The 63,075-nt window shown below is 44.2% G+C and overlaps 1 protein-coding gene and 1 long non-coding RNA gene across 5 annotated transcripts in view; one reads left to right on the top strand and one right to left on the bottom strand.

Moving 5' to 3' along the window:
* The window catches only part of LOC135451574 (uncharacterized), an 11,979-nt gene extending 3,426 nt beyond the window's left edge, over positions 1 to 8,553 (top strand). Inside the window, exons 1-7 of one of the 3 annotated variants that reach the window (XR_010441363.1) lie at positions 2,680 to 2,887; positions 3,350 to 3,500; positions 3,964 to 4,057; positions 5,038 to 5,156; positions 5,711 to 5,853; positions 6,391 to 6,588; positions 7,905 to 8,553. This is a non-coding gene — a long non-coding RNA (uncharacterized LOC135451574). Of the gene's footprint in view, positions 1 to 2,679; positions 2,888 to 3,349; positions 3,501 to 3,963; positions 4,058 to 5,037; positions 5,157 to 5,710; positions 5,854 to 6,390; positions 6,589 to 7,904 lie in introns of those variants that run through there. The other 2 variants (XR_010441364.1, XR_010441362.1) reach the window with 2 other exon arrangements.
* A 13,089-nt stretch (positions 8,554 to 21,642) lies between these two features.
* GOLIM4 (golgi integral membrane protein 4) lies at positions 21,643 to 51,999 on the bottom strand. 2 transcript variants are annotated; one of them, XM_064721103.1, is made up of 16 exons: positions 51,469 to 51,999; positions 39,320 to 39,394; positions 38,061 to 38,110; positions 36,771 to 36,824; positions 36,120 to 36,270; positions 34,869 to 34,951; positions 34,229 to 34,312; positions 31,669 to 31,839; positions 29,601 to 29,924; positions 28,172 to 28,398; positions 27,670 to 27,749; positions 26,969 to 27,081; positions 25,758 to 25,925; positions 25,277 to 25,345; positions 23,799 to 23,879; positions 21,643 to 23,481 (listed from the first exon to the last, which is right to left on the bottom strand). In XM_064721103.1, the coding sequence occupies exons 1-16, from the start codon at positions 51,653 to 51,655 to the stop codon at positions 23,320 to 23,322; spliced, it is 2,079 nt and encodes a 692-aa protein (XP_064577173.1). In that variant the 5' UTR covers positions 51,656 to 51,999; the 3' UTR covers positions 21,643 to 23,319. The 2 variants fall into 2 exon arrangements, with proteins under 2 accessions (XP_064577173.1, XP_064577174.1); XM_064721104.1 differs by lacking the exon at positions 34,229 to 34,312.
* Positions 52,000 to 63,075: the final 11,076 nt, after the last annotated feature.

Here is a 63,075-nt window from a genome sequence, read left to right as displayed (position 1 = left end):
GCATACAAGCAGAGCTGCTCTGGAGCAGTAAATTGTGTGCATTTGAAATGAAGCACAGCCTGAATTCTGAGTTTGCCATCTCTTAAATACTTTCACAAGCTGGTAACTTATCCTTGCAGTTCATTTATGGCTTTGGCATTTGCCATTGACTGGGACAACACAAATAATTGGGTGTTTAGAACCTGGGAGTGTTCACTTATGTGTGCAGGTGCTTTGGGCAGGTCCAGAACCTCTCTTGGAGCCTACAAAATCAGCAGCTTTCACCCAGTGATACAAACTCTTTGCTTTAGGAGGATTTATTGCTCTTAGTTTCTCTAGTTTGGAATTTTTTTTTTTCTATTCCTTCAAGATGATCTTGAAACACATTTGATTTGGTTCCTTCCTTTAGAATGGTGCACATTTTTCACTCCCACAGCATCAGGACTGAATGATCTGAGAGCACTTTGCTGCTAAATAAGAACCTGACCAGAGCTCCCTGAGCTCAACCACAGGAGCAGGGCCCCTTCCATCAGATGTGGGCTGTGATTTGGTGGGATGTAGCAAGCACCACGGGAATCCTGATATGTGAAGAGTTATTTATAACCATACTACTGGTTCCCAAACCTTTTATCCAGGGATTTCAGATTTAAGGGGAAAGCAGTGAAAGCTAAGCCTGCTGGAGAATGCTGATTCCTGAAGAGCAGCTGGGATAAGGCTGTGAGAAGCTAGACCAGACCCCAGAACTGCTCAAAAGGCTGGGACAAAAAGCCTTTCAAATCCCAAATGCAAGAGTTTGCTCATATCCTCACTCCTCTTTAGCTGAGCTCCCCATTTTCTGTGCAGCAGAGCTGAACCTGAGCTGCAGAGTCTCAGATGTTTGTTTGTCGAGGCTGCTGTTCCATCAGGAGAAAGGATTTGACTGACACTCCTTTTTTAACAGCCAAATAGCTAAAACATACAGAGGAGGGACTTTTCACTCTGTTTCTCACTCAGTATCTTTCACTGGTGCAGTTTCAGAAGCAGCTCAGCTTTTGCTCTTCAAAGTCTTTTCGTGGCTTTTAATGTGTCCTGCACTGAAAGGCAGCTGCACTCAGAGGGGCTTGCACTGCACTCAGGAGCCTGGAGCACCCTGGGCTCTCTGGAGACCTGGCCAAGGTGTCTGAGAGCAGAACCTTTCCCTGGGCTCCCTGCAAACCTGGCCAAGGTGTCAGAGAGCAGAACCTTTCCCTGGGCTCCCTGCAAACCTGGCCAAGGTGTCTGAGAGCAGAACCTTTCCCTGGGCTCCCTGCAAACCTGGCCAAGGTGTCAGAGAGCAGAACCTTTCCCTGGGCTCCCTGCAAACCTGGCCAAGGTGTCTGAGAGAGCAGAACCTTTCCCTGGGCTCCCTGCAAACCTGGCCAAGGTGTCAGAGAGAGCAGAACCTTTCCCTGGGCTCCCTGCAAACCTGGCCAAGGTGTCTGAGAGAGCAGAACCTTTCCCTGGGCTCCCTGCAAACCTGGCCAAGGTGTCAGAGAGAGCAGAACCTTTCCCTGGGCTCCCTGCAAACCTGGCCAAGGTGTCTGAGAGAGCAGAACATTTCCCAGCCCCACAGCTGACACTGACATCCTGATGAGCTGGGCTTTGATCAGGGAGCTCAGCAGTGCAGGGTTTTCCAGGGTACAGCCTGATATCTCCTCAGCCATGCTCTTAAAAAGGCTGAAGTTGTTCTGTTCTGTTCTCATTCCTGACAGTTTGCAAAACACTTCAGGCACTGAATTCCTCCCTGGGACTTCTACTGAGGAGAATAATGTAAAATGCAAGGGTTTGGCCACGAGTGCTTCCAGTTACCCCCCAGCCTGTGCGCCCTCTTGTCAGCTCACAGGGAGCAATGCAGACTTCAAGGTGCCTGCAAAGAATTGTTTGGTACAGTTTTGTGGGGTTTTGTTTATTACTGAGATGGAAAATAACTTTGTAATGATTTGGTGTCAGCAGCAAAGCTGTAGCCATGATAGGAACTGGACTGAGGGCCAGCCTCAGAAATTAGGAGCTGGTCACACACAAGATTTTTCGCCCCCATTACCTTTTGAAGTTTCCTTTCCAAACCTCTATTACAGAATTCTTAAAATATAGTCAAGCACCTCTGCTTAAAGGACATCATAAATAGTCCCCCACAGCCCCCAAAAAGAGGGAGAATGGAGGAATGCAATTGCCACAGAGGTTTTCCATTAGTGAAATTAATTCTTCTCTCATAAGAATTTAGGCCCATGATTTATGATAACCACCAATTTCTCACTGCAGGCGAAGTGAGAGGAAATGACTCAGCCTGGACAGACATCATGAATCTAATTTTTTTTCCCTTAATGCTTGACATAATCTAGTGTGCTGCTCCCAGAGGTGTCATTGGAGATTCATATCCAGCCAAAGGGCCTCACAATCAAGGCAGGAAATTTTGTTCCTTTCATGTATTGTGAGATCTGTAATTGCTTGGAATTGCATCCTGCCTCCTTCATTGCCACTCCTTTTGCATCAATTCTGCAGCAAAACAGGAAGGTAAACAAAGCAAGGGAGGGAAAAGCTGTGTGGCACTCCAGAAAAATCTCCTGTGACATAATCTGGGGGTCCAGCTGGTGCTTATTAAACCCAGGCAGTTTTGAGATGAAAGAAGTTTCTTTCTGTCACTCCTTCCCATGGAAATCTCACTACCCACCTGACTGGGGAAGTTGTATCCATCACATCTTTATTTTTTTCTGGAACTTTATGTTTTACTTGCCATCACCAGTACAGAGTTTTGTGAGTGGGTTTCCTGCCAGGAGATCAGAATAGATACCATGTTAAATGGTTCAGCTGAAATGTTTTATCCCACATTTCCAGGGGCTGGGAGTGCATATTCCTGTCTCAGCAGAGGAGGTAGTATCTAGCTGAGAGGAAGGTAGGTTTTGAAAAGTCTTGCAGTTATAAATAGTCATTTGAATACATCCTAAAAGATCACTTCCAAACTGATCAAAATAACAGATCTTTTTCTTAAACACAAAAGAATTTCTACAAATTTCTTTGCTCTGATCTCATTTAACATAAAAGGATGTAAAAGCAGAACAAACAGCAAGATAGAACTAAACAAGAATTCCCAGCACTTTTTTTTTATTTTTATTTTTATTTTCTGGGATTTTTTTTTACCATTTACCCAAGGTAAATCCTCTTTTCCCAGGGCTGCTGTGAGTGAACTCCTGCTGCTCCCCAGCACACACCCCCCCAAGGGGCTGCTGCCTGCTGGCAAATTCTACCCTGAGCTATTCTTATTTTCTGTAATGATTTTCTGTAATTATAAAACAAACCCAACAAAATTTGCATTTCCCTGGACAGAACCTAGGCTGGCTCAACATCTCCTCTCTAGTTCCTCAGGTCTGACTACAAGCAACCAGAAGTTCTTGAAATTCTACTCCTCCTACTGCTCCATCCTGAGGGATGCCCACAATATTCCACTGGTTTTACCCCAAAACAGAGGAACCCTCGGGCAGAGCTGGGACCCCAGGCTCCCTTTCCCAGTAAGTGTTGGGTTTCCCAGTCTGACTGCAGGTTTCTAGAAAAGAGACATTGACAAAGAGGAGCTAAGGCAGAAATGTCCTCCTCAGCTTTGAAGAGGATTCTGTTTACCTCCTTTTATCCTCCAAAACTGGGCTGGAATGTAAATAAGGTTCTGTCCTTTGGGGTGAGCTGTGGCAGGGGATTTGCCTCAGCCTTTGAGCACCAAACTGCAGCTCTGGGCAGGGGAATAATGAGCCCTGAAGAGGCTCCCTCCAATATTTGAGCCAATTTATTGCAGTTAACCAGGACGAGCTGTGGCAACCTCCACTGAGCTGTGAATTCCCACAGCATTCACCAGCTCCTGCATGTGGCTCTGACTGGGGCATTTCTGCTGTAATAAGGCCAGAAATAAGGGGAAATGCAGTGCCAAAACCTCAAGAGCTTCTACTGATTTTTATATCTTTATTTTTCCCTTTTTTTAAGCTTCCCTCTGACTCCTTCAAGTATCTTGGCTGGTGTGACATAGAGGAACACAGTGTGAGAGGGAATCAGCTCCTCTGCCCCCGAGTGAGGGAAGGTAAAGATCAAAAAGACACTTTGACATCTCAGCCCTGACTCCATCGAGTCAAAGAGTGAATCCTTAAAAGGGATGAGCTGAAATCCTGCCCCTTCTCAAAAGAATGGCAAACTCCAGGATTTCAGCTCACAGTGCCCACGCTGGCTTTATTTTTTTAATCATTAGGAAATTATCCTTTGTCATTTCCAAAATTAAAAACAACTGCCTGAACTGCAAACTGAAAATTTTTAGTATTAATGTGCTGCTGATTACTTCTCTCAGAAGCTGATTAACATTTGACTGTTCAGAATGCAGTAGCCATGTGCCAAACAGCCAAGCAAGAGGGAAGCCCAGCCCTGCAAACAGTGGCACATTTCTTGTATTTTAAGACTAAATTGGCTCAATTGCAATCCATACACTCTCAAGAACAGATGGGTTTTAAAATCCAGTATTTGCATGTTTGGGAGTAAACAGTGGAAGATTTCCAGCCAGTCCTTGCTTTAATCAGGAATTTGAAGATGCCCACAGCTCTAAACTTTTCATTAAGACTTTAAGTCTTAGTGTGTGTGTGTCTCAATACAAATGAGGTTTAGAATGGAGCTGTTGGTTTTTGGCACTGCTCTGGAAGCTGAAACATTTTCCTTTCTCAGGACAATCAAAGGCTAACTCACAGCATGGCAAGGAATAAGGAGAATTTTAGAGCTCAGGTCCTTAAGAACAACCTTTCAGAAATGGTTTTCATTCTGATCTGTAGCAGATCTGTCATTTACCAACCATGCACAAAGACTGCATATTGCTGGCTGAATTATGGGCCTGGGAATGGCAGAAAAATCTTCCCATTAATTTAAATCTCAGAAGCCTGGAAAGTCACACACCTATAATATTATATATATTTCTTCATTACAGAATCTTCCCAGCAATATAAATATATATTCTTCCAGCAAGTGACTAAGTGCCAGTTCTGTATCAATCCTCAACTGTAAATCTTTTTCTCTGACCAGGGCCCTCAGAAGAAGAGCTGTTTTTCAGGAAAGAAGAATATACTCTGAAAAGAAGAAAACAAGTAACTGACACAGAGAAATGGGAAAAGAGGATGCAAGAGAACTGGGAAAACTGTGCTGTAAAACTTCCTCATTAACACTTTGGACTGTAGCTGTAAAGAAGCCAAATAATCACGTGCTGGCTGCTCACTGCATTTAATAGATTTAAACCTGTGATAAGGAAGGTGTCCCTGGCTGTGGCAAGGGGTGGAATTGGATGAATTTTGAATTCCCTGCCAACTCAGCCCATTCTGTGAGGATTCTATGAATATTTAAATCTGGCTGCTGCACAGACCTTTGGTGCCAGCTGGGTTTAGAGGCCAAACCAAAAAGCCACAATCACTCAGTCCTGCTCCCTCCCACACCCTGGTAACCCCACTCACAAAGGAAGGAGGAGATGGACACTCAAATTCATGCTTGAGAGATGGTTTCTTCCTTCCTTTCAAATAATTAAGGAGTCCAGCACTCTGATTCTGAGGTGGATTTGGCACTTGGTACCACCAATTGTTATAAAAGCAGCAGCATAAAATGTGTTCTCATTTTAACTGGCTCTGACTAATTCTATATTTAATTATATAGCTATTACAAAGCAAGGGGAAAAAAAAGTGATTTCTCTTATTTTTGCCCTTCCCAGGAGCTGAACCTTTCATTCCAGGACCTGGGTGACCTTTACCAGGTGGAAAACCTCAAAAGAATCCTCCACAGATTAATCCGGGTGGAAAAGCTTTGGTTGGTGGACAATTCCCTGACAGACCTCAGTGCCATAAGGTTGCCAAGGTAGACAAAATGTCCTGCTTCTATTTTCATGTAATAGCCCAGAAATCAGAATTTTCCTGAAGTGACAGCTGGGGCAGGCTCTTGAGAGCTGCCAAATCTGCTCTTGGGGGGTGCTGGAGTGAGAATCCATCAGTTCATTGCTGAAAATACCCAGTGAGGAGATCACATCACATCACATCACACCCCTTTTATTCCAGGGGAATAATTAATGAGTCCAGCCAGCTTCAGGGAGATCTGTGCCAAAAGGGGAAGCTGTTGCACACAGAAGGAATCTCTGTGAAGAGATGGGGGAGCACAACCCAAGCAGAGAGGCCATGACAACTGTAAATTTATTTTACCATCCATCTGTTGCTACTCTGCTGCTGTGTATTTAGGTGTATGGAGAGTTGTAGTATTGAGAACAGAAATAATGATGCATCTGTTGCACAAGATAAAGAAATAAGGGAATAAAATATAAACCAGTGTATAAAACCCATCCCTGTTGCAGGGACTCTGTCCCAGATGTGATAGTGATGCCATACACTTTGTACTTTACAGATGCAGAGAGCTAAATGTAAATAAAAACCACTTTACATCCTTCAAACAGCTGCCAAAAGTCCCTCAGATTCAGCACTTATCTCTTGCTGAAAACAACATCACGAGCCTGAGTGGGATTTCAGACTTCAGGCACACCCCACTGGAATCCCTCATCCTCAAGAGGAATCCCTGTGAGTTCCAGGAAAGATACAGACAGCTGTAAGTCTGACCCTCTCGTGGCTAACAAAAGTGATAAACACAAAATAATGTTTGCCAGACTTTCAAAGGAATGGGATCTCAAACCAAACAAACTTTTTAAAGAAGGTTTTCCTTTTCTTGTGGTTTTAATGCTCTGAAATGCTCCAGGAACATGGCTTAGTGAGCTATTATGTGATAAAAGCCCCCAAATATTCAGAAACTGCCTGTGATGCTTTTTAATGGCATGACTGGCAGTTCTGGAACTGAACTAAGCCCATGGATCAAGTTCAGAGACAGTGAGCAGGGCAGATAAATTAGATTCCCTTTTATTAATAGAAATTACCTATTACTCAAGCTCTCTTCAGCCTCCTTGCATCCTTGGTGGCTTCTGCCTAAATTGCATTACATGTCAGAGCTGGAATCAGGGGGATGTCTTGAAAGATGGGAGCAAAAGCAGCAGAAAATCAAGTTCCCTTCATCTGATTTTTCTGGATTCCCCCTGTCCCTTGAGCAGCCTTTGGGACGGGCTGGAGATTTAACAGAGCAGCCTCAGACACTGGCAATGGAAATTCCAATCTAAGGCATAACAATCCAAGAAATTGAAGAGAATATAATCTATTCTAAGCTTCTCTCTCAGAAAATCTGCATGGTTGCATGCTTTGTCCCACTACAAACACAGCCAGGTGTTGATATTTTGAAGATAAACCTTGCAGAGTGTGTCTGAAATGGGACATACCTCCTCCCATTGCTTACTGAGAGGGGGAAAAAAGAAAGGAGGAGTTTAAAATAAATATTTAATGAAAACCTTTCTGAGTTTCCAGTAGTCCTGTGGGCATCCCTTTGGCAGTGTGGTGCTGATAAAGGCAGGAAGGCAGATATCAGCATGGAAGGGGAAAAAGTACATTTGAAATGATGGATTTCACCTTTTATTATTTGCATATCTACAAGTTCAGGAGAACAAAAGCAGAAACCACGTTTTAACAATTCCTAATTGTATTTCTGCTCTCAATCTGCCAGTTCTTAGGGTAATTAAATATTGGTGCCATTTGGTGTAACTCTGGTATTGTGTTCATTGTCAGTGTTGGAAGACAGATTCTTGAAGTGCTTTATTGGGTCTGAGAATATAAAGGTGGTGCAATGAAGTGAAATCTGAGAGTTTTAATTAGCTCTTTATCAGATAAATTCTGCAACAAATGACAAATCAAGATTTCCAACCCAAATCTATTTTAGATATGTTTGAATCCACTGTTTCTTTTTTATCAGTGTCGGTTTTGTTCTCAACATTTCCCAAGATTATTTTTCTCAATTCCTGTTCTTTTCTTTTGTCTCTTTTTAAGTGTGTTCTCCAATTTGCCAAACCTGAAAATACTGGATGGCATCCCAAAACTGCCAGAGGACTGCTCACCCCCTGAGGTCAGGTTTTTTTACAGAATGTGTACTATACTCTAAAACAATATTTTTGTAGGATCTCAACTGCGCTACAACCACCTTTCTTAAAACAGACTGTAAATCCTGCTTATGGAAGTTCTATTTTTTTTTTTACTGGTCAAAGAGATATTGAAACAGAAATAAAACATTTTTGAGTGCATTTGTGATACCAAGTATGGGTATGGATATGTAAATAAGACATAATGTTATACTGATATCATGAGTTGATTTAGTTTATTATTAAAATTAATTATTTATTAATAGCAAAATTTAAGTTTATTATTAAAAATAGTGTGTGCCAAGTAAGTATGGGTATGGATATGTAAATAAGACATAATGTTATACTGGATATTTATTAAATTTAATTTGGAGTTTAATTAATGGAGTTTATTTATTATTAAAATTATTGATTACTATTTATTAATAGCAAATTTTAAGTTTATTATTAAAAATAGTGTGTGCCAAGTAAGTATGGGTATGGATATGTAAATAAGACATAATGTTATACTGGATATCATGAGTTGATTAAATTTATTATTAAAATTAATTATTATTATTTATTAATAGCAAACTTTAAATTTCTTTTTAAAAATAGTATGTGATTTTCCCATCTAGGAACTCTGTGTCAACAACAACTCACAATTATTGATTCCCACTGCACTTAAATAGAACATATCCAGGCTCAGACCCCAAGCTCATTGTGGGAAATGACACAGGGATGGACACCAATAGAAAAGGAAAACAAATTAATAAAAAGCCCCACCAATGTCCAGGTGCTCTTTAATGAGCTTTGTGCATGGGAAAAGCTCAGCCACCCCAACCATTTTGACCCCAATAATTAAAAAAGATCTTTCTTTGGAGTTTGGTGGCCAGAGAGCACTGGGGAGGGAAATCTTGAAAAGGAAAGGAGATTTTTGTCTCTGCTGGCATTGTCTGGGGATGTCCTGTTGCTTAATAGAGGCTCCTGAAAGCAAACCACAGGAGGGAGAGCCCTGACAGGGATCTGGGTTCCTGGATGCAATTATCTCTGAGAGGTCTCTGTCCTTCCTTTGATTGATTTGCTGTCCAATCTTTGGGGTTTTTTTGCCCACCAGCACACAAATAGCTGTGCCACCAGCAGTGCAGGGGGAGAGGCTCAGAGCCCTGGAAATGAAGCCAATTAAGGGAATTGCCTCATTCCAGAGGCAGCCGATAAATCCTGTGCTGTGTGCCGGCTGCAGGGGCAGCTCAGGTGGGTTCAGTGCAGGGATGGAGGAGAGCTCAGCCCTGCAGGGCTCTGCAGTGCCAGGGCTTGGAGCACAGAGGCCACAGCAGCTCTGTTCAGCATCTGTGCTCACAGAATCACAGAAATTCTAGGTTGGAACAGACCTTTAAGATCATCGAGTCCAACCCATGTTCTAACACCTCAACTAGATCATGGCACCAAGTGCCACATCCAGTCTTTTTTTAAACTCTTCGAGGGATGGTGACTCTACCACCTCCCTGGGTAGATGATTCCAGTATTTGACCAGTGCTGCACCCAGGCAGGAGAAATCAGCAGCTTGCAGAGTTTCCAGGCTCTCCCTTAGGGCTGCCCTTGCCTCTCCCACAGCTCAGCAGCCTAAACAGGGGAGCAAAATATTGTACGAATAAAATCAGATTTTAAATGTGTTACAGGATTGGCTCAGAGGGTTTTCTACAGCTGGGACAGGAAAAGGCTGTGGAGCACAGCTTGGTGGTCACCCTCAGGAAATCTTGAAATGTGGGGAAGCAGAGCAGGGCTCACGGGGCTGGATCAGCAGATCCAGTCAGTGAGATTTACCCCAGCACAGGGAGCAGAGCAGGCAGGGCAAACCCCTCCATAAACACACCCCAGGATCAGGAGGGAAACTGCACAGCCCACAGCAGAGAGCTTTCACAGGTTCACAGAGAGAGATTTGCACAGAAACAGCAAGGGCTTTGGGCAGGGAAACAGAACTGAACTGCTCCAGAGCAACAATGTTTGCTGGGGAGGGAATAAGAGCAAAATGAAAACATGAAAGCTTTCTTTGGACTGAGGATGGTGGTCCACATCAGGTCTAGAAATGAATCCAGACACCTTATAACACATTATCATTATAAAGAACGCCTGTCATGTCTGGGAGTGGAAGGTTGAACACAAAGGATTGAATATATTTATTTTCAGCTGAGGATCTGTGTGAGAAAACACTGTGGTTTTGGAAATGAGGCAGGGAGCTGGAGCAGAGGGAAAAGAGAGCCTGAATAACCTGCCTGACTGACCATTTGACCCTTAGTGACCACCTCACTGACCACCTGACCACCTTACCCCTACTGACCCCCTCACTGACCATCTGACCCCTTAGTGACCGCCTTATTGAGGCTTCCTTGGCCAAGCCAGGAGCAGAGGGAAAACAGAGCCTGAAGAACCTTCCTGACTGACCTCTTGACCCCTACTGACCACCTCACTGGGGCTGTGGCTGGGGACAGGACAGACAGACAGACAGGCTTTTCCCAAAGTGCCAGCCAGCCCCTGAGGAGCACTCGAAGCAGCAGCGCTGGAATCTCAGCACGCAGCACTCAAGGCTCTCCCCCCAGAATTCAGCATCACAAAGTGGGGCTGGGATAGGGAATTGCTCCAGTCCCCTGGGCAGAGGGTTCAGTTCCCAGCTCCTGGTAAAGCTCCCACCCACCTCTTGCAGCTGTAATCAGGATTCTCTCCTGGGTGAGGCTCAGAGGCTCTGCTGTTTGCACCTGAGTGCTGGGTCAGGCACACACACTGATTTATTCTCTCCAAACAGGAAGTTGGTTCTGCTCTCATCATTTTTCATTTCATTATTTTAATGCTCTGGCTCTGGGATCCCAGGGAAATGTGAGGTAATTCTGATTTTATTTAAAGTGCATCCAGGAGCAAGAATGTGCTGGTGATGTTTGAGGCATTTTGCTGTGAAGAGGTTTAAAAGGAGATCACAGAACCATGGAATGCTTTAGGTTGGAAGGGACAGAAAAGCCCATTTAAATCATCCCCCTGCCACGGGTTACTCCAAACCCTGTCCAGCCTGGCCTTGGAAACTTCCAGGGATCCAGGGGCAGCTTCTCTGAGAACTCTGTGCCAGGGTCTGCCCTGAAGAATTTCTTCCATCCATTCTGAAATGTAAAATAGCAGCTGCCATTGGTGAGCTCAGTATCAAAGTGTCACGGAATCAATTTCCAATTACTTAAAAGATTCCTTTGGACCTGACATTTCATGAAAATTTAGCAAAGCATTCCCAAAGTCTGCTCTAACATCCTGGGACAGAATTTCCTGCAGGCTGAGCTGTTCTCTCCTTGCCCTCTGCCTGCTCGTGCCAGAGCATTTGGGGTCTCTGGAGCTGCGTGGACAGAAGGAAATGGGTGGTGGAGCAAGTTCTGTGGGATTAAACAAATCAGCCAAACACCCTCCTGAGTTCTGCCCTCCTCCTCCATCCTCCTTATGTTGTTTTAATTAAGTTGTAATTAATCTCTTTCTTTTAAACAAATTATTTCCCTCATTTACTTGGAGTTGCATCCTTTAATTTGCATGGGGCTGCTTGCAGGAGGGCCAGGCTGCAATTCCAGAGAGGAGGAATCACTGCCCAGACATCCTCAGCTCTTGTCCCAGGGGTGAAGGGAACTCAGCTGGGTCAAGGCTCATTCTGAACCTCCCTCAGAACCAATTCCAGCTGTTCCCTGGAGTCTCCTTTTCTCTGTTTGAGTAAGCCCCATGGATTGGAAGAGGAGCCATTCACAGAATTAGGGGCTCCTCTGTTGGATGGATGTCTGTGTGAGCCCTGGGAGCTGCCCCTGCCATTAATATTGGCTGGGGTGAAATAACATGACCTGAACTGCCCAACAATGAGCACTGGAGAGAGCAGAGCAGCCACAAAACCCTGGCCAATCAGCTCAAGTGCAGCTGCCACAAGTTCAAATGAATTAGGAAAAAAAAAAGTTTTATTCAGTGGAATGAGCTACAGCCAAAAGAAACACAGATTTCACAGAGAAACACTGAACTTTTGGACAATAATAACCAGCTGCAGTTTGCCACTCTTTCTTCCTTAAGCCATTCTGGGTCTCTTGGTTGTTGAGTTTTTGCTGAAAGTTGTACCCAGCACGCCTGAAAGAGCCCACCTGAGGGAGCTGCCACTGGGTCTTGGCTTTAAAGTGCCTTTTTTCCTCTTTGTGCTAATTTTTTGGGTTGTGCAAATTATTCTCCAGCGCTTCCTGCGGGCCTCAAAGAATTCCAATTCACAGGATTTCTAAAAGGATTACATCCCCTCATTATGGAGCTCCTTATAAAATTGCCTAGATGTTCATGTTAAAGGTCCCTTTTAGAGCCACAATGGGCTGGTTCTGTGCAGAGAGACTCCCAAAATTCTCTGTGGGGCTGAGCACACTCAGAGCACCCCACACATCCCTCCCAGGCTGTTTCTGTTGGGCACTGTTAAACCATTTCTTCCTGAGAATGATGAAATTCAAGTTTCCCACCTATAATTTCACCTTGAGCCGGAGCCCAGGGGATGTTTGCAGTGCCTGGTTTGGGAGGGAGTTAGCAGGGAGCTGCCTGGGCTCTCTCAGCCATCACTTCAGCTCCTCTCCTGGGTGTTTCTCATTGCTGGAAATTGCTGTGGTGGTCAGGTGGGGGTAACTCAGTGCTGCTTCATGGGTGGAAGGATGGAGCCCACTTGGGACAGGTCAGGTTGGGATGGATCCTTCTGGAACAGCCTCACCCAGGTAAGGGGAGATCCTGCACCCAAAGGTGCCCAGATTGCCCCACAAATTGATTGTGGGGCAATGATTTCAATGCTGCAGCTCAGCAATGCTTAAGGCTGGTGCCACAGGTTTGTGATTTTCTATGTTTCACATTCTGTGCTGCTTTAGTGTGTGGGTCTGAGCTTCACATTATGGGATGGTGAGCTGTGTGCACAGAGCAGGGAGACAAAACAATTCCTGCTCCAGCTGGGCACCAAGGACAAATGACCCAAATCTCAGCCCAGGAGCACAAACCCCGTGGGCTGCAGAGAGAAAAACAAGCAGGGTGGGACTGCCTGGGCTAAAGCTGGGATGGGACAATGAACTGCAAGGTGCAAATGGAGCAGAACTGATCCCAGGGACAGAGCCCGGGAGCGCTCGTGCATTTTGGGGCCATTTTGGGTCATCTTGGGTGCAGCCCTGGCTGGGCTCTGGTGCTGCCCAAGGTGGATCCATGGAGGACATCCTTGGAATAAATCCCTAATTTATTCTTTAGCTCTGTCCAGCCTCTGTTCTGGGGCACTGGGGCAGTGCCAGTTCCACAGGATCTGCCTCCACATCCCCTCCATCCCCATGGATGCTGGAGATGCCTGTGCAGTGCAGGGCTGGGCTCTGGGAGCAGCATTTGGGCTGCTCTGTCCCAGGAATGGCAGACTCTGCTTTGCTCAGGTAGCACTTCATGAACTTTTCTCAGCAGGTATTCATTTACCCAGCATTTCCCCATTTTACAGGAATAATGTCCTGTACAGCTTTTTCATCTCCTCAGCTGCCAGAGGGGATCAGGCTGTTATATACAGGGAAAATTGCTCTCATAATCAGTTCTTGAGGGCTTTTGTTGCTAAGTTTTTATTGTATGATGGAGAGTCTGTGCTGCTTTAACATCGCACAGTGTCTCAGCCCCTAATCCTTTCACAATTAAGCAAATATATTTTGCTTTCTTGAGAGATAACAGAAATCCTGCTTAAAGCACAAAGCAAAGCCAAACAACGAGAACAAAATTCTTGCACAATGAAATTGCAGGAGCAGCACTGAGGAAGCTTTTCAAAGGCAGTGAAACCTCTCCACAAAGGTAACTCCAGCCAGCAGGAATGGTTTTAAAGTATTTCCACGTTTTTCATGCTCTTTTCTCTGACCTTTAGTGCAAGGCCATCTGTGCTGAGCAGCTGATTCTTGTGGTCCCTTGAGTGGCTGCTGCAGATAAGCTTCAGAGTGTATAATAAGGACTAAAACCTGTTGGAAGAATACATTTTTTAAACCTTCCCCCTTCCAGATAAAGTTTGCTATAACTAATTTAGCCCCTGAAGGAACGAGTCTATTAGCCCTTTGATAGCTAATTTAATTCCTGATAATTTATTGTGCTGGGTGGGTTGGGAAAACAGATTCAAAGGCCTTTTGGAGGATAATAAGAAATCATCAGGGGAGCTAAAACACTGTGGAAAAGGGAAATGGCTGAAAGGTGAGGCTGAGAGAGCTGGGAGTGCCTGCCTGGGTTGTGTGAGGGGATTGGCAGCTGGAAGGGGGATCTGATCCCGACCCTGATCCGGATCCCAATCCTGATTCTGATCCAGATCCTGATCCCAATCCTGAACCTGATTCCGATCCAGATCCTGATCCCAATCTTGATTCTGATTCAGATCCCAATCCTGATCCCTATCCCGATCCCAACCCTGTTCCTGATCCAAATCTTGATCCCAATCCCGATCCCAAACCTGATCCCAATCTGAAGGCCAGGGCAGCGTCTGGGGACAGGAGAAGGTGAAGAACCTGCCTTGAGGGAAAATAAAATTTTTTAGGCTCAGTGTTTTGGCAATTCCTGCTTTTCACTGTCAGATAAAAGGGTGTGTGATGAAGGAGGGGGCAGTGGTTGAAACTGAGGGGTTTTTGTTCCATAACCTGAGGGATTCATGTCACTTATTTGATTTTTATGTGTTGTTCCCATAGACCTTTATCTGCAGGTAAGGCCACAAGGTGCTGCTTTGTGCAGATCCCCTGCTGGCCTCTGTTGTTGGCTCTGGAGCTGGCGCTGTGCAGAACCGGTTCAGAGGAGAAAGGAGAGCATTTATTGGCATTTGCTGTGTCTGTGGCACTCCAGGCTGGGGCAAGGTCCTGCCAGAGAGTCCAATGTCCTGCACTGTGACCTGCAGTGCCTCAGACCGTCCCCTCCTGCAGGCACAGCTCACCCACACCTCTCCAAAACCCCCTCCGAGCCCTGGCCCTGCTCCTCCCCATGGGTTTTAGCTCCACAGCTGCTCCAAGCTGGTTTGGTGACTGCCAGATGTGAGCAATGTCCCTGCCATAAATCCAGCCTGCAAACCCTGCAGCTTTCTGTTCTGGGACAAGACAACATTTCAAGGTGAGAATCCTTCTCCTGCTCCCTTCTGTAGCCTTGTCACAGGTTTTTGTGCCATTTTTCAGGCTGGCTTCTTTCCGTTTCCTTTCCGTTTCCTTTTCCCTTTTTTCCTTTTCTTTCCTCCTTTTTTTTCCCTTTTCTTTCCTTTTTTCTTTTCCCCCTTTTTTCCTTTTTTTTTCCTTTTTTTTTCCTTTTTTCCTTTTTTCTTTTCCTTTTTTTCCTTTTCCTTTTTCCTTTCTTTCCTTTTTTCTTTCTTTTTTTTTTCTTTTTTTTTTTTCTTTCTTTTTCCCTTTTTTTTTTTCTTTTTTTTTCTTTTTTTCCCCCTTTTTTTTCCCTTTTTTTTCCCTCTTTTTTTTTTCCCTCTTTTTTTCCCTTTTTTCCCCTTTTTTTTCCCTTTTTCCCCTTTTTTCCCCTTTTCTTTTCTTTCCCTCCCTAAGGTGCAGCCATACCATTATTAGGGAATATCTTGTCTGCATGAAGCTGGAGGTAGAACAGAACACTCAGAAAGAACCCCAGCATTTGAGAAAGAGCAGAACACACAGGAACAAGCCCAACAATCCAAAATCCGTGTTTGCACAGCTCATACCTCAGGAGGATGATGCTTGAGAGGCTTTCTGCCACCCCAGCGTGCCCTGAACCCTTGTGGGGACACCCCTTCCCCTGGGTGACGCTCCCTCTTGGAGAAGGATGCTGCCCACAGGAGCAGCTCCCAAAAATGCAGCTCCTTGCCGAGGCCCAGCTGTCAGGGCTGACAGGTTGTTAGAGATTCATGCTCACTTATGAGCCATGAAATAAAGCTCATCTCCCCTGCAATTTACTGCCATGCAGTGCCATTGATTTTTATGGGAGCTGCCTGGTGTTTCATAGCACAGTGTAATTCTGCTCCTTTTTTTTCTTGGACAGTTCCAATTTGCCCATCGTTCACTTAATGGCTCAGTCAAGAGCCCACTGAGCTTTTTATAGTATTTAAATGGGAGGCATTAGCATGGCATGGATGCTTTAATACACCTGTGGATGAATCTTTAATACATTCTTATTGATCAGATCCTTATTTGATAACAGAGGGCTGTCCTCCCTGTTTACACAGGCAGAAAACTCAGGCACAGAAGGGGAAATTATTGCAAATCTCACATGCAGGATTTAGCAACAGAGGAATCAAACCCACTTATTTTAAGCTGTAGAATCACAGAATGGTTTGGGTTTGAAGAGACATTAAAAATCATCCAGTTCCAGCACATTCCACCATCCCAGGCTGTTCCAAGCCCTGTCCAACCTGGCCATGGACATTTTCAGAGATCCAGGGGCAGCAACAGCAGCTCTGGGCACCTGTGCCAGGCTCTCACCCTCCTGACAGGGAAGAATTTAACCCCAATATCCCCTCTAACCTCACTCTCTGTCAGTCTGCAGCCATTGCCCTGGTCCTGGCACTCCAGTCCCTCCCAAACAGCCCCTGTATCTCCCTCCAGGTGCTGGATCCACAACTGGATCACCCCAAACTTTTCCAGTTCTCCCAGCCTTTCCTCACAGCAGCTGTGCTCCATCCCCTGTGACTCCTGGGTGCTTTGAGAAGGTTTTTATTGCTGTTTTTGTGCCTGGAGCAGCCTCCTGTCTCTGCCTCTCTGGTTTTGCACAGCTCTGTTTGTGCTGGTGAGGTTTAACCCTGCTCTGCCCCGAGCCCTGGTTCACAATTAGATGAGAATTGTTGCAAAGGAGCTAAAGCAGGTCCTAGGGTTTAACAGGCCCTAAAGGAACTAATTAATTAATGAGGGTAAATTGTTGGTAAGATGATGTGAGCGTGTGGAAACAGCTCTTGGGGTCATTAAAAACCAAGAACAGATTTATTGGCTGCTCAGATGTCAATGAGCTTCCCTTACAAGCGCGGACATGGTATCCTGTGAGGGAGCTGGGACAGGCAGGGGAGGATCTGCCACTGCTGATGCAATATTAACCACAATTCCTCCACTTAATCCTCTTATTAGCTATTGCATTACTGGGCTGCCAGTGCTGCTGCCTGCTGGGGAGGGTGGGCCAGGAAGGAGCTGTCACCTCCTGGGCACATTTCAGGGGTTTGGACACTGAGGGTGACCCAGAAATCCATTGGCTGTCACAGACATCTTTTATGAAAAATCCTTTCCTTAGGATTTCTCCTCCTGAGAAGCTGAGAGGCCTCAGGAACAAAATGTAAACATTGATTATCTGCTGCTGTGGAATGCAGCAGGTGCATCTGTGATTGGTCTCATATGCTTGTTTTCTAATTAATGGCCAATTACAGTCAGCTGGCTCAGACTCTGTCTGAGACAGAAGCTTTATCATCATTCTTTCTGAGTCTATTCTTAGCTTAGCTAGCCTTCTGGTGAAACCTTTTCTTCTATTCTTTTAGTATAGTTTTAATGTAATATATATCATAAAATAACAAATCAAGCCTTCTGAAACATGGAGACAGATCCTCATCTCTTCCCTCATCACCATCACAATTTGCAGGAGGTGATGCCCAAAAGGGCCCAAATCCTGTCAGGAATGGGGGAATTCCCTGCAGGTTTGCAATGCCCACCCTGACAGGGGCTGGGGGTGGTGCCCTGCAAGGGTTGGCTCAGTTATTGGGCGTGAGCCTGGTAACACAAAATGAGCACATCCTTTCCCTTCCTACCACGAGGAACCAAACAAACCAAGCTCTTCCTGCAAGGCTTGGATTCCTTGTTTTTCCCGTGCTTTCCTTGCCTTATCTGAGATTGAATTTTCTGAGATGGATTTTGTGGGTTTTGGAGGTCAGGAGGGGGTTCCAAAGCCCACTTTGCACACCAGGGGGGTGGTGAGGGATCATCAGCACAAACAGAGACTTCTGAGCTGCTCTGAACCTGACCTGGGGGCAGCTCCTTTGGGTCTGGGAACAATCATCCCAGAAAAACACCACCAGAAGGCAAACTGCAGCTTTATGGAGGCAAGGGAACAAACCTGGAAGCTGAATCTGTGCTTTTACCTGGCCTGGATGCTGCTCCCCACAGGAGGCACCTTTAGCAAAGTTGGAAGTTGCTCAGAATGAAATTTCTCACTGGTGTTTTTGTACAGAGCTTCAGGAACCCAACCAGGAGATCCCCAAAGCCCAAACCCTGAGTTCCTGTGGATGATTTGGGGGCTGTGCTGCAAAGCAAGGGGACTCAGTGCAAGGATGAGGAAAGAGCAGCCCATAACTTTCAGCCTGCTTCACTTTCCCAGCTGCTGGGAACAGGGAGAGGTGATGTGGGATAAGCAAATCCCAGATCAGGTTATTCACCAACAGAATTGGCAGTTGTGGGATTGCCTTGGAAGGGAAAAAATATTGATTTTATTTAATTGTTTTGTCCTCTGCTGCATGCAGTAGCAGTAACCCAGCCTAGAGCTTAATCTGTGATGCTGTACCTGCAATCAAAAACACCACATCTGTTGCACACCAAAGAGATTTAAGGCACCTTTCTGGAAAGCCAGGGCTCTTTGAAATATTCATGAATCTTCAGCAGTTTCCTAAGATACAGAGGAATGTCAAATAATCTCCTCTTCTGTAACATTCAATACCTTGAGCTGGAAAACCTTTGCAAGATGGAAATGCCCCCTTCCTTCTCTCCTCAAGACACTGATGGTAATTCCTGTGCTGCAGATCAGGTGTGGGGCTGGGGTTAATTTAATGGGGGTGTCACTGCAAAGGCTTCAGTGCAAGAGGCTCAATAAAAATAAAGCAGATTTTAGTGACAAGGGGAAGGCCTGAGGTGTCAGTGCCATTCATGGGGATCCACGTGGAGCTCTGGAAAGCCACAACTGCTGAAGGCAGGAAAGCTGAGTGGGAGTGATGCCTCAGGTTGGAGCTTTTGTATTTTTCACATTCTGTGCTGCTTTAGTGTGTGGGTCTGGGTTTCACATGAGGGGATGGTGAGCTGTGTGCACAGAGCAGGGAGACAAAACAATTCCTGCTCCAGCTGGGCACCAAGGACAAATGACCCAAATCTCAGCCCAGGAGCACAAACCCCGTGGGCTGCAGAGAGAAAAACAAGCAGGGTGGGACTGCCTGGGCTAAAGCTGGGATGGGACAATGAACTGCAAGGTGCAAATGGAGCAGAACTGATCCCAGGGACAGACCCCGGGAGCGCTCGTGCATTTTGGGGCCATTTTGGGTCATCTTGGGTGCAGCCCTGGCTGGGCTCTGGTGCTGCCCAAGGTGGATCCATGGAGGAGATGCTTTGGATAAATCCCTGCTTTATTCTGGGACTCTGCCCAGCCCCTGCTCCAGGGCAGCCTGCACAAGGCATCAGGAGGAATAAATCAGGGGCAGAAAGGGCAGAACTGGGCTTTGTGCTGCATTCAGCAGGGCTGGAGCAGGGGTTTCTTGGAGGCAACCTGACAGGAAGCTTTGGATGGGGAATGCAGCAGGCACTGAGGTAAACTGCAAATTTAATGATGTTTGCTGTGAGGACAAGCCCTGAGGGGGATGTCTGACAGTGTGGAGCCACCATGCAGAACAACCTGCAGAGCTGCTCATTACAGAACAGCCCAAGCCCACATGGGAAGTTATTGCCTGCTCTTCCCTCATCCTTGCACTGAGTCCCCTTGCTCTGCAACACAGCCCCCAAATCATCCACAGGAGCTCAGGGTTTTGGGCTTTGGAGATCTCCTGGTTGGGTTCCTGAAGCTCTGTACAAAATCTCCATTCTGAGCAACTTCCCAATTTTGAGACTGCTGAAAAATTTTCCAATATTCTAATTTTAAACTTTCTTCAGAATAAATCTGTCTCTTCAGGAACAACGTGGATTGAGGTTTTGCAGATCTGTCACTGTGAATTATAACACTTCCACCAGGACTTTCTTCAAATCACAGCATTATTTTCAACAAATTTATTTTAAAACTCATCAAAATATTGATTTTGAGGTTGGAAGCATCTCAGCATTTTTCATTATTGCACCACATCCCTTCCTTTTACAACCAAATCGATGCATTAACGTGGCCATCTGGCATGGCACAGAGCAGGGAGGGGAACCAGCTCCATTTCCAGTTTGCCTTTGTTTCCTGGAGCATTTGGCAGCCCAAGGGGTGCAGTTGGCTCTTGTGTGCACACAATGCTGCTGTTCCTCAGGGAAGGAGGTCAGTGGGACACAGAATATTCATAGAGGTCTGGCTTGGAGAGTCTGGAAGCTCAGAACTGAGCTCAGCTACAAGAGCCTGGAGCCCAAGGCTCAGCTGAATACAATTCTGCACAAATTGCTTTGTGTAATAGATATTTCTGTATGTCTGTGTATTAACAGATGTAGAATTCAGGATGGTTTGGGTTGAAGAGACCTTAAAGCTCATCCAGTCCCACCCATTGCCATGGGCAGGGACACCTTCCACTGTCCAGGGTGCTCAAGGGCTTATCCAACCTGGCCTTGGGCACTTCCAGGGAAGATTTCTTTAATAACCAGCCTAAATTCTCCTCCTCCCATTTTGTACCCATTATATATATATATATGAATGTGTATATATACCTAAACACATCTATATTATAAATAGATGTATTATATATCTATATGACATATTATACATCTTACATACGTATAATATATACATAAATTACATATATGTTAAAAATTACATACTATATATGTGTATATATATAAATACATATATCTAGATATATAGATATATAGATATATCTACAGATCTATATTTATCTATAATAGATATAAATAATATATAAATACATATATCTAGATATACATATATATGACATATACATATTACAGATGTATAACATATACATAAATTACATAAATTACATATTATATGTGTATGAATATATATATATATGATTTCTTTTAATAACCAGCCTAAATTCTCCCTCTTTCAATTTGTACCCATTATATATCTATGAGTGTATATATATACATATATATATTATACATACATGTATTATATATATATATACATGACATATTATACATATTACAGATGTATAATACATACCTAAATTACATATTATACATATAATATATATATATACACATGATGTATATTTTGATGAGTCCCTGCCAGCCCTGCTGCTGCCAAATCCCAAAGTGATGGAACTTTTCCCTTTGAATTCCAGCTTCCCCTCAGCTTGGTCCTAAAGCAGAGCATCACCCTGGGATCAATCACACTCTGAGCTGGAAAACTGAGCAGCCCCTGTGCTGCCCATCCTCTGCCCAGGGCTGGGGCTGTGGCCCAGCTCCACTTGCTTTTAGGTCACAGAAACTCATTAAATTCTTGAAACTCATTAAATTCTTGCTTTAGCCAAGCATCTGGCATTCCCTGAATTCCAGGGATCCTCCTGTGGCAATGAGGAGCAGCTCAGCTACCCCATGGTCCCCCCGGGTCTGGCATTTTGACCTTTGTCAGGCACAGAGGTGGGAATATCATTAACCAAAATATTCCACTTCCCTGAAAATGCTGCCAGGGCTCCATCCCTTCCCCTGCTCCCTGTATTAAAATGAAATCCAAGCACATCATGAGGAAAACCGACACAAGCCCTCAGCATGTGAAAGATCAGTAACTACATTCTAGTTTATTGACTGCAGTCAAGTTTTATTATGCCTCAAATAATTAAATACTGCAACCATGACATTAAAAATACAGGCCAATTTACCAAAATAATTGTATTCTGAAGATTATGTACATATTATACATTTTACAGTCTCATGTAAACTTTTTTTTTATACATAAGGTAAATCTGATTTATGGTAACTAGAAAACCCAAAATATTCACTGACAAAAATCTTCCTATGAAACATAAGCACTGGATCTGGGACAATTAGGAAAATTGCAATGAATGCAAACCAACTATAAAACATAATATAATCAAGTTAGTAGAAAAAATGAATTAAATTACATTCATATAAAAAATTGAACTGAAAACATTGCTATGCATCATTATTAAAAAAAAAAAAAAAAAAGAACAAAACCAAAGGGAAAAACCCCCACTCCCTCTCTTTATATATTAACACAGCCTTTGATGGGGAGCTCCCCTGTGCCTCATTTCCAGCAATGGGGCATAGCCTGGGAAATCCAGATTCCCATTCTCCTTTAACATATATTAAATACCTAGTGTCTGTACCAATACAAATATTGTATAATTCATGCACTGGGATTATGTTCAGGGTAGCCCACACCAAGGCACAATTTTTGTGTCATTTTCCCCCCCTCCCCTCCCCAGGTTTCAGCATGCAGTGCTGGGGATGTTTGCTAAACAACTTCTGTGGGCTTTGGCTCGAGTCTGAGGCTCACCCTGGGGCTCACAGAAATCCTTCCAGCAGATTTTTGTAAATAAATAAGGAAAAAGAAGGTAAAGGCCTTAAGTTCAGCATCTTGCACCAACTGTGTCAGCTCAGCTACCACGCCCTCCAGGAAACATGGCACTGAGGCAACATCATTCTGGTTCTGGTCAAACATTTTATACATTAATGAGGACAAGGAGATTGCTGCTGCTGTAAATCTTCATCCCTGTGACAGCTGTAGTGTTTTGATTTGGCATAATGGAGCTCCATCTCTAAATTGGTTTTCAGCTCCCAGCTCCTCTCAGCACAGCCCCATTTGCATGAGCAGCCAGGTACTGCCTGTAATTGAAGTACCTGGGAATGCTCATTAAAATAAATGCATAATTGAACCGTATCTAAACAGCTGCCAAAATTAACAGCTGGCAACTTGGCTGCATTCTGAAGGCTTGTAAAATTTGCATATTTTATAACTGCTCTGCACCTAGGAAAGGCCTGGTCCTGCAAAGGGCACGGCCTGTGCTTGGCTTTGTGAGGTTACAAGGAATTTGCAGCCCTTGGTCAGAATAAATCCATGGAAGACAACGAGCTGGAGTGACTGAAGTCACCTGGATTTAGGCACTAGGAATGTTCCTTCAGTGGTGAGTGCACCTGACATGACACCAAACATTCTGTCAGGCCTGGACAAGGTGAAAGTGTATCCAAAATGGCCTCTACAAACCGTGCCCAGAGTTACAAAAAAATCCAACCTAGAGGATGTCTGGTTATGTACAGCCTGGATAGAAAAGAAATCCTAATCTAGAGTATCAAAATACTGTATTCATATAAACACAGGACAGCACCTAATAGAAAAGTAAAAAGTGGAAAACACAAGCTTTTCTTTTCTTTTTTTTTTGAAATTAAATACCCTAAAAAAAGTTGGTTAAAAAAAACAAAAACACAACAGGAATTTGTGTACTGGAAAAAGAAAAATGAAGGGAGGAACTACATCTCCCCTCGTCTGCGAGTTTTTGCTGCAACAGCTCTGCCTTCCTCCTCCTCCTCCTCCTCTTCCTCCTCATAATTTTCTTCATGAATTGCTTTCTGGTTGTTGTCTTCTTGCATTTCTTGCTCTTGGTCTGTCCCTCTGTTGTTCTTTTCATCTGCCTGATTGGGGAAAACAAAACAAAACAAACTTACAACAGATGCAGTGCCAGTTTCTTTATAGCTTATTTTAGGGCAGTGAAATGATTTTCAGCTGGAGTTGTGAGAGCTGATAGGCAGAAACAGAAAAAAAAAAAAGATTTTCCAAAGCCTGCAGGGAGCAAGAATTGACACAGAGATGGAAGGGTGAGCAAAGGAAGTTGGGACAGCATGAAATGTTCAGGTCTGTGGCCCAAAGCAAGCTAGGACAATTCTGATGCCACATCCCTGTGCCATGAGCAGTGTGCTCAGGGTTTGATCCTGGCTTGCACAGAACTCACAGTTTCCTCATTTTCCCCATAGGGCTCCTCAGCATTGTGCTCCAGCTCTCGCTTCTTCTCCTCAGTCAGATCCTCCTGCACCTGCAGAGCACAAGAGATGTTCTGTGTGGTTTAATTGCCCTTCAAAGAGTGGCCTGTGCCACAACCGGGCACATGTTCATGGATTTTCACAGAATATTTTTACAGAATGGTATTATGTGATATTCTTACAGAATGAAGATTCTAAAGAATGGAGAAGAGAGCAGGGAGAGGTTAAAGGAGGATAAAAAGAACCATAACCACCCAACAGTCAGGAAACTCACTTCCTCTGAGAGCATTTAACTTTTAAATACAATTCTCACAGACAATCTCTTCCTTGGAGAGAGTAAGTCACACTGAATGTCTCCCTGATGTTCAGCTTTTGGATCTCTCACTCCCCTCTGCTCTGCCAGCACATTCCCTCCATTCCATGCCCCACTTCCTATGTTAGGTGCAAATTTGAAAGAGGAATGTTTTGGAGTGAACTTGATTTCCTTTTGGGAAGTGCTGCTGTGCTTGTCTGCCCCAAACAGTGTCCTGTGAGCTGGGTCAGAGGCATCCATCACACCAGGGTCACTTTGGGAAAGATCTGAACAGCAATATTTGAGTCCACCCACTGAAGAACTGATCCCCACTGCAGCATCTCTTTTCTCTTAACTGTTCACTCAGTCCCTGCTCCCACTCAGCACAGTGGGCACATCCTTCCTGAGATGTGTACAAATGGTGCCTGGAAGCCAAAGAGCAGCTGCCAAAGGGCAGCTCTGCCCAGCTCCCAGTGGCCTGCTTGGCTGTGAGCAGCAGCATTTTGCTAAGTGCATCCCAGCTAACCCAAAGTGCTCCCCCATGAGGGAGTGACAGCAGCCAGTCCCAGGGATTTTTTTGAAAGGGGTTTTGTGGGAAGCAGAAATAGGAATTAATCAGGGACTGCTGAGGGGCTCAGGGTGGTGCCTGCATGGTGAGCAGGACATGAAGGGAGAAGTCCCTTCCCTCCCTCTCTGCTCCAGCTCCATGTGCTGCCAGCTTCCTGAGCAGCTCCACAACTGCAGCTTGGATTGCCCAGGAGGAGCACAGATAAATCAAAGTCACAGCTACAGAGTAAGTAAGTGGCCAAGGAAGCAGTTTGCTCAGAACTGCACTGTGTGATTAGAGATTAATGAGGTTTTCTGTGACCTTGAGGTTTCCAGGAAATTTTACTTGTGTTGTGAAAGGCTTAATCTTTTCAATTATTGCACAATTAATGCTGTGTGGCATGGAAGAGTAATGGATTGCAGCACAGGAGCATGAGTAACCCAGAGTGTATCCAGAAGGGGACGGCAGAGTAATGGCAAAGACTTCCCAGGTTTCAGAAGTCACACAAAGTGATTTGGGTTCATCCTGCAGTTCCCAAAGACACCAAAGAGTGTTAATGGAGCTGTGCTCTGCTGCCTGAGCCCACACCTGCCTTGGGTCTGCGTTCTTACCTCCTCTTCTCCCTCTTCCTGGTATTGTTCATCCACATTATCCTCCTGCTGGTCAGGATTTCCTGCCATCTGCACAAAGATCACATAAAAATTCAGATCTATGAGCTTGCCTAATAACCAGAGGGCTGAAGATTAAAGCTTCTTGTTCTGGAACTAAAGCTCTCTGTATAGCTGAAGTAACAATAATGGCAGGAGAAGTTTTAGTGCATTCATTAGCAGCAGTGAGAGCCCAGCTCTGTGATTTAAAGTTGCCCTGAATTAAAAAATAGCAGGAGGAATATAAGAAAAATCACTTCACAGAATAAAGCAATACTTTCCATACTAAGCAGGAAGACAATGGAATATTCACCCCACTGAAGACCAATGCCATAAAAATTCAGACTCTCTGTGCCTGGAGGAGTTTACAGCTCCAGCACAGTTGAAATGTGCAGCTTTAACCTCCTGAAGGAGCCCCAGAGGTGCCTCTTTTGCCTTTACCCACCACCAAGTGCTCCTCCATTCCTGGATGTCCTTGTTTCTGACCCGTTTCCTTGTGCTTCTCACTCTCCTCAGGCAGGTTTTCTTCTCTCTCTTGCTCAGCCTCTTCAAACTCATCCTCTCCCTGATTATTGGGGTCATCAGCAGGATTCACATCTTCCATGGCTGCCTTCTGTAATTCACAGGAGGGAGTGTTAAACACTTTCAGCCATGCTCCAGCTGTATTTTCTTTGAAAGAACAGCAGCATGGGCTGTCAGAGCCAGCTCCATCCCCACGGGCAGCAGCTGGAATCTCTGCAGGGACAGAGGTGCAGGCACCTGTCTGTGAAACCCACAGAATTCTGTCCCAGAGCTGCTGCACAGCCTGTGCTTACTGACCAGCTGACAGTGCCTGATAAGGCCATGTGAACACAGATAAGAGCTGAATGCTCACAGCTCCACAGGGCTGATGGCATCACTCACTATCAGCCTGTCCTGCTCTGTTGACCTTGGCTATGTCTACAAGAAAACAAAACACTTTTCACCTTTGCCAGGCTGAAAAGGAGCATTTTCTGCTTATCATTCAATAAAAGCAGTTTTGTATCTTTATAGACAACAAGTTAAAGATCCCTCAGAAATATTCACTGTACTTAATTTGCTGAATGGGAGGGGAGTCAGGAAGGTGCACTTGATGTGGACAGCCCCAGGCAAGCTGGAGTTTGGGGGAAGGCCCAGGGTGAATCTCCTGCCCCAGATCTCTGTGCAGTTGGTGTCAGGGCTCAGTTCAGTGCTGACCTACATCCTCTGTCAGGACCTCACACATCTACACTGACTCCAGCTGGATACAGAGCCTCTTGAGCTGGCCTTTCATTAATGACAGCATGAAAAATCCCATCCCCTCTCATTTTGACTGGGCACTGCTGGTATTTTTTGAAGTCAAATGTACCTGTTCAAGTCCCAGCTAAGACCAACTCCTTTATTCCACCGAAAGCACAGATCAAAGGAATGTGGAAATAAACACCTTGCTTCCCACAAGGGAGCTTTCTCCTTTTATTTCTTCCCAAATGAGTAAGGACACCTTTAAATAGATTTTAGATGCTGTTTTCAACTGTCAAGCCTGTCTTCCTGGCAGACCTCTGCTTATCTCATTTCTATAAGGTGCAATTATGTCAGACGAGACCTGTGGGTTCTCACTTCAGTAGCACTGCAACCCTCAGCATCTTAATTCATACTTACTGATTCATCAGCCTGCTGATTTTCTGCCTGATGTTCTGCTTCTTGCTGTTCATTTGCATTATTCTGATCATCATCTTCACCTTCATCCTGGTGCTGGTTGTCGTGTTCATAAGCTGAGGAATTTTTTAGGTGATTATTGTTTTACAGCAGTTTTTAGTTATCCCTTTAGGAGTCTCCTACAGACAAGGTTCCACACATGCTTTTAGCGGTGGGAAGCCTCTACATAAACAGATAATGCTCACAAAACTGATTTACTCCTAATAGGAAACAGAAATTAAAGAATCAGGCCAGGCTGGATGGGGCATTGAACAGCCTGGGCTAGTGGAAGGCGTCCCTGTCCATGGCAGGGGTGTGGAATGATTTGAGTGCCTTCCAACCCAAACAATTCCATGATTCTGTAATTTAAAGAGTTCAAACAAACCCAAAGGCAGAGCCAGGAGCATAACCAAGATCCACAGAGCCTGGTAATAACAGCTCAGTCAAAAGGACACTTTTCCTTTCAGGAATGTGGATATGATCTTTAGTAATTCCTCTATTTCACTCAGTCACTTCAGCCATGGTTATTTGAGCTTCTGGTTTTAAATTGCAAGTTTATGTTTCACTTGAATCCAATCTGGATATGAAATGAATATTAAAGTCTCCCATGCAAGGCAGCACACAGGGAGCCTGTGAGCATGGCAGGGACAGAAAATCTCTCTTACCTCCTTCCTCCTCCTGAATACCTTGCTCTTCCTCCCCTTGCACAATGTCCTGGTCCATGTTATCATAATGAGCCTGTTGGCTGAGAACATTAAAAGCCAAGCATCATTTTAGTTTCAAAAGTGTGCTTTCTGCTTTAATAAACAACCTCCCCACCTGCAGCTCTGCCTCTCTCAGCAGCTGCCAGAGCAGGCCCCAGTTTCATGCTCTATTATCTGGTGTTTTCTCACATCACCTTTCCTGAAAAATGCTTGATAGAACAGAGACTTGCTTGTGCTGCTACCCTGACTTTGTGTTGTGTCTCTGTATGTGGAGCCTGCAGTCCTGAAGGATATGGGTCAGGCAAAGAGCAAAGTCAGGACTCTGAATTTTAGGGAACAAAGCTCCAGCCCTTCAAGGAATGAGCCAACAGAACCCCCTGGAAATCTGCCCTGGAACAAGGGAGCAGAACAAAGCTGACAACACAAACCCAGAGCACGACAAGCCCAAGAGGGAGAGTCGCACCTGAGGCGGTTTTTGAAGAGTTTCTCCCCTTGCTCTGCCTGTCTCTGCAGCTGGAGCTCTCTCTCCTGGAGCTGCTGCTGCCTCAGGAGCTGCCCCCTGAGCCTCTGCTGCTGCAGGGACTCCTGCTGCTGCCTCAGCTGCTCGGCCTCCTCCGCCCTCTGCGCTCCGAGGTGCTGCTGCTCCAGCTGCTGCTCGTAGGCTGCTTTCTGCCTCTTGGTTGGTGTTACCTGCCACAGAAACGTGTTAGTCACACATTAAACATCCTCTCAGTGATCAGAAACAAAAAAGCTGTCCACAGGGAAAAACAAGCTCCATGCAATTACAGCAAAGTTATTTTTAAGTTTTTGTGTCCCCGCTTGAAGTTAAAACATTTCTTGGAACATAGACTGGAAGTGTTGGGGTGTTTGTGGAGTGCACAGGGAAGAAAGAGGAGATTGTGGGCTAAGGAAAGCCATGCTCTTCCTGTAAATCATAATAAAACCTCCCAACATATTACACAGTAAAAGGAGGTTTCGCTGACTGATAAGACAGCAAAAAGTTTCCATTGATTTAAGTGGTAATCTCAGGGGGAGCTGCTTTTAGCCTTAAGCGAGACACTGCACATCTTTTTATACTCAGCAATAACTTAGACTAACTCCAGCTTCACAGCTTAACCCACTGCTGCTGTTCTGACCCTCTGCAGCTCCTCAGCTCTCCAGCAGCAGCTCCTCATTACACCACAGTGACACACTTAATCTGCCAGGACAGAAGGTGTTTACAAAGCCTACAGCGAGACCAGTGAAATACATTTTCCATGCAGATCCAATCTAGGATGCAAATCCAGGTTTTATTTGCTGGTTTTATTTAGAGCTGCACACTGACTTCCCCTGGCTATTTCAGTCATGTTTGTCTGGAAGCTAAAATTCCCTGTCAAACACCAGTGAGCACTGAGCTGGCAGTGTGTTTGCAGAGGGCAGGTACCTCTGACAAGGAAACACTCTGCAATTTGCTGAGATGCATCAAGTTACCAAAGCAGAGCAGTTCTCCATCCCAGCCTCCCTCTCACCTGCTGAGTTCTCCATCAGCTACCACAGGCCTCAGGTTTAAAGTGGGAGACAGAATTCAGTCTGCTGCTCTTTTTTTCTCTTTTTTATTTTCCATCTGCTGCTTTTGATCAGCAGAATTAATGTTCATTAGGATCTGGCCAGCACTGCAGAACAAGTGTGCTCGAGTTGAGCCTGAATCCTATCGCATCCAAGTGCTTTGAATCCCAAATTTTCTATAAACATGACAGTAATTTCATCTAAAAACCAGCGAGTGCTCTGAATCCCAAACTCTCTATAAAACTTTATTCTTCCTAGAAATAGGTGACTGCAATACAAGGCCAGCAGTGAAAAGAGAAGCCTCCATTCAAACAGCAGATTTAATCAATTAGAAATGAGCTCCCTACCTCTGAGTGCAGGTGATCACCCAACATGTTGGTTTCCTCTTCCTTTTGTTCCTGCTTTTTCCATTCGTGCTCCTCTGGGGCTTGGTCCTGCTCCTCCTCCAGGCGCTCAGGCTGCCCTGCCTGCTCCATTTCTTCCTCCTCAAGCTCCTTTTTGCGTTCCTCTTCCATCTGCTGTGCCCGCTGCTGCTCATCCTCCCCAGCCTCCTGCTGCTCCTGGATGTTCAGCTCCCTGGCATTCTGGTGAGCCTTTCCCTGCACGAGGAAAGGCTCAGCCCTGTCCTGCTCCTGGCTCTTTGCTTCTTCTCCCTCCCTTGGCTTCTCATTCTGCAAAACAGACACGGGATTATGTGTGTACAACACATTTATGGATTTCAGTTTCAAGAGAGCCAAGGACAGGCTTGGATCCTTTATGCCAGCCCAGAGCTGTTGTCAGCAGGGCCAAATGCCTGGTTTGGAGTGAGCTCCTCCTGCCAAATGGGGTCATTACCTGGTTTGTGGCTCTACAGCTACACAAGGTGTTGTACAGTTCCACCACAGAGTAAGCTAAGCCTCATTTTAGTTGAAAAATGAAAAACTTACAATTCAACAAAGCCAGCTTTGTGTTCTAGAGACACAGTTTAATGCTGGCTTTGGCAGAACTGGGTTCACGGCTGGACTCAAAGATCTTAAAGTTCTTTTCCAAACTAAATGATTCCATGATTTTTATTTCTTGTAGAAATTCTTGTAAAACAAAATCACAACTGTTTTTCCTTAACTTCTTCATTTACTTCTAGATTACACGTTTTCTGCTTGAACCTTGGTGTGCCAATTTTAAATACACTGACTTCAATGTGCTACTGGGACCTTATAAAAACTCTTCCAAACTTCTAAAAGCTTTCTGTAGCATTTGAGATAACTCAAATTTTAGATTTCATATTTAAAAAATATAAATTTTGACTTGTAAAACAAAACCACAACTGGTTTTTCTTTTCTTTTTCATTTACTTCTAGATTACATGTTTTCTGCTTGAACCTTGGTTTGCCAATTTTAAATACACTGACTTCAATGTGCCACTGGAACCTTACAAAATAAATATTTATTAAAAACGTCTAAAAGCTTTCTGTAACACTTGAGACAGATAAAATTTTAGATTTCTTATTTAAAAAATATAAATTTTGACTTGTAAAACAAAATCACAGCTGGTTTTTCTTAACTTCTTCCTTTACTTCTACATTACACGTTTTCTTCTTGAACCTTGGTGTGCCAATTTTAAATACACCAATGTGCCACTGGGACCTTATAAAATAAAAATCTCTAGAACTTCTAAAAGTTTTCTGTAACACTTGAAATAGCTAAAATTTTAGATTTCTTATTAAAAAAAATTAAATTTTGACGTGTAAAACAAAATCACAAATGGTTTTCCTTAACTTCTTCCTTTACCTCTAGATTACACGTTTTCTGCTTGAACCTTGGTGTGCCAATTTTAAATACACTGACTTCAATGTGCCACTGGAACCTTACAAAATAAATATTTATTAAAAACGTCTAAAATAAATATTTATTAAAAACTTCTAAAAGCTTTCTGTAACACTTGAGACAGATAAAATTTTAGATTTCTTATTTAAAAAATATAAATTTTGACTTGTAAAACAAAATCACAACTGGTTTTTCTTAACTTCTTCATTTACTTCTACGTTTACTTCTGGATTACACGTTTTCTGCTTGAACCTTGGTGTGCCAATTTTAAATACACTGACTTCAATGTGCCACTGGAACCTTACAAAATAAATATTTATTAAAAACGTCTAAAAGCTTTCTGTAACATTTGAGACAGCTAAAATTTTTTTATTTTAAAAATTTAAATTTTGAGCAACTTCTTAAAACAGCTGGCATAAATACACACAAAACTGGACTAGGCATGTGAGAAAAGACCATCATGAATAGATTTCCTCACCGCTCAATAACTCAACCACTCCTCAGCGCTCCCCTCCAGCAGTGACAGGGGTGCAGAGCCAAACCCCCTGTCCTGAGGGACACCCAGCACCCTGTGCTGGCTCAGCAGCCCCGCTGGGCTCTCTCAGCCCTGTACCTGCTGCTGCTGCTCAGCCCCAGCCCCGGGGGGCTCCGGGGGGCGGCTCTGGGGGGACGGGCCCCGCGCCTCCGGCTGCTGCTCCTTCCCTCCTTCCTCCTTCTCCACGTCTTGGAAACTTGGGATTTTTTTCAGTGTGTCCTTCAGCTGTTTGTACTCTTCCACCTGGGTCTAAAGCCAACATGTTAATTATAGTGTGTCCAAATTAATTTCTTAATCAAATGTAGTCACCTTGAAGTGAAGTTGCTGGCAGGACATGTAGGACAAAGCTTGATATTCCAGGGATGGGAGCTTTTAAAATATAATTTTTTCCTCCAAACATTAAATGACACTGATCCATCAGGATCTTATCAAAGTGCACATGCAGACCAAAGTGTATTAAAAACATCTCTGTGGGACAAAGAAGAGGAGTTGTTTTATTCATGCCAAGCAGGAGAAGTGTCAGAAGAGGATGATGAAGCTTTCCTGGCAGACTAAAGTGAGGGAAGTCAAAAGCACCACAACTTCTCCTTTGCTGGTGGAAAGAAGTGCAGCTCTTTCAGAAACAGAAATTTTAAAGTACATCCACATGTCATGAAAATGCCAAGTGCTCAACATTTAGACAGGTGTTAGACAAGACAACAGCCAACATACAGAACTGAGGCAAAGAAAGTCACAGTGGTGAAGAGTAAGGGGATAAGCAGAAGGGAAAAAAGAAAAGAAATAGAAGGAAAATGTAAATTTCCAAAGGCTTCCTGAAATGCAACAGTAAAATGTTGGAATTTGATTTGCTCTTTAACTTTGGACAGGATCGGGAAGCTTTAATAAAAATCCAGCAAGGTTGGTACCCCAATCCCTGACTCTGCAGTAAGAAGATTTCCAATTTCAGAGGATTTTTTGGGGTGGGCAGGGTGTTTAAGAGCTGATCAGCTGCACACACACAGGTGCCACACCAGAGAATTTCCCTGCTGCTCCAGGGGACGTGTGAGTGTGTTTGAGAACCTCCACAAGCCTAGGGACCCCTAAAACAGAATGGCCTAAAGGGAAAGCAGAGTGCACAGCAGAGTCACTAAAATGAACATTCTGAGTCAATGCCACAGCTTAAAAGGTGCTGATACTGGCAGAAAACAGGGTTTATTAAAATATATAATTAATCTGCCTGGCTGGGAAAAAAGCACTATGACCAAAACACTTTAAAGATTTGGGTTAGTGCAGTATTGACTACTGGTGTTCAATGTCTAGAACACACCCAGAAATAGAGGGATCATTAATGGAGCTGGGAAGGAATCCCTTGGGGACTTTCTGCAGCTGGTTTGCAGGAGAAACCACACAAAAGTGTGAAATGCCCTCTGTTCTCAAGGCCCTTCCCTGGAGGGTCCCTGTGGGACAAATGTCCCAGCCTGGCTGCAGACAGAGGGGCTTTGTGTGACACAGGATTTCTAATTAAAGACCTGAATCAAAGCCAGGAGAGTGGGGAGCTTCCCTTTGGGCTTGGTGAACCTCAGATCAGCCCCTCCACGTGGCCTTGTGGAATTTCAGATGTTATCAGCACACACCACACAGCAAATGTGGCCAGTGGGAGAAGAGCTCAGAATTAGCTGCCAGTGTGGGTTAGCACTGCAGATTATGATTCTTCAGATATTCAGTCTGTGAGGGACCTTCCTGATCTTTCCCTGTTTTTTGAGTATCTTACACATATTGACAGGCACAACAGCAGAACTGGGGGAAAAAAATTCAATGCTTCTAATGCTGCTAACGATTTTGTGGACTGTGAAAATGCCTAAATGAAGGAAATCAGTCAGGAATAAAAATAACTTCACACTGCCTCATTGCCTTTCCCTGTGATCTTTCACCAAAAGTCTTCCTCTGCTCCAACATCACTCCCACTTCCAGATTCCCTGTGGCCTCCACAGCTTGTACTGGCACAGCTGACTGAGCCTGCAACAGTTTGTGCTTCATGGATAGTTCACTTGAAAGTGACATTTAAGGAACTTAATGCTGCTGGTTCTAAAAACTAATCTGAGCTGCACCTGGAGTTTTCATACTTGCACACACATCTCCATCTATGTTCTGCTGCTGCTGTGGCTCAGAGCAGCTCTGGCTGCCCCTGGAGCTCTGAAGTGTCCAAGGCCAGGATGGACACTGGGCCTGGGATGGTGGAAGGTGTCACCATGGCAGGGGTGGCACTGGATGAGATTTTTCCAGCCCACTCTGGAATTGCATGAAAACCTCACAGCCTCCCCAGACACAACCAAGAAGAGATCTGGCACCAGCAGCCAGGGCTCAGAGACAAATGTGAGGGTCAGAGTGCAGGGTGCTCACAGCAGCTCCCGCAGAGAGGACAGAGACAGAAAGGCACTGACAGCTCCCAGGGAAGCAGAGACTCCTTTGCCAGGACCACATGCACTGCTGGGCTGGCCCCCAGCCTGCTCTGTCCCCTGAGCCCTCTGGGGAGCAGCCCCTCTGTGCCATGCACTCCTGGGTCCCCATGCCAGAGGCACATGCAGCACCCTGCAGCCAGCAGAGGTTTGGAGACAGATCTGGGAAGCTGAGAGCCAGCAGGAGCTGCTTTCCTTCTGACCTGAGCAGCAGCTAGTGCACTCTTGTGGTCTTCCAATGTCACCACAAGCTCGTTGTGCTGGGACAGTAAGTTCTTATGCTGTTGCTACACAAAAAGAAGAACATCACATGTTTCACATAAAGTTCATTCTAAAGATCACTTAGGGGGGGTTTGAACTAGGAAGATAATTCAATTTATTTTGAAAAGAAAATCCTTAGCTGGAATTTATTTATTTCACATATTAAACAGGCAGAGGAAGCAAGCACACCAGGGAAGGCAATTTGAAGGCCAGGATGTGCATAACTAAAATAAAATTAAAAGTAGGGGTAGATGTTGATGGACGTTAAAAAAAACAGATGGAAAACATTAGTTTTGGCATTGAGTTTTGCCAATGAGTTTTGGCATTGAGTTCTGCCAATCAAACCTGATTTTTAACTTGTGAAACCAAATCCTGATTTTTATACTAAACACTTTTTATTTTTTTTATGGGCATACACCTAAAGTGCAGGTGGCCAAAGACAAATCCAGTCCAGCCTTTTCCTCTCCTTTTTCCCACATAACAGAAACTACAAATCTACAGCGCAGCCTGTTCTGGGCTTGGGAACACTTGGGAAATTTTTTTCCTCATGATCTTGAAAGTGCTTCTCAGAGCAAGGCCTACCTTGACATCCTGCAGCTGGGTGTGAATGTCTTGGTGAGCTTTTCTCAGCTGCCTGTTCTCCTCCCGTAAGTTATACAGGGATTCTGTTGAAAAGAAATGAGAAAAATACAGAGTTTAAACCTGGCTGGATTTGTAACACCAGGCTAAGCACTAAAATTAAGACTATAACACAATCTACATAAGATCCCACACGAGTCCTGTAGTAAAAATTAGGTAAAATAATTGTATGGTTTGTTTTTCTTCCCTCTCCTATTAAAAGCTGTCCATTTTCAAGCAGAAAATCATAACATTTGGTGAAATTTTCTATCAGTGCACCCAGCGTGCACCTGGAATTCTGCATCACTGCTCCTGCTGGGTGCTGCAGATGGCAAAATTCCCTGTGGAAATCTGAATCCAGGAAAGGCACAGAGGAAGGCACCCTCCCCTCTTTCCCCACATCACACCTGGTGAGTGACAATTTTCTGTCACAGGACCCAGCTATTCCTTTGGAAGGGTGCCCAGATGGCTCCAAAAGCTTCTGGGATCAGGGACAGAGGCTTCTATTCCCACTTTTTACATGATGTGGATGTGGAGCCAACAAACAACTTCTGCCTGCAGTGCAGACAAACAGCTCCAGAAGCAACCCCTGTGTTAGGGACAGGTGGCAGAGAAGGCTCTGATGAACACAGCCCCATCCTTTTGCTCCATGGAACTGTGCAATGAGGATGGAAGAGGCCTGAAAACTGCCCAGAATCTCCAGCAGGAAACTGTGGATGCCAAGAGTAAAAACTGAATTCACCACCCAAGTGTATAGGGGCAATGTGCTCCAGAGGAGATGGCACATACAGGGAAAAAGGAGATATAAAATGTAAATAAAGTCACTTCAGAAAGGGGCACAATTACATCTCTGCTAGCAGTGGCAAGTATTCTTAGATTGCCTTTCAGCTACAAACAAAATGAGGCAAACCTTTTTTCCCAGGTTTATACCAGTCTTAGAATTAAAAATTAAAGACTGATTCAATAACCTCTGACACTGAACAGGCTTTTAAGTGCTGGCTTTTTTGCTACTTCTGTGACCCAGACAGAAACACAGAGCACATACAAACAGATTTCAGAGAGAGGCCTCAGAAAATCATCAATAAAATGGAACTTGTCAGGAGGCAGAAGATGCACGAACGACCTGTGAGTGAGAACAGAGAAAATGTCTCTCTCACACCACACAAAGCCAAACACCCAATTTAACGTGGGCAGCCAGACACAGGTTAAATTTACCCTTCAGCTTGGAGATCTCCTGCTCCTTCTCCTGCTGCAGCTGTAGGTATCTCTCCTTGTGATCACTGAATGTCCTGCTGAACTCCTCTCCCTGCTTTCGGTGATCTTCCTCAAGGTCAGCGTGCTGTTTCTTCAGCTCTTCGTGTTGACTCTGCAAACACCAAGTTGGGACACTGGAACAGCTCTGTATCTGCAGATCTGGCTAATATTGTCTTTGGCAATTTGTTTAGTAAGTGCAGATGAATAGGAAGCATTCATAACAGGAAGGTTATTATTCAAAGCATGCACATTGCAGCTCCCTCCAAACACAAAATGATCTCTGTGACGAGCAGGCTCCTCTCCCAGGGCTGTGTCACCTCACCCCAGAGCTGCACTGTCCCCCTGGGAGCTGCTGAATGTGGCTCAGAAAATCCCTACGTGCCAAACTTCAAAAGGGCTGATAAGTCAGCCTTCCCTACAAGTAATTGCATCTGATAAGATTGATTTACCCACTGGAAAGCCTGACTAGGAAAAACTGCAGGAAACCAGATTTTAATTGTCAGAGGAAGGCCCTGTCCCCACCCTGGCACTGTGCAGTGGTGCCAGAAGGCAGCAGGCTGTGTCCCCCCAGCAGAACCAGCAGCAAGGTGCTCTGCTGCCCCAGTCACCCACCTTCAGCATCTGGTGCTGCACGCTCAGGGCGCTGTATCTGCTGTTGGAGTCTTGCTGCAAAACAAAAACACTCCTGTGAAACCCCTGACACCCCCTGAGCTCTGCACACACGGCTTTGGGAGTCACCAGCCAAGGGAGGCACTCCCCAGGACACAAATCCATCCTTCCCATGGCTTTGGAGCTCCCCAGGACACAAATCCATCCCTCCCATGGCTTTGGAGCTCCCCAGGACACAAATCCATCCCTCCCATGGCTTTGGAGCTCCCCAGGACACAAATCCATCTTTGGAGCTCCCAGGACACAAATCCTCTTTGCTGAGCCCCAGGACACAAATCCATCTCCCCCTGGTTTGGAGCTCCCAAGACACAAACACATCCCTCCCATGCTCGAAGCCCCCAGGTCACAGAATCCATCCTACCTTGCTTTGGAGCTCCCTGCAGACACAAATCCATCCTTCCCATGGCTTTGGAGCTCCCCAGGACACAAATCCATCCCTCCCCTGGTTTGGAGCTCCCCAGGACACAAATCCATCTTGGAGCTCCCCAGGACACAAATCCATCTCTCCCTTGGTTTGGAGCTCCCCAGGACACAAATCCATCTCTCCCCTGGTTTGGAGCTCCCCAGGACACAAATCCATCTTGGAGCTCCCAGGACACAAATCCATCCCTCCCCCCTGGTTTGGAGCAGAGCAGGCTCCCACACTCTGCACCTACTGCAGCAACAACCTATTTTAACTCCTGTTCCTCAGCTCCCAAACTGCTCCCCAGTTTCAACATGAAATAGCCATAAAATCCTAATTTACTTGCTTTATAAAGAGTTCTTTACAGGTTTCTGGGTCCTCTGCCAGACAGAGCTTTCCTTCTGGCACTTGGTATATAAAACAAAGTTTCTTGATGTCTTTATGCTTTCCAGTTCAAAGCCCATGTGTTAGAAAGCTGTCACTGTTATTTTCCCTGGGGGCTAAGCTACAAAAAGATTTCTAACACCTTCTTATTCCCCTTTCCCCTTAAATAAAACAACATCACGTTTGAACTACCGTAATATAAACAGGGGATTATTTTCTAAATTAATTTTCTGGAGAGGTATTAGTATCTCCCACTATAGCTCAAATAATTAGGAATTGGAGAGCACTTATGAATGCAGAGTAGAACTGGGATGAGTGAGAGCTCTTTCAATTAGTATTTTGCAAGATCTCTTCCTTTGAACAGTCATAATTGCAAAGTATTTCCTTTTCCTTGCAACTCAAATAGCATCAGCTATTAAAAACTTGTTCTAGGCATGATGACTTACCCTTCCTTTATTTAGTGTTTCCTGTGCTTCTAGTTTATAAACAAGAAAATCTGCAACATAAAAGGGAAAGTAATGATGAAAAAAAAACGCCAGGAAGATGAGAATCTGGGCTTGAATAACTCGACTGTTGAGTACATAAATTCTCTTCAAGAGCTGAATATTCATGCACAAACAATTTTCAAAGGATTTAAAAAAAAAAAAAAAGAAAAACAACCTATGGAGAATTTGACAAAATGAGCAAATTCTCAAAATGCAGAAACTTTAAAAAGTTTCATAAAATATTTTCAAGTAAAGTTTTCATACCATAGTGAGGGGTGCAGAGTTCAGGCTCAAATCTACAGATGGGTGATTAAATCTGACACATGAACTCTCTCAGCAGAGGCCCAAGAGAATCATTCAAAAAGGAAAAGGGCATTTATTAACTGTGTATTCTTGGAAATAATAAAACATTTCCTCATTTATTTCTTGACCTCTGTCTGTTTGCAGGGTTTGAGAAGGTGCCTCCCCTCGGGCAGCAGCGGGAGCATTCCACACTAGGTGGCACCAGAAACCCACAAGACCTGCACAGTGAGAATCACTGCTCACTCCCTGTCAGCTCTGCTAACATTTTTAATTTAATAATTTTAATATTTTTAATTCAGCAGCTGAGGCCTCAGTTTTAGGAAGAACAGAGGCTCTACCCTGAGAATAGCAGTGAATTTAGAGCCTGGGGAAACTCAGAGGATTGAATCCTGCTGAACTTCCACAGAGGGCACACAGAGGTGTATGAAATGCAATTTGTGTTTGCCTCACTCACACCTAGAATTTAGTTTTAATCAGGAAAGGTGTATAAGTATGTGCTCACCCTAAAAACATCTAAAAGTACTGATTCCAAGTTTAGTTCCCAGTTGATGGAATGCAGGAAAAGATCCCAAGGTTTTGGTACAAGTTTTGAAATTTTGGCATACCAGGACAGGGTTTACACATGCCCATACCCCACATACATGTTGGGCTTTTATGTACATGGATACAAACCCATTCTCTGTGTTTATTACTTCATATTGCAGTCAGCTGTAAATAGTATTAAAGAGATGATTGCTTTTAAATAGATCTGATTAAAAAAGATTAAATAAAGAAGAACAACACAGCTCTGCCAAGTGGGTCATAATACATTGCTTATATATTACCAAGTGATTTAAAATTGAAGAAAAAAGATTAAAATTGAAGAAAAACCATTGATATAATCAAGTTAAATATCAAAGTGAAAAGTACATTTTTACCTTCCTTTGCTTTCTTATGTTCCAGCCTTTCCTTTTGCAGTGACTTTTCTAATCTTGACCGGTGCTCATACACAACTGAAAAGAGAAATTTTGTTCACAATTCATTTCAAAAGTAACACACACAAACCTCACCATTCACCCCAACACGCCCAGGGAGTGTTGGCACAGAATGCACCAGGAAAATACAAGTGGAATGAGGTCATGGGATAAAGGGCTGTTTGTAACCCTTGTGACAGTAACTTTTTCCCTTTTTGCTCCCTTTATCGATCCCAAATCCTGGGTTATTTGCATGGCTAACACAGAATGTGATAACCAGGTGAGGGATTTGTTTGTGGAGGCAGCCAGCTGTGGTGGAGCTTCCAAAGGCTCTTTGCTTCTCAGGAATGCAGGGACATTTTCCACGTTTCCATCCTCCCCTGCCTTGTTTGCACACAGACAAGGAAATAGGACAGGGCAGCTCTGCTGCCAGAGCAATTCCTGGCAGCACACAGAGTGTCACAGGGAGGGAAGGGAGATGCCCAGGGGCAGGACAGCTCCTGGAGTTCAGCAGCTGAGCCATGGGGAACCTGGGAGTCACCCTAAATTCTTCCAAAAACTGGGAATGCAGCATTCCTCTGCACTGCCTCCCCAGAAAAATGACTCCCAAGGACTGTCCAAGCTGTGCTTGCTTTGCAGACACCATCCCAAAATGGGGTTTACATTTATGGCTTTGTTTGTTGTAGCCAGGTGTGTTTAGTTCTGGCACAAAGTTCCCCACTTGGGAAATGGTTCCCCATTTTGCTCTGGACATGGAGTTTGGGATGTGGCACATCACTCCCTATTTACCCTTCCTCACCTCTCATTATCTGAAACAGCCAAGTTTGCAGCAAAGATATCAACTAAAACACCCGGAAATTACAATTATACATGTTTAAACTCAGTTTAACACAAGTATCTTTCACTGCCCAAATTACAGTTTGCATTCTTTTAATGAGTTATTAATTTGTAATAAAACAATGAGTGATTTTTCCATCAAAACCAGGAAACTCATTGTCTGAGAATAAACCATTGATGAATGCAAGCCTTCAACAAGAAGCATCAAATAAAGATTTGTATCAGCAGTTACAGAAAACTCCTCTTGCACCTTAAAACAAGTTCTTAATTCCACCAAGGTGCATTCTGCAGCCTTATCTCTAAGTGTTTATGTTTTAGCTCTGAAGCTGGATTGCTAATCAATCCCTGGCACCTAGCTCCACTTTGCTATTTATCTTCTAAAGTCAAGGGCATCAGTCAGGATGAGCCAATGTATCAACACCCTCTGGAAGGGAACAAGCAGGAATGAATATTCAAAAAGTCACCAGAAGGCTTGGAGAAAGGAAAAAAAAAAAGCACTACAGAGCACTGCAGTGATGGTTTTATTTCAGCCCTGAAGGTGGTGAATGCTGAATTATTGTGCAAAAGGAACAGTGGCAGCAGAGCAGCTCAGGAGAGCAATGAAAATCCATAATGGGCTTTCCCCTCCCATGCAATCAGGGTGGAACAGGGATTTTGGCAGACACACGAAACCACAAATGGATTTGGAGGGAACGTTTTCCATTCCACTTCTCCATCTGCAAGTGCACCTTCCCCAGCTCCTGCTGCTGCTTTAACAAGTGTGTCTGTGGGGGGAACCCTGCACAGCAAAGCCACCACAGGGGCAGAGAAAGCAGCATTTGGGGTTTGGGGACCTCTCAGAGCATCCCTGCTGAGCTGTGCTTCACCCTGCACCTGCAGGGTCTGAACACAGGCAGAGCAGCCTCTCCTCTACCTGCTGAACAGCAATCCTTGAAACACTGGCCCAAAGCTGGAGAAGTGCTAAAACAACCCCTCAGGTGACTAAAAAGGACAAGGAAAAACCTCCTCCCTCACCTCTGCCCTCTGAGTTCAGTTACTGATTGGCCCAGCACGTTCCCCTCTGATAAAAGTCCATCAGGTGCAATGCACTGAAAGTGCTGAGTAAAAATAATTATTAACAAAGTACAGCTCCCATCTTTCCTCACTTGCTCAGATTTTTAAATACATACTGGAGTTAATCTCCTATAAATTTGAATTATTTCCACCAGTTAGGGAATTTAAATTAAAACAGAGATTTCCTAGTCTTTATCTAAGGGGCTTGTTACTACAGAAGGATTTTCTCCTTCTTCACAGCCAGCCTGGATAAAAGATGTCTGAGCAAGAATCTGAAAGAAATAAATACACTGAAAAACAGGTTTTATAGAAAAGTGGAACCTATATAAGGAATCTGACAAAATCCCACTGCTGGGATGCACAAATCATTTTTCCTAGGGTAAGCTTTTAATTTTGCACTGATCTTTACAAAAATAATTGAACTTTATTTCTATGTTATATTTAATAGAATGGTAAAAAGGAGGGGGAAATGTTGTCATTTAATGGCTAATAGGCAGTATCCCAAAACTGGAATTACTGCAGGTGTAAGCTTAATTCTTGAAATTACCTACAGAACGTAACCTACAATAATGAACAAAGACCCACAAACTCAACTGTTAACCTCACAGGTCAATAAAAGACCTTTCACCTTCAACAAGGAAACACTGAAACTCCTGGAGAACACCCCAATAAAATCAATTCCTCAAGGTTTTCCCCATAAAGAGAAGGAAGTGAGGGAGCAGGGAGGTGTGGAATGCCCAGATTGCACCACTTCCACCAGGGCTGAGCGTTAATTACAACACAGCAGGCAGGGAGGTGATGAAATTGAGATTATTTAACAGCCAACGTTCCTTCTCTTATCTTTGCTCTGCCCCTCTAAGCAATAAGGCTGTTAGTAAGCAAAATAAGCTATTGTTGTACATTTAAAAGAAAGCATTTCCTTGTTTACATTATCAGGAATTTTGTGACTGTGTTACTTTAATCAATTGGTCTGTCAGAAGGATTATCCAGAGTCTAAAACGCCACAGCTCCCTGGAAAATTAGGATTACACTGGGATTTAAATATACATGATACAAGAAATGTAACTAATTTCAACACAGTGCTTGTTACACAATTCTGAAATCTCTCTCTGAGCTTACAGTAGTAGCTTTCACTTCAAACCAGCAGATTTCAGTAGTCTTGGCAACACTCAGTGTTGTTTTCCCTCACACTGTGGCAGGGTTGAACGGAGCCAGCAGCATGGGGCAAACCACCCTGGCACCTCTCTGGTGACGCTGGGAAGGTCTGCAGAACACAGACTTGCTATAAAAACAGTGAATTCCCCCATTCTTGTCCCTGCAAATAGAACATTTAAAATGTAAACCATGGAAAAAGCCTTTCTGCTGAGAGTAAAGCATTTCCACGAGTCAAAGAGGAACCCCTTCAATATGGGGTGTAGGATAAATTCTCTAATCCAATGACAATAATTACAATTTTGACCTCAGATGACATTTCATGACAACTCTGACACATTTAATGCTGGTAGGAGATATTATTAATGCAACAAGACCTGCTCCCCAAGCTTCCAGCCCTGTATTTCAATCAGTGAATCTGCTTTCCAACAAGATCCACTGATTTCACTAGTGATAATCTTATCAGGAACAGCTTATCAAGCTGCAGCAGCAGGATTCCCCACCACAGTACAAGCCAGGCTGGCCTCAGTATCACAGTCCATCTCTTTCACAGACTCAACTGAGGGTTTAGCAATAAATGGATATTCCAGTGACACTGCAAATATCTTGGGAAAAATTGAAGTATTTCCACAATAAAGACAAGGAAATCTCTGTTTTAAGTACAGAGCAAGAAAGCAACACTACAAAAAAACAACATTTATTTATCATAGAATTGGAATAAATGGCTTGGAAGGGACATTAAAGCTCAGCTTGTTCCACCCCCCTGCCATGGGCAGGGACACCTTTATTTCCACCAGACCAGGCTGCTCCAAGCCCCAATATTTACAATATATTGAACAATATATTATCTAAACATAATATGTAACCACTACAATATATAAACAACATAATATATAAATTTAGTCATTTATGTCCTTGAAGCTTTCTGGTTTGAATTTCCACAAAGAAGGACAGAAATAGAGACCAAGGGAAGGTGAAACTGATTGTGTGTGAGGCTGCACTGTGGAACATCCAGGCAGGGATGGATTGCTCTCATTTTGCTCTCTGCAAACCACAGCTGGCACTGTGTGGACTGTGAGAATTACCCTGACTTCCAAGCAAACTCCTACACTTTGCAATTTACTCACATGATCAAGCAATGGTTCTGTCTAATTACAACCAGTCATGTCAAATTCCTCCTGGAAAACCACACCACACACTGGCAGTTGTGCTTTTAAAAATGACCCCTGCTTTGACTGAATTCCCTGAGCATTTATTTTGTTCAGAGTAGTAATAATTTGAAAAGTTTGTATATAATATCTGGATCTTTACATTCAGGGGATTTTTTAAGAGAAAGCAGAACATGTGCTTTCAGAGATCCTGCATAAAAATGAGCTATCAATTAAAATAAACCTGTTCCTCTGATTTACTCAGTATTCCAGGAAGAAGTTCCAACTAAAAAGTTCCAGTAAGCAATTCTAGTTTTGCCTTCCCTGCAGTTCTGAAAAATGGGAAATGCTGGAGAATCTGGCACATTAATGCATCCCACACACTTGTACTTCTAAGAGATCATTGTGGCCTCTATTTGATTGTAAGGGTGACAGGAAAATGAATTTTTAAACTGGAGCAAACATCTACATTTAATAGAACCATTTACTGCAGCCTGCCTCACACACTGCCTTTCTTAGAAGTCAATAACACCTCTAGGAAACAACAGATGTAAGGTGAATTGGGACAGAAGGAAGGATTTCTTGTGTTTAAAGAGTAAACTGTAATAGCTGCTGCTAAAAATAAGTTGGAGAAGGGGTATTAAATGTGATTAAATATTTAATCCCTCACAGATAGGCTTCAGACCTGACTTTTATCAGGAAGGAGATCATGTTTCCAGAAATGATTTCCAGTGCACTCCACAAAAGGTTTCTTCCAACCCCTGGTACCACGGGTGGGATCAGCATTGCTGTTTTTCTATATAACAGCAGATGATAAAGGATTTGGGGTTTTTTGGAGTGATGATAAATGCAAATAGTTCAAATTAAACCTGTGATTTTAGTGATTTTAGACTAAAATTAGCAGAAAATCACATAAACATTGATAAAAGCTGCAGGGACATCAGTTTTCTTCTCACATCACCTCTGAATCTCTGGGTCTGCTCAACCCTCAGCTCCAGGAAACAAGGGCCTGTTCTTTCTCTCAGAAAGTCTTTTACACTTTTTTCAATTTTATGAAGGGTTAGTGATTGTACCCACATGGTGTCAGGATATACATAAATATCTATATTCAGGAATTAGTAAAAAATACAGCTTGAAGAAAAAAGCCCAAACTATAGATGCACAAACTGCACCCAGAAATCAAGAGTTTGTGATTCATGTTTTGACAGAAAATGGCTGAGCTGAGTGTGGTGGTGTGGACAGGAGCAGGCTCCTTGCTCTGCCCTCTCTCTCATCTGTAATTAAGCCCTGGAAATGACTGCCAAACTCTGGGCTCTGAGTCACCTCAGGAAAATAAGATAGCAGCTCATCTCAGGTACTTTAGGGGAAGGGGAAATGCAGAGGACAATGTGGAACAATTGCAGTTTCTTCTATTGATTAATTAAAAATGCAAAGTGGAAAAATCTCAGGAGGTTTGGGTAACACAAAAAAGATCAGAAGTGCATCCAGCTCACAAGACCCTTCCTTAAACAAGGACAGCGTCCAAACAGGTTGAACTCCTCAAGAGCTCACCTCAGGCTCTGACATGATTAGAAATTCACACCCCTGAATCCTGAAAATCCCAAGGAAAATCACCCAACAAAGGATTCAGCTTTAGTTACTCGTTCTGTAGAGCTCATTTTTTCCAGTAATCTGATTTATTTAGCTTTCATTACCATCAAACCTCAAAGCAGCACCTGACTTTCAGCAGGGTGGATTAAATGACTTTTTCCCTGCAAGGATCCCATTCCAAAAGGAGCAAAGTGAACTCTGTTGGCCACAAATTGCTGGCAATATCCTGAGCAGCACACCAGAGATGCTGTAATGGGCACTCACATCCCTGAGAGGGTGGAAACCTTACTCATAAATTGCTCCACCCAAACTCAGAGGCTGACAAGCCAACAGCCAGCCCAGTGAGACAATGAATGTGCTTGGAACATCATTTTTAAGGCTCAGGAATTTAGTCAGGCAGGAATATGAGTGTCCAAGAAGCCAGAATGCAAACTCACCACCATCAAGCCATCCTGCCTCCCTCCTGAAGTGTCCACTCAGCTCCACCACTGACAAGCTTCAGGAGGCTTAAACCACCAGCAGTAACAAATATTTGATATTTTGCACCACGTTCTGTGATGCAGACCTTGTGTCAAAGTGGGGAGGGGGAGCACCAAAGCCCAGGGACCAAACCCACCCCATGAGCTCATTCTGCTCAAAATTCCTGCCCTGTGCCCCTCAGCCAGGCTCCAGCTGGGGTGCACAGGGAATGCTGCAGCTCTGGTTACCCAGGATTTATCCTGGAATTGGTGCTTCCACAAGGAAAGAGCACTTGGGCATGGATTACACATAAATATGGGCACGTGCTCAATTTATCTTTCAAGCCAGAATTCAGCTGCTGGACATGGAAATTCTGCTATGGAGCTGGAAACAAACTTCTCTAAGTTAATTATCTGAACAAAGCTCCAGCACCTTTTCTGTACTTGGGTTATGAGTAAGAGCTGGATAATTCCAGACAACCCAAAATCTTGAGGGTGAGCTGCAAAACAGACACATCTCTATCTAGTTTATACATACTTAAAAGTACATGCAAATGCATATATATATATATATATATAAATATATATATATAATGCACATACATATAATATAATACATATATATTTATTATATAAATATATATTTATTATCTAAAAATAAATATATATTATAAATATAATATAAAAATAAATATAATATAATATAATATAATGTAATATAATATAATTGCATATATATAATTATAACGCATATATATGCATTATCTTATATGCATGTATATTTATTTATATATATATGCATATAATATAATGCACATATATATACACAAATACACATTACACCATATACCTCTTCCATACTCAAATTCTGCACAATTTCAAGTATTTAATGATTTTTTAAGTATGTAGAATATGAAATAACAATTGAAAATGTGAATGGAGGTTAAAAAAAAAAGTGAATGGAGGTAAAAAAAACAGACCCAGGTGCTCAGAGGATCCAACAACCCAAAGCTTTCCATTTCAGGAAGTAAAAAAAAAAGTGAATGGAGGTAAAAAAATAGAGCCAGGTGCTCAGAGGAGGTTACAAAGCAAAGCTTTCCATTTCAGGCAGCCAGGCAGCAGAATTTGGGATGCTGCACTTGCCATTTCAGAGGAAGAACACACAGGACCAGCCTCTCCTCTTACAGTGCTGCCAGGGATCTGCAAGAAAACACTGTCAAAGTGCTGCAGTGTTATGTGCAGCCTGAAGTCACAGGAATGACAGGAATTCAGGATTCTGTGATTAGGAAGAGCAGCCAAACACACAGGAGCTGCAGCAGATGCAGCTCTACTTGTCTGATGCATTGAAAAAGAAGTGAAAAATTAAAGGTGGTGCTGGTTCTTCCCAGCCCTGCCAACTCAAGGTACAAGTTAAGGCACTGTAAGAAAGGGATGTAACAGTGAAGCACACCCAGAACTGTGTGAGGTCAGAGCAGCTTTGGCATCTGTGCAGCTTGCACACAGATATGATAAATATTAACCATTAAAGTGACACAGAGCTGTGATCTAGGGCTGCAGTGCATGGTGCAATGCCACATCACAAAGCCACCATAGATGTGCCAACCCCCAGCAGGTCACCCCTCAGGGAGCTTCTTTGGGGACAATTGGCACAGCAGGCACAGAGCAATCCACATTTGCTTTCCAGCCACTGCCTTCAGAAAGCTCTGAGGAAATCCACACCTTGGCCACAGCAGGGAAAGCTCTCAAGCCCAGTCCCTGCTGGGCTGCTGCCAGGATCACTGGACAGTCCCAGGCTGCACACAGATTGCACAAAGCCATCAGGCTGACAGGAAGGGCAGAAAAAAATAAGGTAGTAAGAGGCACTAACTGTAGGCTGTTATTAGGATTAGGGATTAAAGCAGATTAAACAGATTAAAATAGTACACAAGGGGTTACTTAACACCCAGAGGATGAGAAGACAGAAGCTGCAAGGGCTAAAAAGATGTCTGTGGATATTTTCAATCCTGCAGCTCTCACTGTGGTTCTGTTCTAGCAACTGAAGCCTGTTCCTGTATGGCCAATAGTTCAATACTTACACTGACACCGTTTTAAAGGAAGCAAAAAGCATCAAGTTTTGCTTTTATCACTTTAAGAAGCACTAAGTAAGATTATCTCCACGTTTCAAATGTATATCGTGCTCAGAGAATGAGACTTTAAAATAATCAGCTTACTGGGAAGATCAGCTCCTCTATGAAAGACCTTATAGATAACAATGACTTCAGGTTTTCTCAGCAGTCAGAAAATTTTGTGTCATCTCTGAATTTTGCCCCTGGTGTTCCCTTTGTGGATTATAAAAGCAGCCCTACTTTCTCCAGGCCCAGCAGAACTTTGTTGGAGAAAAATACCAAAGTTTGATATTCTTCTACAAAATCTTCTGCACTCTGATCCTCTAAAGGGGGTGAGTTTAAGATCCCAGCCTCACTAACCCAGTTACTGTATTTCCCAGGTCTGCCACCCTTCCCTTGGTACCCTGAGCTCATTCCAAGGGGCACAAACATTTCCCAGCAGAGTGGCTGACGCTGTGAACACCAGGGAGAGCAGAACCCCCAAACCCACAGCTCTCTTCAGATCAGATGTGTGTGTTAAATGATTCTGAGACTCCTCCTGCCCCATTTCCCAGTGATCTGTTCATTCTGCCTTGCTATTTTCCCACATATTCCCAGGAGACTGAGCCTCCTTCAGGTGTTGCTGTGTTTGAGCAAAACAAGGCAATGAAAAAGATAAAAATCTAAGACAGCTGGCTTTTCATGGAAAAACAGAAAGAACAGCTCATTCGGGCATAAAGAACTGGCAAGTACCAAAAAGAAGGTTGTTATTACTTACATTTTTGAAAAAAAACCCCATAAAAACATGAAAAAGAGTAGAGAGGACAGCAGGAGTTGAAGGGAGCTGCACTCTGAGCTAGGGCTGAGGATCCTGATTCAGATTTTGGGCACACCGAAGGCATTCAGGTCCTAAACTGCCCCTGTGCCCATAAACTCAGGAGTGCCCATGAACCTCAGGAATTTCACAAATGGACTCAGGTTTCACTCACAAACCCCAACAGGGGAGCTCCCAAGCTCCTCTGAGTGCAATCAGGAAAGGAACTGCCTTTGTGGGCTCCAGCAGTCACAACAAACCCTACACAGAGTCAGACACAGGTGACACCTCACTGCCCTCCAACAGATTCACTGCAGCCAGACTTCCTGGGGCACAGCCAGCCCGCCACAACGCAGCCTCAGCCCTCTCAAAAACAGCCCTTGTACAAGTTGCCTTTTTATTTTTGTATTTACATTGAAACCTATAAAAGCCTCCTGATGACATGGCTGTTCAGGAAACAGAAGTCCAAGGAATCCTCTTCTGCTCAGCTTTAAAGTCTTATCCAGTCACCCAGGAGAGCTGTGAACACCTGTGGCTGCAGCACCCTCCTTTCCTTTAACTTTGCCCTTCAACTGCTTTATTTTTAAAATATTTCAGAGTGCTTCCAGCATATTTCAGGCCTCAAAGTTATCTCTAGTCCAGGATCTATAGAGAAACTGGTTATGCTGCATGGAAAAGATAAGCTGCATTACTTTACCAATACTTTAATTTTATTGTTCTCACAAAGCAATAAACTCAAAGAATAATCTTTGGACAGCCAGGAGATGTAGCTCAGATACACATAGAGGGTTTTTTTCTGTTTGTTTTATTGTTTGTTTTATTGTTTGTTTTTTGTTTGTTTTTTTTTTAATTTGGCAACAGGAACATTGTTGATTTAAACGCTAGGTTGTTTAAAATCAAAAGTTCAAAGTGCAGTCACATACTGCACCTGCAAACTGGAATTGCTGTCAGCATTTTATGTTGTTTCCAAGTCTCTTCCCTCCCCTTGTTCCATAACAAAGAGTTAAACAGGACAGGTTCAGGAAGGAGTTTGGGGGTGGATATCACAGATCAGCCTATGTCTCTCCAGGTGAGCTGGGCACAGGCTCTGAATTCTCTGTGTTCTCCTCACTAACAAATTCCTGCTGCAAAAATCCAGGTGATTGTGCAGGGGAGGCCATTACAGAAAGACAAGGAAGAAAAAGTTTATTTCCCAGAATCTCTAGAGTCCTTAGGAATATAACTTCCCTTTACTTTAGTGGGAAATTAGGCAGCTAGGGGCTGCTGCTGCATTTAGTATTTCTCTGGACTCTCACCCTCTCTTAAAACCTCTTAGTGGTCTAACAGCCCCTTCCAGAACACAAGAAAACTTAAAGAACCATTTTTTATTGTTACATTTTATTTTCCCTTGTATTCTGCAACTTAATTGCCAGTGATTATTTTTTTTAAACAGGGTTTACTGCTACCATACTTGGCACAGACAAATTCTCCTGCTTAATGGGCTTGATACACTGGCATGGATCCCAGAACCATGTGAGTTTATTGCATGGATCATCAAATCTATTAATGTTACCAGATCTGGTCCATAGCTCACATTTCCCATTGATACACTGAAACAAGCAAGAGAATTACAGAAAATGCAGCTCCCATGGACACACTTGGATAGATGGTGGCTACCCAAAATCACGTTTCAAGCATGGAAAGCTCAAATCAACAGTCCAGACCTCACATATCTGACCCAGAGCATCTCCCCAGTGTGGCAGGACAAAGTGTGCTGCACATTCCTCTGGAGCAACAGAAAAAAGCCAATTTGTCAAATTTTAGCTTGAGAACAAGATGTTCCTGTGTCCCCTGTTGGCAAATGCACAGCCTAGCAAGAACAGCCCTTCAGCCATCTGCCCAGGCAAACCTTCACACCTTTTCTGTGACTAAAGTGAAGGTTTCTGGCAAAGAGCTCCCTGGTATTACCTGGAATTGAAATACTAAGTGAGGGTGGTGTCAGCTGGTGACTGAACACCTTGAAGGAAGCAATCACTGTGAGAATCTAACAGCATAAACCCAACTCTGCTCTCTGCACACAAACTCTGTGCTGCCAGGCATGCTTTGATGGATGCTCCCACAGGGAAAAGATGGTTGAGGATCACCCTGAAGTTTAGTGCTGCTACAGCAGATCCTCTGATTCTTCTTTCATGCTATTTTGAGAGAGAAAACTTGAAAGTTGGCTCTGGGCTTTGTGCTGACCTGACAACCTTGCACTTGACAATTAGAGAGGTGCTGAGGTCTTTCCTTTCCCAGACCATTGATGTTTCAGGTACATCCCTGCTGCTTTGCTTCTGGTATCTCGGCATGCAGATGTCAGACAGGGACAACTTTTCATCTTCAACTACAGGACACCCATATCTGCTGCATCCTTAAACCAAGATACACAAGGATCTGTATTTATGTGGCACCTTTAAGCCAATAAATTCAAAGTTATTCCAAAAGTAATAGAACAGCCTCACCCAAGTAACTTACTTGAACTTTACTTTTAAATCACCCTTTAAAACCACTTTATTAGAATACTCCTCTCCTCCATCCTGGAGCCATTTACAGTTTATGCTGCCCAGGAGCTGTAGATGGATGCTCAACATAAAACCCTGCAAGACAAGGGAGTTTTTGTGGGGGAAGCCCACAAAAATCCCAGACTGGACAGAGTCTGCACTGCACGCCTGCCTTTCCCTTTTGCGCCAGGAAACCCAAGTGATGTGCAGTCCTTTGGGAATAAATAAATAAGAGTCACTACGGGATGTGCGGGGGGAGAGGGCATGAGAGCTCTGCAGGAATCCACAACACCTCACCTAGGGAGACACTACAACCCCACAGGCTGGAGGAGAAGAAGGGGGAGAAGGAGCAAAACTTTGAGAGAGGCTCGACAGCCAGAGGAGGCGGAGGAGGAGGAAGAGGAGGGTGTTCTGCAAGCCTCGGGGAAGGGCAGCAGAGGCTCCTGCCGAGGGAGTACCTTGTAACTGAGCCGAGAGCGACTCCTGATGCTGCTGGTACTTGAGCGCCGTGGCCTCAGCCTTCCTCAGCTGGCCCTGCAGCTCGTAGTAGAGCATCGCCCCGTACAGGAACCCGAACACCACGGTCAGCAGCAGCAGCGTCTGGAAAATCCGCTTCTGTTTCCGGGAGCACATCCCGTTGCCCATGTCCCCGGCGGGGTCCCGAGGGCCCCCGCCCGTCACGGCTCAGCAGCGGGCGGGAGGCGGCGGCATCGGAGGCCCCGGGAGGAGCAGGAGCAGGAGGAGGAGGAGGAGAAGGAGGAAGGGAAGGAGGGACGGCGGAGGCGGGGCCGGCCCAGCGTTTCAGCCCCCGGGCACGGCCGCGGCGCCCGGGGCGGTCTCTGCGGCGCGGGCAGCGGCGGGGCTCATGCCGGGGATGCTCCGCGTCCCTGCGGCCGTGTGCGGGTCCCTGCGGCCGGAATGGGGGGCTGCGGGGAACAAAGGCAGCTCCCGGCCCCGCACTGACGTGTCCCCGCTCGGCCGCGGCTCCCCCGCCGCGGGATCCCCGAAGGAAGTCCCGCTCCGGGCGCGGCCTCATTGGGTCGGGCCGCGGGGCTCTGCCCTCCCTCCGGAGCGCATTGGGTGCCCGCCGCGTCCGTCCGCAGCGGGCCGCGCTTCCCGCCCGCCCCTCCACGCTCCGGCTTCAGCCCTTCAGCCCCGCATCCCTGCATTCCTGCATCCCCCTCCGCGCCGCATCCCCCTCAGCCCCCCAGTCCTTCATCCCCCTCAGCCCTTCATCCCCGCATCCCCTCATTCCCGCATCCCCCGGTGTGGGGCCGCCTCGGGAACGGGACTCATGCGGTGATGAGCGAGGCTGTGACAGAGGGGGTAACACAGGGGCTGTGACAGAGCGGTTGTGACACCTGGCTGTGACAGAGGGGCTGTGACAGAGGGGCTGTGACAGAGGGGGTGACACCCGGGTTGTGGTAGCGGGGTTGTGACACCAGGGCTGTGACAGGGGTAGTGACACCGGGGCTGTGGTAGCTGTGGTGACACCGGGGCTGTGACAGGGGTAGTGACACCGGGGCTGTGGTAGCTGTGGTGACACACAGCGTGTGCCCCAGTGGCACCGCCGGGACCGTGTGGGGCTCCGGGGCACCGGGAAGGCAAAGCCCCAAAGAGCCTCTTGCAGCCAAGCCCCTCAGGTGTTCGTGGAATCTCAGGGTGACTGGGCTTGGAGGGACCTTAAAGATCACCCAGTGCCAGCCCTGCCATGGCAGGGACACCTCCCACTGTCCCAGGCTGCTCCAAGCCCTGTCCAGCCTGCCCTTGGGCACTGCCAGGGATTCCCAGCTTCTCTGGGAATTCCATCCCAGCCTGTGCCCACCCTCTCAAGGAAGAATTCCTCCCCAATATCCCATCTAAATCTACTCATCACATTAATCTATTTTTTCATAGCTTGTTGGCTGCACTTTGTTCTGGGTGTTATTTGTCACAGCCTTCGCTGTCCTTGGCCTTTTCTTCCCCCAGAGCCCAGCCCAGGCCACTGGTGCATCCCAAAAATGTGCCATCCTAATTCAGTGCTCCCAAATCCCCCTGTGGTGCCAAAAAATGTGTCACATGTACTTCATCAGCTTAAATTCAGACTTAGCCTAAATACAGCTCCCTCTCCTAGTGTATTTTATTACAGGACAAACAAAACCCAACCAATTATCAAGCTAAACTAGAAAAATAAGCAAAAAAAAAATCAAATTAATATGCCGAAGTTATGTTTTTCCTAAATGTATTTAACTCATAAATCTGTGTTTTGTGTAGGCATTATTCTGGCCTTGATAGAAAAACAACATCAAAGAAGCTCAAGAATTTCTTATTCAAATATTCTGCATATTCCAGTAATTAATAACAGTCAGTACCACAAGCTAATATGATTTCTATGTATATATCTGTTTGATATATTCTCATTTAATGGAATCCCTCATTCCCATTTGAGGACCAAAGTGTTTGAAATTATGAGTTAGAAGGAACTGTACTTGCTTTGAAACAGTGATGATTAAAAAAAAAAAAAAAAAAAACAAAAAAAACCAAAAAAAACCAAACCTTTTCCCTTGTCTTTAGGAAGCTTCCTGGGGCAATCAAAGTTACATTTAAAATATTTTCTTCCAATCATGAGTGTTTCAAGTTGAGGTATTTTCATGCTGGGTTAGAGGATCCATTTCTTTCACAAAAATATTTCCAGGAAGTTTTTCAGTATCACCCAAGCTCCAGCTCCCCTCCCTCTACTGAACTCCTTCAGAGCTCTCCTGTGCTTTTACCATTTCCAGGCTCTTCAGGCTGAGTAAAACGAGATAATTCTTTATTTCTGGACTGAGACTTTCAAATCACTGGGGGTGATTTATACTTCAGCATTGCAGCTCTTCAAATGATTTAATTTTTTTGTGTTTCCACTTGTTGCTTACATCACCAGTCATAAAACCAGTCTGTGTCTTCAGTTTTGATCACTTTGCACTGGAGAACAATTGGCTGACATTTTACAATGTTTAAAATGATAAAATGTAAATTTAAAAGGACACTGAACCCACAGTGTTATTTAATATCTATTCCAAATACATTTAATTGATTATGGTGTAAATATACTTTATACTCTGCCAGTAGAAATTGGCAATATCATTAACAAATACTAGGGGAAAAAAAAGCAAATTACTATCCCATTTTGTTTAATCAAATATTACTTATATTCAGTGGCTGCTAGTGATAGATCTCTTCACCTCGTGTAAATTGTGATTCTCCATGAACAAACCAATTAAAGTTGAAATGAGGAATTTATTGGGAGCAAGGGACTATTATGCAAAGCTATTAGGCAAATTGGAATTGGAAGTCCCAAAATAGAAAGGTTTGGACTGAAAAGAGGCTGTAACATATTAAAAAGCATTAAATTAGTTGCTAGAGAGAAATGGATGGGTGGTGTCCAGCGGGGGGAATTGGGGGCAGGAATTCACACAGAGCCATTTGTCAGCTCTGCTTTCATCTCCCGGCCACAGGAGGCTTGGGCAAGCCTCAGCCCTTGGCCACAGATTGGCCAATTCCACCAGGTTAACCAAGGAACGTTGAGCAAAACGAAGTTCCTCTAAGTTGTGAGAAATGTATAAATTATAACCCTGCAAGTTTCTCTCCATGCACTCAGAGCTGGGTAACAGAACCTGACCAGGGGAGAGATGTCAGAAAAATCCCATTTCCTTCAGACACAGGTCCTCATCATCAACCACAAGATGTGGGAAGTGCACCCCTCTGTAATTTGGACGCCACAGAACTACATTTTTTGGTTTGCTTCTTTCCTTTGTTTATTTTCCTCCTCATAACATAATTTTCTTGTATTTTCTGTCACTTTTTTGCACTAAACTCGATGCCACAATTATTACATCTCTAATAAAAATGATCATTGAACAACTTTGAGTTTTTCCAGAATGGTGTAATGAGCACAGCAGCTAAACAGATCAGGCAGCAGATCTTTTATTTATTTTTATTTTATTTTAATCTTCCCAGTCAATGGATCAGGGATCCCAAGCAATGGAAATGCACAGTGCAGGCTGTCCCACACAAGTCACAGAACATTTCTTTGCCTGCCAGAAGTTCAGGAATGTCCTGGCAAGGCATCTGTTGTTACCTCTCCAGCTACAAAGCACATTCCAGCTGCAGATGTTTAACCTTTTTGTCCAGTGGCTAAAGCTTACTGAGACATACAAAGATTGGTTTAACATGCAGTGTCATCTCTTAGCAATCAGGAGCTGCAGGAATAAAAAGATTGGACTTGAAGAGATGAATGCTCCTGGGAAAAATGAATTTGCCCCTGCTTGAGGTCATAATTTGTGACACTGGGGGAAATCAGGATTTTTAGAGCTGAGCTATGTCTGAGTGTCCAGATTGAGTAATCAGCTGAACTCTGTTTGCTGATGTCCAGAATGGAGGTGAAAACAGGAGGGCTGTGTTTTAATATAGAAAGTTCTGTGCTATTTAATATTCTGGGGGAAAAAATAAAACATAAGGCATCCCAAACTGGACACTCCAAGGTATCAGAGCTTTGACATTCATTTTTTGGTGCCCCCAGTTCTGGATGTGAAATAGGAGTTGATGATTGACTTTTACTTCATGGATGCATATAAAGACACCTTTTTGTAAATCTTTCATTATTCATGGTAATAATGGGGATGAAACAGTGGTGAAAAAATTTTGTGGTGGTGCAAGGAGTAATTTAAACAATTCCCCACTGAGAAATGTGAGAAATGTGGTTCCTGGTGGAGATGCCTGAGGAGGCAATGCTGCGACTTTATCTTGTTTCCTGACTTAAAACACTCTTGTCATTTTACTGGCTCAAAACCATTATCCTGTGTGAATAATTCATGCAGGTAAGTGGATGCATTCAAATGTACAGCTGTCGTAGCAGGACTTGGAAGTAGTATTGGAGCTGGATTTGCCACGGAGCTGCAAATCCACTTTACTGCATTTCCACACAGGATGCACTTGGGATGGCCATACCTGACTTGGTGTCACTGCCATGCAGTCACCACAGCTGAAATTCAGTGCATCCCCTGCTGGAGCCTGTCAAGGCAGAACAACTTCTAAGAAACACTGAAATTTGATCAGCCTTTTCCTGCAATCCCCGGGGAAAAAACCCAAATGTCCTCATGCCATTACATGCTCCATTGTTCTTAACATGACAGCTTCCATAAAAACAGTAGTAAACACTTAAAGAATAGGATCCATGTCTTTTAAACAGTGAATTTGACTTTAAACAGTGATCAGGTGATCCACCTGATGAGAAATTCGCAATTGGAAACCGCTGTTCCTGAGGAACAAAAAAGGAAAATAATAATAATGGAGTGCTAATGATAATCTGGATATTCCTGGATATTCTGGATATTTGAGCCTTTGGGCACTGATCTAATGACACATTTTGTGCATTTTTCACAGGGATCTGTTCTGGATGTGAAATAGGAGTTGATGATTGACTTTTACTTCATGGATGCATAAACACTTTGTAATCTTCATTATCATGTAATAATGGGGATGAAACAGTGGTGAAAAAATTTTGTGGTGGTGCAAGGAGTAATTTAAACAATTCCCCACCGAGAAATGTGAGAATTTTGCTTCTGTGTGGTTTTTTGATGCTGCACCAGTGGGTGAAATACAAACAGCAGCTTGGGCTGCCCCAGGATGAAAAACAGCACATCAAACCCTGGGGCTGTGCCTGCAGCCAGGTGGGAATGAATCCCAGGAGGGAAAAATCCCAAATGGGAGGAAAAATCCCAAATTGGAGGGAAAATCCCAAATTGGAGGGAAAATCCCAAATGGGAGGGAAAATCCCAAATGGGAGGGAAAATCCCTGGCTCGTGGGGAGCACCAGGCAGGTGTGAGGCCAGGGGAGCCTGGTGGGCTCTCCATGCCTGGAGTGTTGGGGAATTCTCTGTCCTGTCTGCAAGGGAAGGGGCTGCCCCACGGTGCTGTTCCAAAGGACAGCAGTTGCATTCTGCTTTTTATGAGTTAGAGGAAATTGCTGAGCTTGGGAAGGCTGGCTGCAGACTTTGTTTCTCTCTCATACACAGGATAATCTCCAGTGATTACTTTTTCCTGGTGCATTTCCTGTTGGGCTGTCCAGAGGCTGTGGCAGATGCAGGAGTAAATAGGTCAGTGAATTTTGAATTATTCCATCCCTGCTTTTTCCAGTCTTGTCACACTTCTCTCTTTTTCTTTTTTTTTCACAGTCTTTGTTTTTCCAGCACCTGAATAAAAGCCAGAGTCTGATATCCCACAGCTGTAAAGCTGCCTGGCCTTCCAGCAATCCCATCTTCATAATTGTTTGCATGATCATTGCACTGTAAGATAGTGAATGTACATTAGTGATGAACTAATGCACATTCCTTGATGTTTATGTCTGGGATGTCCTTGTGACTTTTAAAGGATCTGAAATGGAGTCTTTCAAATGGAGTTTGGAAACTCTTACTTTGCCAAGTTAATTTGAGGAGAGAAAAACAACCATCCAGGAAATTCTGTTTAAAATCTGAAGAAATGTAGATAAAGAATTTTAAATGAGCTTAAAATGAACCCAGGACTTCAACAGCCATATCCACATTCATTTTCATGGGACTGTTATCTCTGTTAATGATATTATCATGGCCTGGCAGACTCAGAAACAGAAGCTGTTTATCCAGTCAATTACAGGGTTATCCCCAAATAGCAGTTTTAATTTAATTTGAGTTATTGACTTCTTGCTGTTCACCAGGAAAATGTGTGCAGGCTTTTTTCCCAAAACATAACTATCTTTCCTAACTGTTAGTCTTGGAAGGGCTTTGCTGTTACATTACCATCTAAAATTAGTTCCAGTCCAAAGGAATTCTACATATTTGTTTGGGAACGTATAAGAGTATGGAGGAGTGGAGAAAAGGGCTGAATTTGGAAAATCTCAATCTCTTCTGCAAGATCTCCAAAATTACTTCAGTCCTATTAGTGTTAATTACTCTTGACTACTTCCTGTTGAAAGAACTATTGTGTTTTATTTGCTACCAAAGCCTCATTTGAGGCATTCTCTTATTTCCTGGAAGATGAATGGCTGCTGGCAGCTCTCAGTCACTGCTGCATCAGTTTTCCTCACAGCTTTCCCTGTTTCCCAGCTCCCTGCTCTGTCTGGAATCAGGGTGTTCCTGCAGAGGTCAGGTTTATTATGCACACGAGTGAGGATGGCAAAGTAAAGAATCTCTAAGGACTCGAATGATGAAGGTCTTAAAAGAAATAATTAATGGCTGCACCAGTCAGGCTCCTGAACCAGCTGTAGAAACCACACTGGAAATTGATCTTTTTTGTCTGTGAAAAAAACCACATAACTTGGCTTTTGGCTTGGATCCATCCAGCACTGTAAGGAGAGGAAAAAATATCCCGTGAGCTGTTTGTTTTTGTAGTTATTAAAACCGATGAGCTCAGAGTTTGGAAATGCTGAAAAAAAAAAAAAAAAAAAGTGGGAGAGAAGACCTGGAGCAAAGCAAGGGGAAGCCACGCGCAGGAAAGGGAATGTTGGATATCGGTGCCACCTAGTGGGAATTCTCCAGAAGATCGAGGAGAGCCAGGCTGCTGCTTTTCACCCTGAAAAAATCGCATAGAGAAATAAAGAAATCATTGATGGTGGTGTGGGCGCTCAGTAAGGAAGGCTGGGAGTGTGTGAGATGGAGGCTACAGGTGGTGGATGGAAAAAGTAAAGTTAATTAAATCTCTTACAAGGGGACTGTGTCTGTTAGAGGCAGGTAACAAAAAGCCCCTAACAGTGCTCTTGGGTGCAGGGGAGCTCCTTGCCTGTGCAATATTGCCCTGGGAAGGCTGGGGAGGGGTCGAGACAGTGCACATGCAGGGTTTATTAACCATACCTGGGCTGAAGCGCTTGGAGGCAATGGAGCTCATAAAGTTTTACAAGCATTTACACAGCACATTTACATTGTGAATAAAGAAGTGCTACAGCTGCTGGGAAGAACCTCTGCATGGAGTTACTGCCTTGTAAATAATGAGCCTTGAGAGCTAAATCTGCTCACCGACAGTATCAGACATTCTTGTGCTCTGGCCATGATGATGAACAGTCCCTGAGAGCCACGAAGCCCAGCTCAGTGCATGCCTTTTCTTGTTTTACTGAAAAAAACCCTTCATTTCCTTCAGAAATGATGTTGCAATCAGACAAGGGCGCTGTGTTTGTGTGTTGTTCACTTTCAAACCTTGCAATTCATTGTCTAACTCAAGCAGATTTACCGGAGGGCAGCAATCTCAGATATGACATTCCTGAAAGTTTCATGGAAATAAGTGTCCAGGTAGAGGAGATTCAGCCAGGGAGAAAAGTTCCATCAGCTGGCCCCTAATAACATGGAAAAATACTTAATACATACTGCTAGCACAGAAAAAATCCTACCATTACTTTTCATAGTAAACTATAAACCACAAGATTTTCAAAGATAAACTTCTGCTTAGGCAAAAGCAACAGAAAAGTGGTAGTAAAAGAGGAATGTGAGTGGGACTGGAGCATTGAGCAGCAGCAGCAGGGGTTTTGCTCCTGATTCCACCCTGTAGTGGGATCCCAGCACACTGCCTGGCACCCTGGCACCACTGGATGCCACCAGGATTCTCAGCTGGAATGGATTTAGGTCCTGGCAGAGCCCCAAAGTGTTTCCCTAACCCGGCTGGCTCTTGCTGTTTGAGAGCAGAGTAGCCTGGTGCACTCTGAGCACATTCTGCTGTTTGCCCCTTTCTCTGCTTTCAATGTGAGATCACCTCGTGTCCAGGGGGGCTCAGAACTGCAGTGTGTGACTGCCAGAAGGGACTCATTTAAAAGGGGATGGTGATTCACAGAAAAAACAAAAAGGAATGGAATGAGCTCCAGATCCCTGTGCTGCCCCTGGAACACCTTTGCCTCTCTCCTCTCTGGGCTCAAAGGGACCCTCCCTTCCTCCCCATTTCTTGTGGAAAGAGGAGGATTTGTGCCATGGGCAGTTGGCCTTGCACTCATTGGGATCACAGATGTGTTTGAAGGAGGTCAGACCAATCCTTGAGGAGGAGAGGAGACCCCAGAAGCCTGGTGATGCAGAGCACAGAATCCCAGAATGGTTTGGGTTGGAAAGGACCCTAAAGCCCATCCAGTCCCCCACCTGCCATGGCAGGGACACCTTCCACTGTTCTTGCCTTCTCCTGTACCTTTCACTATCCCAGTTTGCTCCAAGCCCACTCCAAGCTGATCTGGAACCCTTCCAGGGATGGGGCATCCACAATCAATGGGGACAGTCCCCATGTTTCAGCAAATAATCCAAAACCCCACAGCATCAGGCTGTGGAAACCTGGTTCTCTGAGGCTGCTTTTTTGGATATTTTATGCTTTGTGGAGTGTCATTTCTGCTGACCTGCTCCAGGGCTGGGGCACTTTGGAGAGGAACTGCAAATGTTATCTCTCATGTGTTGTTTATTATCTTCAAAAGGAATCTCCTTTTCAAACAGCCCCACGGAAGTTCCTGTATGTAAAAATAGCAACCCTAAAGGGCTTCAGTTTTCCTTTGGGCTTAGCTTCTTCCACATTGCATGAGTCAAGGAAAAGGCTGAGCACACAGGGAGGAAGTGACATAGACACGTTGCTCATGATGAGAGCACTCAGCAAATGGGAAACAGAAATTTGGCAGGGGCAGTAAGGAAGATTAAAATACATCTGGACTAGAGCTGTGGTATTCCAAGGGGTGAAATAACCAAAACAATTGGAAATCAAAATGCATTATTGGATATTTTAACATTCAAATGCCAGCAACGGGGAGAGGGAATTTGCCAAATTTTGATAAAATAGGATTTTATTATGGTGAGCTTTCCGCATGGCTCAGGTAGACTTCCTGGTTGCTTAAAATTAACTTGGTTTATCTCTAAAGAGACTGAAAGAATGGAGAAAGCTGCTGCAGCAAAGCAATCGAGCTTCTGAGTTCATGCAGCACATGTAGAAGAAACCTGCTGTTAGGAAGAGCTGATGAATTTTCTCCAGTTTCAGATGGCAGAAATCTCCAAATCTAAGGGTAAAATAATTGCTGACCTCTTACCTATAAGGATGATTGATTAAAAGTGCAATTCCTAATCAAATCAAGTAAGAACTATGTTTGCCTAAGGGCTGCACTTCTCAGAACTGCTATTTGATGTGCATTATGTGAAAAATAAAACCACGACTGGAATTCCTACAGACACTTTTCTGGGTGACACCCTCCTTCTGTGAAAGCCAACATCAGGTTATTGACTACAGCATACTCCAGATTTCACTTTTACTTTCTTTTCCCTTCACAATTTAAGAGGTGATTGCTTTGTTTTGACTTGACTCATAACCTGAGGCATGAGTAACGCTGATGTGCAGCGATAAAACTTCCTGTTAGGGTAAATCCCAAGGAACTCCAGCAACTTTATTGTCAATTTGGACTCCTACCAATGCTACAGTGGAGGATTTTTTTCATTTTTATTTCCACAGTAAAAGTAAGAGGCCCCAGCTGAAAGATGACAGCCAGGCTGCATTTTAGAGCACTTTGGGTCCAGAGCCAGACCTGTATTCTGCAGCCTGAAACCTTTTTCTAATTAAAATACACTTGATCTACTGTTAGAGTGTTGGAGAGCTTTTGAAGTCAGACTCTCCCTTTTCCACTTTTGCAGGGTGTTTTGAGAAAAGAAGGTTGTCTCTGCTTTGGGACACATAAATGGAGCTTGGTTAATAGATGAGAATAAGCACAGGGTAGATGAGGTTGGAAACTTCTGATTCCACTTTGATGTGTCCATCCTAAACCCCTGAATTTTTTACAGCATTTATCGCTATGGTATTTGGTGATCTCTCAGGTTTAAGAGTGGGCTTGCTGTCTTTTTTCCCCCCTCAGCTCAGTGTCCACTGTCTTTTTAGAGCTCTCTTCATGTGCTTCAGTGCAAATTTTGAAACTTGTTCAAGAAGTAGGTTTTATATGATTTTCTCAAGGCATAAAGCCTCAGGATCAGTCAGGATTACACATCCTCTTTGTCACTTATAACCAAATTTGCCAGTATTTCTCTATAAATACCAAAGGCACATGGGCTCATCTTAAGCAAAGTTTTTCTTAAATAGTAGATAAATTTCCTTTTATTTCCTGCAGGAATTACAGTATCTAGGACATTTTTTTGAAACAGGTTCCTTTCCTTATTTGAAGGGAAGAGCTAAACCCCTGGCTTTAACAAGCCTCACACTGTTGGCAATCTGCTTTTTAGAGCTCACTCCAAAACCCAAGCAGATAAAACATCATATTGGATATATTCATGTGGATTCAACACACAGCTGGACACTTCAGGGTTCTCAGAGGCTGGCTGACACTCCTGAGTGTCCCTTCTGGGGAAAACAGCTGTTCTAGAAGAGCAAGAGTTGGTTTACACTTGATGTTTGGCAATTAACTCAAAGGATGCTCTACATCAGCCTCATTTGGGTTGAGGGCTGCCCTGGATCCCTGGTAGTGTCCAAATCCAGGTTGGACGGGGCTTGGAGCAGCCTGGGGCAGTGGAAGGTGTCCCTGCCATGGCAGGGGTGGAGCTGGATGGGCTTTAAGGTTTCTTCCAAGCCAAACCATTCTGGGGTTCTGTGACAAACCTGTAATGGCAGATGTCCAACACTCTCAGTTAGTGCAGAAATTCCTCTGGCAATAACAAACATCCTTTAAGGTGCCAAAGCTGTTACCACTGGTCACAATTCCTGCATGTAAACATAAAAAAACTGCAGAGTGCAAAGCCACAGACTAATGATCATCCTTGGGATGTTTTTCCCTCACAAACTGTGCAGTTCAGCCTGGGTAGAGCAGTGCCTTATACCAGGAAACTTCACCCAAGAGATCTGGCCATAGGTCTTGAAATCCTTGGAAATCTCTTTAGTACTGCCTGGGCCCCAAAATTCTCATTATAAACCAGATCCAGAACGTGCATCCAAGCTTTCTATCCTGTTTCCATGCCATAGTGCTTTGTTGGGACACAATCGAAATTCCTTTCCACTCAAATTCTCCTTGACTACAAGAAACATTGCCTGGGACCCTGCCTTTAAAAACAGGCAAGCAGAGGAGGCTCTGTGCTCTGTGCCAGCAGCCA

This window comes from Zonotrichia leucophrys, chromosome 9 (assembly GCF_028769735.1).
Source record: "Zonotrichia leucophrys gambelii isolate GWCS_2022_RI chromosome 9, RI_Zleu_2.0, whole genome shotgun sequence".
Lineage (NCBI taxonomy): Eukaryota > Metazoa > Chordata > Aves > Passeriformes > Passerellidae > Zonotrichia > Zonotrichia leucophrys.
This window is presented reverse-complemented; position numbering and strand designations above follow the sequence as displayed.

Coding starts and splice junctions, on each gene's coding strand:
- GOLIM4 (XM_064721103.1), bottom strand. CDS start 51,655: ATGGGCAACGGGATGTGCTCCCGGAAACAGAAGCGGATTTTCCAGACG. Junction 34,313..34,868: donor CCCAGCTGCAGGATGTCAAG/GTAGGCCTTGCT, acceptor CTTTTTGTGTAG/CAACAGCATAAGAACTTACT. Junction 31,840..34,228: donor GTGCACTAGCTGCTGCTCAG/GTCAGAAGGAAA, acceptor TGTTGGCTTTAG/ACCCAGGTGGAAGAGTACAA.